Source organism: Pinus tabuliformis, chromosome Q, assembly GCF_031772625.1.
Source record: "Pinus tabuliformis cultivar Carrire ecotype Pingquan chromosome Q, CPIR1, whole genome shotgun sequence".
Lineage (NCBI taxonomy): Eukaryota > Viridiplantae > Streptophyta > Pinopsida > Pinales > Pinaceae > Pinus > Pinus tabuliformis.
Window position 1 is genome coordinate 314891988 of NC_142296.1, and position 72089 is coordinate 314964076.

Below are 72089 nucleotides of genomic sequence, written 5' to 3' on the forward strand. Positions count from 1 at the left end.
GGGGATTATATCCTATAATAGGTTTGAGGGAATCGCTGATTTTTCCATATGGTTGGAAAGGTAGGATGTTGCTAGCATCACATCCCTTCATTTCAAGTTTATATCCATATTATTGTTATATTTTAAGTTCTAAACAAGTATTCTAAAAGTCAAATTACTCAATAGCTAGGAATTTTTTAGGTTAATAAGTCATTACCCTAGGGCTTCTTTGATGGTTTATGTTAAGGAAATTATCATAAATATAGTCCAAGGGGGACTTTTATTTGTGAATAGAGGCAATACTATAAGTTTAAGGCATGCTTGGGCAGTATATCTAATAATTATGTTAAGTTTATGGATATTAGATCATTGATGATGTTTGCAAGTGAAAATGGCTCAATAGGTTGCAAATTTATGGTGATTCGATACCCATGTCAATTAAGTGGATGATTGAGGATCAATAGATTCAAGATATCACTCTTCAAACTTTTGATATAATTAAAAGAGAAAAAAACATAGTTTGAACTGATCACTTTTACTCATATCTATAGAGAACACAATGTTGCAGCTAACACATTATCTAAATGGGGTATACCATATAATGCTAGGTTTCTATTATTGGAAGAAGTTTTTGGTGGACCCTCAATTGAAACTAGACTTATTTAAGTAGACAAGTAGTTACATAATCATGTGAAGATTATTTATTTTTGGTACTTTCGATTGTTTTATAATTTCTTTGAAAGATTGTGATTATGACTAGACATTTAATGTGATTAGTAGTTTCTAAAGTGTAGGATGAAAAATGGTGGGAATATAAATAGGGGAAAAAACTTTTTGGACCTAGGAAGTTATTGGTTAATCCCTTTTTATTGTATTCAGTGTGTGGGCACATGAAGAATGTGTTTTATGTTTTGCCTTGAATATAAAATGTGATTTTTTTCTTGGGGAAAAAATAATGGCTTCTAACTACCTTCCACCAAAATCATTTTGTTGCATCAAATGGGAAAAAATGATCTATAATATAACTCATATATGTATATATGTATCCTAGGAGCATTGTCATATGGAGGTTATATTAGATGAGCTTATTGTTCATAGAAACTAGATATACAAGAAATTGTTGAAAAACATAAATATGTATTCTAGGCTCTACTAATAAAGTTACCACCAAACTAAGGAATTAAAAACGTGATCAAATTATGACGAGACTTGGATCTACTTATTGTAAATCTATAATCTTATCCACATCGCCACAAAAGAAAGGATGAAAGGATGATTCGATAATGAGATGTATCTTTGAGCTGAGAGACTCATTCCATAGCCCATTATGATGTGTAAGGGTGTCCATATGTCATCAAATTTGAAATTTTGCTCATGTTGGCCAATTTTTTTTTTATTTTTATTTTTTTTAAATCTAAAGAAAAAACTATACAAAACATTTAAATAATGTGTGCTCATAAAAATGAGAGAACCAAGCGCTATGAAAAATCTTAGCCAACCCTAGGGTTTGAAAACCTGCACAAACCCTGACAATACAGGAGGAGCAACTGAGCGATAGAAATCCAACAGTAGGAAAAGATATGCAAACGACAGACAGGGGGGAGAGATCCCCTCCTACCAGAATGTAACGGTTGGAGATTCAAGTGGGAAAACCAGCAATCAACTAAATTCCCAAGAAGCAGCAGGCCCGAATAATGGCCTTGTCCTTAGAGCGAGATGGCAGGTAAGTAGTAGAGGACAATCCCTGCCATGTTCAACAGAGAAACCCAAATTCGTAATACCGATGAACAAACTAGAAAGATACCGTAGCTACATGAAGGACCATGCGATGATATGCAAATTCATAGGAGTCTGGCCAACGGAGAAGGACCTGACCAAATGGATCTAGCAGAAATGGCAACCAAAAGGCCATGTAGAACTCAAGTTGGGAGCCAGAGGCTTCTTCACGTAATCTTCTCAAACCTGCAAGATAAGGAAAGAGTTTTTGAAAATGGTCCATATTTTCATTATAATGCAGGATTGTTTATGAGATATTGGGAAGAATGCTATAACTCGGATAAAGAGAAATTCCTGGCAGCCCCTGTATGGGTAAGACTATTCGGTCTTCCAATGGATTTCTGGGATCCAGAAATACTAGAAGGAATTGGGAATTCAATAGGAAGATTTGTCAAAATAGCAGAAACAATAAAAAGGGGCCACTATACCTCATATGCTAGAATCTGTGTGTATATGAATATATCAGAACCGATCCCTAAAGCAATAGAACTGGAATATCATGAAGAAATTGGGCAACAGACCTTGGACTATGAGCATATCCCGTTCCGATGCAGACGGTGCCATGAATATGGACACTTATTTAAAGAATGCCTGCTGAACCAAGAAGGGTGGATTCAAAAGAAAATCAAATGAAGCCCCCACAGGAGGTGAATGACGGATTCCAAGAGGTCAAGCACAAGAGGAAGAACCCGAAAGGACACCAAAACCCAGGAAACAACAACCAAAAACAACCGATCAGTAAAAACAGATATGAGGTACTGCAAGAAGAAGAAGAAATAGAAAATGAAACAGAAGTTATGGATTATCAGGAAAAAGAAAAAGAAAGCAACCCGAGAAAATAAAAAACAACTCCAAAGAGGAAAGCCCAAATATATCTGACAGAAAAAGAAGATCGGGTAGGAACCGATCTAACCATAATGGAAGTAGATACAGGAGGGGGGGAGGAGTTAAGTATAGAAGAGGAAGTTCTAAAAAAATTGCTAAATGAATGGAGACATTTGGATGAAAGATTCATCCCCGAGGATCAAAAGAAACTGTATAAGGAAACCTTTCAACAATACAAGGCCAACCAAGGACAAAGACAAGTCGAGATAGCAAAGAAATTGGGTATGCAACAAGAAAATTCACAGGAACAAAAAAACAAAAGTAAAGGAGGGAAGAAAAGAGGGAGGAGAAACCTACAGGAGTCAATCCAAATAATGGGAGAGATGTTGGTAAACACTGGAAGGGTTGTACCGCTATCAGTGGTATTCCAACAACTTAACAAAGTTACCCATTGATAGTACTATCATGGAACATAAGGGGCCTTAACATCTGGGGAAAACAGAGATACCTACAAGATCGATTAAGAAAGGAAAAGCCTCAATTAATTTTGCTCCAAGAAAAAAAGATAACAGGAGAAAAATTAGAAGAGATTCTTTGGAAAATGAAACCAAGATATTAAGAAGTAGCATTCTATGTGAAAGGAAGTATGGGGGCATTGCAATCATATGGAACCCGATATAGGTAAAGGTGGACTACTAGATAGGAATGTAGAGAATCCTCACATGTCGCTTCCGGAATATAGGAACAAAAGAATGGATCATAATCTCAGCAGTATATGGGTCGCATATTCCTGCAGAGAAGGAAAACTTCATACAAAGTATAGGGACATTAAGCCAAATGCATGATGAAAAACTTTGGTTGATTGCAAGGGATTTCAATCTGATAACCTCCCTAGAGGAGAAAAAAGGTGGTATAAGAAGAGAAGAACCTGAAATGGAACAATTTAGGGATCTACAAGAAGAGCTCCATCTTGTAGACATTCTGATAATCAATGGAGCTTTCACATGGAATAACCGAAGAGGAGGAAATCAACAAATTGCGTCCCGGTTAGATAGATTCTTGGCCACTAAAAACTTAATAAGAAGAGATGTATATTATGAAGCGTCAATCCTGCCCTGCATGGGATCTGACCACTGGCCGATTAGATTGGAAGTGGACTTGAAACAAGGATAGACCAAAAGACCATTCAGGTTTGAAGCATTATGGCTGCGCGATCCGACCTTCCTAGGAAAATTGAAGGAATGGTGGAGCTCAAGTAAGGAACAAGGGAGAAACAAAATGCATGCATTCCAACTATGCCTCAAAGAAATCAAAGGAAAAAAAAAATGGAATAAGGAAGAATTTGGCAATATTCAAAAAGACCAAGAATTGTTACAGGCAAAGATGAAAAGGGTGCAACAACAGATAATAACAAATGGCTACATGGAATCCCTAGTGGAGGAAGAAGGAAAACTGTTGAATAGTTTGGAGGAAAGGAGGCAGCAGGAAGAGATCCTGTGGAAGAAAAAATCGAGAGTTCAGTGGCTAAGGGAGGGAGAAAGGAATACTAGATTCTTCCACAAAGCGATGATTCAACATCGCCAGCATAACAAGATATTTTCATTAGTAGACCAGGAAGGAAATCACCTAATACAGAAGGAAGAGATGGAGAACTTATTGGTCCAGCATTTCCAAAATATAATGACATAACCAAATCCAGAAAGGACAAAGGATATAAATAAGATTACTAGGCATATCCCTCAGCTGGTTAGTAGGGATCAGAGCTTAGCACTAATGAGGGAAATAACCATGGGAGAGGTGGAAGGGGTGATCAAAGGATTAGAAAAGAATAAAGCACCGAGACCAGACGGCTTCACAGCAGAATTTTTCCAGGCGACATGATCGATTTTAGGAGAAGATATCCTAGAAGTTGTGGAGGAGTCCAGACGAACTAAAAGGATGCTCTCTGCCCTGAACTCAACCTTCCTAACTCTTATACCAAAATCTGATCACCCAGAAGAGCCTCAAGGGTTTAGATCTATAGCTTTATGTAATGTAGTATACAATTTTTTTCAACAATAATGGTTAATTGCCTCAAACTGATCCTCCCAGGTCTCATCTCACAAGAACAGATTGGTTTTGTAAAAGGAAGACAAGTTGTGGATGGTATAGTAATGGCTCAAGAGGCAATCCATTCACTAAAGAATCTCAAATCTAAGGGAATGATCATAAAACTGGATCTATCGAAAGCATACGACTGGTTAAGCTAGACCTACCTCTAAGGAATCTCGAAAGCCTTTGGCTTTGATCCCTGATGAATAAATTGGATATACTCTATGATATCGACCCTTATGTTCTCCATTATCCTGAATGGAGCTCCGACAGAGGCTTTCAATGCAACAAGGGGACTAAGACAAGTAAACCCGATATCCTCATTCTTGTTCATATTAGCAGCTGAAGGGATAGCAAGATATGTAAAAGCAAAGGGGCAAGCAGGATAGTTCAAAGGTCTGCGAATGTGGGGAAATGATTTGCCATTAACTCATCAACAGTTTGTTGACGACATCATGATGTTCGGGCAAGCAACACTCAAGGAAGCCAGGGCCCTGCTAGACATCCTGCAAGACTTCATGAATGCCTCAGGAATGCAGATCAACAAAGAGAAGTCAAATATCTTTTTCTTCAATACAACAGCCCAATCACAAGCATTCCTGGCAAGAACAATGGGATTTCGTATCGGAACATTCCCATCGAAATACCTGGGGATTCAACTAAGTCTAGACCCCATTAGAGTGGCAAATTGGAAAGCACTTCTGGCAAAGATTCAAGGACAACTTCAGAACTAGACATTCAGGACTTTAAACATGGCAAGTAGAGTCATTCTGCTAAAATCAGTGCTACAATAAATCCTGATCTACCAGCTCTCAAGCCTAACGGTTCCTAAAACAATATGTAATGGAATGATCAATATCTTTGAGAAATTCATGTGGCAAGGGCCACAAACTGTTAAAAAATGGGCATTACTCTCTTGGAACTCACTAATTAAACCAAACAAAGTTGGGGGGGTTAGGACTCTGAGATCCATATACCCTAAAGTAAGTAATGGGGGGCAAGTTATGGTAGAGATGGATACAAGGAGGAACATATCTATGGAAAGAAATATGGGGGAGAAAATTTTGGATGCCTAGATCGCCATAATGAAGATTAAGAATCCAGGAAAATATAAAGGGATCGACTATATGGAACCTTGCAACAAAAAACAAAGAACTGACAAGAAACCATAGATTTTGGGAAATCAAGGGAGGAGATAAAGCAAGGTTCTGGCAAGAGGCTTGGTAGTAGAGAGAAAAATTATTCAGTAGGCTAGATCTAGCGGAAATATTCCTAAATACAAACAACCTAGCAAATCAGACGGTGAAAAACTATTGGGAAACGGATACAAGAGAACAATGGAGAAAATGGAAGAGAAGACAACATTGGCCAGAAGCACCAGATTCTATATAGTGGGCAACCTACGATAAGGAGATGGATTCCAGAAGAATAGCGACTGCGGAAGGACCAGACATTATAAGGTGGGGATACAAAATAAAAGGGATGTTCACTATCCAAGAAGGATATTATCTGCAAGTAGAACACCAACAACAACAAGGGTTACCCATATGGGAACGTATATGGAAGGACAAACTGTGGCCGAAAATAGCCTTCTTCCTATGGGTGGTCCTCCATGGCCGAGCCCTAACATGGGATCAACTATAGGTAAGGGGGATGCAGGGTCCATCGTTTTGCTGCACATGTGAAAGAAAAAAGGAAACGATGGAACACCTACTAAATGCTTGCAGTTACAGGGAAGTCATATGGGAAAACCACGAACAACTATTCGGCCACACGGACAAGGATCAATTAAATACAAAAACAACAATGGAAAAATGGAAAAAGAAACTATACCAGAATCCCATCTTGAACGAGCTTAGAATATCTTCCTGGGATTCCTGCATTGGGGGGTGTGGAAGGAAAGGAACCGACTAATTTTTAAAGGGGAAAAAGAACAACAATGGAGTTATGGGAAATGATAATTCAAAACATTAGAGAGTCGATTTTTGCAGAGAAATGGTACCCAGAGGATTGGGAAACTATTCCACAAGAACGCCGAATAATGGAGAGGTTAAACCTGAGTCCTCGTATGTTGATGCCCAACTCCTAGAAGCAGAAACCTATTCCCTGTGATTCCTCAAACCACTTTGTGTTCCCCTGGAGGATTTCATAAAACTAAATTTCGATGGGGCAGCCAAAGGAAATCCGGGTGCAGTTGGCTCAGGAGATGTGTTCAGAGACCATCAGGGAAACACCATCCAGTTGTTCGCTATGAACTGCGGAAAAATGAGCAATAATGAAGCAGAACTCTATGCGCTAAAGTAGGGGCTAGAAATAGCTCGAAGAGAAAATTTCCAGAAAATAGAGTTGGAAGGAGACTCGACACTGGTTATAGACATAGTGAAAAAACTTCAACAAGGAACCCAATGGGAGAAGATAAGCCAAAGTTGGAGAACGACACGACTAGTCCAAGAAATATGACACCTAATCCAAAGGATAGACTACATCATACTGACACATGTCTGAAGATTAGGGAACGTGGTAGTAGATTACCTAGCAAACTGGGGATGTGGCAAACCCGGAAGCAACTTAGATATACCGGGCGAAGATATAAGTAGAACAAAAGGAATGAATAGCCTCATGGAAATTCTAAGAAAAGATAGGGAAGAAGGACAGAATCCCCAATCGAGGTGTGGAGGGAAATGGAGGGCAGAGGAGAGAAGGAAAGGACAGATGGCAGGAGGGCGGGTAAGCTAGCGAAGGAAAATGGGAAACATAAGATGACAAGAGCAGCCGGAAATGGAAAGGTGATGATGAAGGATAATAAATGGCAGGTAATTAGGCAGGTAAGTGGGAACTGTAGGTTTTAACCCCGTATAGAAATTACCTGCATACGGATTCTAAAAATAGAAAATAAACATTGACGAGAGCATAACACATAAAATAAATATACGTAGAGAGTTTCCCCTGGATCCCAAAACCGGGACTACCAGATTGATTTTTCATTATATTCCTTTCAATGTTACAATACATATATATACATGCCAAAGCATCCATAAACCCCAATCCATTAAGCCTCGATTAGAACATAACCGTAGTTTCCTTGACTGGATCTACAAAATACCATGGACTGAAAACCATCACGCCTAAAACCATTTGCGAAAACCATGCACAAAACCATAGGTAGGTCCGCCCACCTAATATAGGGTCCAAAAAAAAAATCCTGGGGCGCTACCCCGGGCCCTATAGAGGGGGGCTACCACCACCTCAAACCCCCCGCTACACATCGGCGCAATGAAGGGGGGGCTCTGCCCCCCTCTAACCCCTCATTTCAACTACTAGGGCTAGTCATGGAAAGAATATAACACAACCCAACATGCACATAGACCGAGACTTACACACAAAGGAAAGGGAGGCAGACAACGAAGTAATGCAAGTGGAGGGTACCTCGGTATCAAGGATAGGTAGGCGGGAGAGCAATTTAAGGAAAAAGGTGGCAAGGGTGAAGGATAATTACATGCAATCAGAGGAGGAAGAACGACCAGACGGAGCTGGTGAATGCTGAGAGTCGAGGAGCGTTGACCTGCAAACGACCATCGAAAGCAATACCTAGTATGTACTTATAGCCTCCCCCTATGTCGCTAGGGCAACAATGACATGGAATTTGAGAAGAATTTGGAATTTAAGGAGAAAAGTAATGAAAATTATAGAAAAATGTTGGTTCTGTGTTACTGGTCTCCTAGTCGAATGAAGGAATGGAAACTCCTGAGTATTCAAGGATAATTGTCTGTTAACCTGGAATGGGCTCGACCTAATAGCTCTTCGTGAAGTGTGGGAGGGAAAAACCGAACCCTGTAAGACAACAGACTAGTCATGGGGAAGAACAAGACTATCGGGCCATATAGATGCTGAAAATAGCGAGAATTTAAGTGTCTCCCTTCGTAATTACCTGAGGAAAATCTCTCGGAATAAAGGGATGGCTACCCTGCTGGGATGGGTGGGGAAAAAAGGGCATTGTAAGAGGCTTGGGGGGAAAACTAAACTTGGAGAAAACTCTAGATTGCCTGCCTGTAGGAACCGCCACATAATTGCGAAGACAAAAGGCCTAGAGGCCGCTACGAGAAGTCGAGGGTGCTGCTGCCCCTTAGACCGGGTCGGGGAGAAGGACAGACACTAGAACTGGCAAAACAAGCAAGGGCAGTCCGTCCTGGTGGCGAAATCACCAACAAAGTTCAACTACCCTAAATTTAGTAAAATCTCTAGCCCGTTAGACTATGAGCGGAGATGGGGTTACCTGGAATCATTAGGGGGAATGAGAAATAGAGGGGGCACAGAGCCGAGGATGAGAATGTAGCGGAGTGGTTTCAAACTGACAGCGAGGAGAAGAATACAGAAAAAATAGGTAGAGCAAAGGCCAAAACTCAGACCATAAAACAAAGTAAGAATACTAAGGACAAACTTATTTTGGATTTTAATGTTTTACTACTGGTTCACATTACAGGTAGTATAAAATCCAATGTTCATTAGGCCCTGGCCCACCGGAACTTGAATCAACCGAGGGCACAGGAGTGCAGGGGCTGTAAGAACAAAGAGCATACAACGATGGTAAAGGAAGGCAAACAACGGGGATGAAAAGGGAGTAGAAGAACAGGAAAGACTGAGCAGAAAATGAAAGGCAAACCACCGAGGAACAGAGGAAGTAAAACAAGACAGGAAAGTATGCAGAATCTAATCAATGCCCCCTATGTAGGAACCCCGACTGAAGTAAAAGCATTCATTTCCGAATGGGAAAGAGAGTTAAATGCCAACATAGAGAATGAAGAAATTCAGGCAGCAGAATGGGAGCCCATAATTCAAGATCCAGGCCATACCCGAGGTCGCCAAACATTGTTTAGGCAGACCATCCAACAATATTGGGTTATGAAAAACATCCTGGCTAAAGCAATGACAACTTACAAGGATAGAGAAGAGCCAGAAGTGGACATACCAGCAGAACCAAGCCTGAAAGATCTCCAGAAGGAGATCCAGTCAGTTCAAATGCAACAATATCATAACAATCTCTGCCTAAAGAGAATTGAACAACAACTCCAGACACTGATGCAAAGTGAAGCACCTGGGTCGAGTGCAAAAGACCCGACTCCAATAGATTCCTCAGATGAATGAAGCAGAAGTCCAACTAGTAAAATTTTGTTATTATGTCGATTAGCATTTACTTTTTAAGTATGAAGCATATAGTAGATAAAGTAGCAAATGTAGCCTGGATGATAAGAATTAAACTATTTAAATTTTGGACAACTTTTGATGCGGATAGGTGGCCAACAAACCTAGTTTCCTGCGGGCAAGTTGAGGCCACCAACAGAAAAATTAATAGAAAAGGGAGTACTACCAAGCTTACACAAAAAAAAAATAAAAAAAAAAAATAAAAAAAAAAAATAAAAATAAAAATAAAAAATAATAATAATAATGTGTGCTCATAAAAAAATTTGTAGGTGAAGAAATTGAAGAAATTGAATCCCTCTTGGCTCATGTTAGATTCGTGTTTAAAATGGATCTATGTTGGTATTATGAAAAGTAAAAGTCCTTATGCTACTATGGTCATCCTAGTTCAAAAGAAGGATGGGTCTTTTATGTTATGTATAAACATTCGAGGATTGAACAAAAGCACATTAAAGAGTAAATTTCCCATGCTATTCATAAATGAAATACTTGATGATTAAGGTGAGATACTTTCTGAAATTAGATATAAGATTAGTCTATTATGATATCCATGTTTGATTAGAAGATGCTGCAAAGACAACATTTCGAACCCAGGAGGGATGTTATGAGTTCAATATGATATTGCTTGGATTGGCAAATGATTTGGCTATTTTTTAAGATGTCGTAAACAAACTTTTCTAACCATATTTAAGAAAGTGTTTACTCGTGTTCTTTACCATAAGACTTAGAAATGAGCACATTGAGCAAGTACTACCCATGTCAAAGGAAAACCAAATCTATGCTAAAATGTGGAAGTGTACATTTAAAAAAAAAGATGGCATATTTTGGCCACATAATTTTGAAGGAAGGAGTCAAAGCAAAACCAAATATAGTCGAGTTTATTGTAGAATGTTAAAGACGAAAATATGTATGCAAGTTTATGGGATTTTTGGGTTTAATTGGATATTACTAAGGGTTTGTAAATAATTATGTGAATCTTATTACTCGAATTTCAAATCTGTTATAGGGAAAATCTTCTTGATAAAGCGGAGAACTTGAATAATGTTTCCAATTAATAAATAAGGAAATGGCATACACTCCACTCCTTTCTTAATTGCTTTGCATTTCTCTAAACCTTCCATCAAAATGTGTGAAAATCCATTTATGATAATGACATGTTATCCATTATACATTATACATGCATTATGCTGGTATAACCAATATTATTTAAGAAGTATGGTTTCTAATTCACACTTATCATAATAGTGTTCAATATATGTTACAATAGCAAAATATTAATAGTAAAACAAAAAAGGTGAATAAAAATTATTACAACTTTTGATCTTGAAATGCTTTATAAAAAGAAGTACATTATCACCATAGATAAAAATATATTTAAATGTGTTATCTCATTAGCAATGTGGGATAAGAGTATTTCAAAAAATTTAGTATTTGCTTTATTTGTGATAGCATTGATAATAACCTAAATTTTATATAAAGAAATCTTATGGTATGTTATAAGGAAATAATATACCTACTTGTATCTTAATTTTTTTTATTAAGAGCTTTGAGGGAGGGATATGTAGGTTTCTTCAAAACCCTCCTACTATGCTAAACCATTATTCTATTAGAAAGGCATGCATAATGATATTCAAAGGTATATATCAAATAATAATACATACAAGATAAAAGTAAACAAAGTCATGACCAAATTTTTCCATCTACTATATTTTAAAATGATAACAAAAATAATTTTGTTTATGGATTTTATTGATGGATTCCCAATATATGAAGAAAAAACATTTTTTTAAAGTACTTAGCCAATTAATAAAATATGTATATTTCATTAAAAAATATATATATATATATAACAAAACAAATCACAAACATTTTTTATAAAATTATTTATAAATTACACAATTTTCCTAAAATCTTTCAGAAAGCGTTTTAATAAAAAACAGGAATATATCCTCATATGAATTTATATTTTCATCCTCACATTAACTATGTTGAAGCATGAATAGTGATTCAAAAGTTGAAATTAGCGTAATTGTGAAAGGACTCCTCAGATACCTGGGACAATAATTCACCATGCTGACAACAATATAGAGCACCACCTCTTGCACCTCCTTAGAGAAACCCTTCGTCTTTGCAGCCCCCCACTTCCTATTCTTTTGTCATTTCATCCTCTCACACCAGGGATCTGAAGCTCCTTCCAAAGACAGTTCGAGACCTGCATTGTTGGCATCGTCCCTGTAGAGGATAGAGAGGCCCTCCAAGCCTCCACTGCACCTCTACCTGACACCAGAACACACTCCTACATAGTGATTGATGAAATATCTGAGAAACTTCCTAAGAGGGTTCCTGATTCTTATGTCATTCAACCGTGGGATGGTTTTGGTGCTTTTGACAATTAGAAATTCCCAATATTTGTTAAAACCCTATTTGGAAAATCTTTGTGCCTCGGGGTATGTGAACAAGAGGTTGTATCTTCACTCACAGACAAAATATTTCACTTGATAGGTATCCCAAAAGGGAGTACGTAAATCCGCTATGAGGGCTCGCAATTAAATTTGGCAAATGCTCTGAGGGATTATGGAATTAAGAAGGATGCCTTTGTCTCCCTCATTGTTGCACTGAAAGGAGGTGTCAAAGGAATTGGGGCATCCTTTGCCTCAAAACCCCAATCATTTAAAGAATCTCTCAATGCAGGTTCTATCTCCCAACCCTTGAAGGCCCTTATGGGCCAATCCTTTGTGGTATAACATTCATTAGAAGTTCCAATGATCCAGATGAATCAACTCTTCACAACGTTAAAGATTCTTCATTATACTAAGCATGCAGTCATCTGTCATTTCAACAGAATCTGGCCCTCGACTTCCACCCTGGGGGTGTGGGTTTTTTCTGAACTGGACGAAGAACATAGATTTGTTATTTTTCTCTAAAGGTTATTTTGTAGACGTATTCAAGGATCTGGAGGACCGATAGAGGGTTTTTGATGAGGAACCTTGGTTTTGGGGTCACGCAAGACTCTCAATTCAACCATGGTTTCCTAAGTTCAAACGGCTCTCCATGAAGTCTCTGGCCACTCCTGTTTGGGTAAGACTCCCAAACCTTCCCCTTTAACGGATTACACCAGAATTCCTTAAAGCTATTGGAAATGATATTGGTCACTTTTTCAAAATAGATAGTGAGAAAATAGCTAGTGGGTTCATCTCTTTCATCTGAATATGTGTTGAATTGGATTTAAGTGTAGGTCTCTCAGATAAAATCATCCTAAAATGGGATGGAAAGGAACTTCATTAACCTCTAGACTATGAAAACACAACTTTTAGATGCAAAAATTGTCAACACCCTGAGCATCTTCAGAATGTATTCCCTAAAGGAGTGTTAGGATCCTCGGAGCCACGAAAACCCAACTCTTACTCGTGTGATCCGAAGGTAGCTTCAAATGGTAAGAATGCGGCAAGTCATAAGAAAGATAACCCTCAACAGGAAAAGACATATCCTAGTTCTTTAGCCTCCCAAGATCCTGTGCAGCCCACAGTTGCAACGCCTTTGGCTTCAATGGAAAAGATTTATCCGACAAGTTCATCAACACTAATTGTGGCTACAACCACTAGGCAAAAACAACCTCACGAGTCTGATCCTTCAGATAGTGACAAGGATGTCCCGTACTTTGAGGAGACGAGAGTGATGGAGCTTTCTTTGAAAGATGAGGATATGACATGTTCCTCAAATGTAACTAGTAAATCTATAGGATGGGTAGATGTCCGTAGGAGAAAGGGAAAGAAAGAAAAACCCTTGAACACCTCTGGTGTTTGATATCTTAGTATGTCACACCTGGTACACACTTGGGTGGTTGCTCTTTTGTTATGTTTTCAACAAGTTATTAATCATTTGACCAAATCAACACTATGCTCAAAATAACTTCTAATGTAATTTTGTTTTTCAAATATTAATAGAAATCAATAAACAGAGATTACAAAAAAACTATGTTAAAGTGTGCATGCATTGTTTCACTACATATAATAAAACACTTCCCATTTTTTTTTTTTTCTATATAATACTACCTAAGCACCCACAGGGGATTTGAACCGATGACCTATTGCAAGGAGTGCCTTAACAATACACCCATTTATCCTCAATCCAAAGCCTCGTGGGCAATAAAACACTTCCCATTATTACAACTAAATAATATAATTATATTTATCATAATTTTTTAAAATAACACTTTTTAAGTTCTATAGCATAATCATTTGCATAGATCGAAAAATTTCCTCAAATAGATAAAAGCAAACCTGCATTGTTTCATTGCATATAATAAAGCAAATACTTCTTATGGTTTTATTGAGTTAAACATTAAAATCATTATATTTATCACTAATTTTTAAATTAATGTATAATAAAGCAAATACTTCCTATGGTTTTATTGAGTTAAACATTGGTATCATTATATTTATCACTAATTTTTAAATTAACATTTTTTAAAGTCTATACAATAATGATATGCATAGATCCAAAATTTTCGCAAGTAAATATATACGGGGTTAATTAATGAAAGTCATTTAGAAAAAGATTGAATTAACATTTTTTAAAGTCTATACAATAATGATATGCATAGATCCAAAATTTTCACAAGTATATATATGAGGTTGTTAATTAAAGAAGAAGATTGAATTAACATTTTTTTAAAGTCTATACAATAATGATATGCATAGATCCATGATATGCATAGATCCAAAATTTTCACAAGTATATATAGGGTTAATTGATGAAAATCATTTAGAAGAAAATTGCGTTAATTTTAAAAGAGAATCTCATTAATATACAAAATATAACAAAACAACAAATATATCATAATGTTTATAAAGATAATTTGAAAAAGGTGGTTGGGTATTTGTAATACTCTATTTATATGAGTAGTTATAGTTAAGCCATGGTTTTTCTTTTGGATGTAAATTTAATGGTAATAAATAGTTTTTTTTGAATATGGTAATACAATTTTGAACAAGGTTATGATTTCTTATTGTTTAAAATGCACTTTTTTAAATGTATAATTAAATTTAACATTCTAAAAAAATTTTGAGGCACTCGAATTTTGCAGATTAAAGAACTTAAATTTATGATTCTCAAAAATCTCTACCAAATTTTGGGCAAAATTGACTAGAAAAAATGCTTTACTAGTTAAAATTATTCTATGAAATTAAATTATTCTCTATTAAAAAAAACAAAATCTTAATTTTTTTCAAAAGTAATTGTATTTTATATTATTAATTATTAATAAAATATGTAATATAATAAATCAACTAATATAAATAATAAATATAATTAAATATAGACGACCTAGTTTACAAGAAAATTAGGAGTTGTCTTTAGTGACTTTTTGGACTTTCCGGTGCCTGAATCTGCTGGAAAAATTTGAGGTGAAATCTTGATTTGTGTTATTTAAAGTGGTTTCTTGACTGCATATATGGATTCAACACCTAAAAAGCCCATAAGGCACTTCCATTGTGCAGGGTTACCCATCAAACTTGTGATTTCAATAAATTCCTGTGGGATTTTAGAGAAATTACACTGGAAAAACTTCCAAAAAGTCTCACTAAAAACAACAAAAATTATGCCCCGCCAAAAATATATTTATAATGTCATATAAGGTAAACACAATCATCAATTATATATATATATATATATATATATATATATATATATATATATATATATATATATAATTAATTAATTAATTAATTTGTGACAATTTTTTAATTTGTTTTATATATATATATACAACAAATTAATGACCTTGTAAAATAAGTTAGTCTATATATCAATTTAAAATTATTAAAATAATATTTTAAATAGATAAGATAAAATATAAAATATAATATAATAAAATAATTGAATTTAAGTTTTTGAACCATCTAGTTTGGTTCATCCTCAAGAAAAGATGTAGAATCACATCATGGCATGGGATTAAATAAAAAATTATAATGATTAATGATTAATGATTAATAATTAAATTAACCTATATCCATTTTAACTCTAAATTAATCTTTTTTACTCGGTTATTTTACATAAAATTTAAATTAAATAAAAATAAAAAATTAACAATAAAATTAATATTTGTTAATAATTAAACCACCATAGATTCATCTTAACTATGATCTATCAAGCGACTAAAAGGATCAAATCTCTCAAATGCAAACTTTTCCTCAAATTTTAATGTTATGTAACAATAATGATAATAATAATAATAATAATTATAATTTATTATTGGCAGTTTTTTGGCTCCGGGGTTTGACAATCTATGATTTAGCTAATGACATTCTTATGTAATATAACCCCTATATATGTTAACTGAAGATTTATCAAAAGTCAAGAGGAATCAAATCTGTCAAATTTTATACTAAAAAAATTTACATTCCAAAAAATTTAATTACTTTAAACTCTTAATATATCCAAAATTAAAATAAATCTAAACTAATTGATTAAATATAACTATATCAAAAATCAATATCAACTCAACCTTCATAAATTTATAAATAATTTAAATTATTAGTCAAATGGAGCAGATCACCAAACACCACTACCTTGAGGATATTAACGTCAATTCATATCAAAGTCGGGCCAAAACAAAATAGAATTAAAGAAAAACAAATCCCATCATAAGATAATAACATAATCCAGAGAACTAGCCTAAAGTTTATTCAAACTTTATTTCCCAAAGGATATTTATAATTATGAACAATAACTTATACCTTTCACCTCACAATATTATATGTAATATTATATATATATATATATATATATATTTTTTTTTTTGTTATTTACGAGAATTAAAAATGAGATCGAGATTGTAGGTTTGAATTGATTATTATTGTTGTTTTTTTCAATGGATTATATATATATTATATTTTATTTATAAGAATTAAGGAAGAGTTAGTAATATAGTTTTGCATCAGACTTGTAAGATTAAATCTCCACACAGACACAGACCATTGTTAGACCATAATTTTGGAACTATATTATTATGTACAGGTTACGTGTAGGTATAATTTAAAAAATTTGCTAACATTTTTACATATCAGGTTAATATGATGAATTTATATTAATATGTTTAATTTATAATATATAAAAGATTGGTAAATATTTACAAGTCGGTTAAAATTAATATCGAGTCCAGTGTATTAATATAATGAATTGATATTAGTATGTCGAATTTATAATACATAAAAGATTGGTAAACATTTACATGTGGGGTTAAAATTAATATAAATTCTAGTACAGGGGAGACATTATAGTGGTGATAAAAAGTTAAAAGTAATAAAAATAATAAAATTCAATTTGTTATCTTGTAAATTGTAATTTTGTTTTTATTAATAAAATTAGGAATAACTTTTTAGATAAAATAAATAAATCATAATATACATATTATATTAAAATATATACCATATAAGAAGCAACATTAAATTATGATCTATTTTACCTTATAAAATAGAATAATGATTTGGTAACCACATTTAAATTTAATTAATAAGCACATAAAAGCTTTAATACTTACAATATAACAATTTGTTTAACCATAGATACTCAAGTCCACTTTGTCATATATATTGTTAAGTAGTAAATAGACTTTGTTACAGTATCATGGGCCAATATCATGGCTCCTCAATACAACATGCCAAAACACAATCTCTCTTTTCACAATTAAAGCATTTTATAACATTTTTTTATTAAATCCAAAAGAAAAAGGATTATAATTGCTTTTGAGATATATTTACCCCTTTATCACATTAAAATATATAAGATATAAATAGTAGCTATAAATTCAGATCCATATTACCATATAGATTAAAATAATAATTTTGTAACCACATTTAAATTTCATTAATAAGTACATAAAAACGTAATACTTACAATATCACAAAATTTTTAACCATAGATATTCATCCCACTCTACCATGGATATTATTAACCATACCATACTATGGCCCAATACAACTCATCAATACCACAAGTCGAAAAACCATCTCTCATTTCACAATCAAAATAATACTTACAATATAACAAATTTTTTAACCATCAATACTCACCCCAATTTACCATGCATGTTATTAACCATACCATATCATGGGTCAATACCATGGCTCATCAATACCACATGCCCAAAAACCACCTCTCATTTCTATATATATATATATATAATTTTGTAATGTCAGATAACATAATATAACATGACATTACAACATCTCTTCCATACTAAAATTATTAATTAAAATATTTTGACTCGGTGAAATTATATAAAAATGAAAATTAACTAAAAAATAAAATATATAATTAAACCAGCCTAAATCCATCTTAACTCTTCATCTATCAAGCTTCCAGAGGGATTAAATCTTTCAAGACTTTTCTTCAAATTTTACACTCACGGAAAAAAAATTTACCCCTAAAAAAATTTGATTCCTTAATAAATCCGAAATTAAAATAAATCTAAATTAGTTTAAAAAATATTTTATATCAACTCATAAACATGATAGGATATTAAAGAGTTTATTTACTAATTTTGCAATATTATATTTTGTAAAAAATTATTTAAATATAGGATATTAAAGAGTTTATTTACTAATTTTGCAATATTATATTTTGTAAAAAATTATTTAAATATATTTTATTTGAACTCATGACAAATAATTCTGTATAGATTATCGATGTACGTTTATAGATATTATATATTATATTCTTTGTTATTAAATTTTTAATAATATTGAAAGTTTTATATGAATAAAATGTTCATAAAAATATAATTAAAAATTAAAAATTATTTAAAATATTAATATATGTATGTGGGATCGTCGATGTATGTTTTTCCATTGAACTATATTTCTATAAACCTTTTTATATCAAATAGTCATTAAAAATTAAAGATCATTTAAAATATTATATTAAATTTTTAATAATATTAATTTTTGATATTATATTAAATAACTAATAATATTAATTTATTTTATAAATAAAATGTTTATAAAAAATACAATTAAAAATTAAAAAAATTAATATCTAATTTTCCAGATTATTGTTGTAATATAATATCCTGATTTAGGGAATTGATTATATAATTGTTGATTTGTAATATATAAATTAGTTTTTTTGAAGAGTGAATGGATTATATGCTCGTTGATTTGTAATATATAAATTAGTTTTTTTTGAAGAGTGAATGGATTATATGCTCGTTGATTTTTAATATATAAACTAGTTTTTTTTAATAATAATACTTATTAGAAATGTTGAATGTTGGTTGAGTATTAGAGAGAATATGTTAATAATTAAGGAAATATTAATAAGTAATATTAGTATAAGTTATTTATTTATTTATGTGACATGATGATTTAGTGAATTAATTATATGATAGTTTTTGATATATAAACTAGGTTTTTTTTTTAATGAATTGATTATATGATTGTTGATTTTTAATATATAAACTAGTTTTTTTTAATAATAATACTTGTTAGAAATGTTCGCTGAGTATTAGAAAGAATATATTAATAATTAAGGAAATACCAATAAGTAATATTAGTGTAATTTATTTATTTATTCATGTAATATTTAATAGTTTATTAGTTTCATGTAATATTTAATAGTTTATTAATTTCTTTATCTATCTAATTCCAACATGGGAAAGAATTCCAACATGAGAAAGAAGGCACATCCCTCATACATTGTTTGGTATTATTTCCCCACCGACTAGTTTGGGTGTGTAGATAGTCTTCTTCCCTCTATATTATATGCTTTTCACTTTCTCACATCCTTTCATGTAATATTTGTTTCCATATAGAGATTATGGTAGGTGATAGACACCCTATATATTAGTTTACCATTTCCATCAACCTTCTAAATAATTTATATATGGGTTTATCATATACTCTTTCTTCTCTAACTTATTTTTTAAGAGTTTAATGTTCTCCTTCTATTTTGTTTTACACTTATAAGTGGTTGTTTTCAAAATCCTCACATTTCATTTTGGTAAGAATTAACTATACTATATCTTTATATATATTTCTCTTTAACCTTTATATATTTTTTTCATTTATTTTCATTAAAATATGTTATTATTATGTTATTTATATTATCATTTCTTTTTTTATTTTCTTTAATATTGTTATTTTTTTTCTTTGAATTTAATATTATTTTTTGTTTTATGTATTTATGAGGAATATGCTTTTTTCATATCCAATCTGGATCTTAATTAAGCCTTGATCTTAATCAAGCAGGACCTTTAATTAAATATTGACATTATTTAAGATAAATCTTAAAAAAATTGGACTAATTTCCATTTAGAAAAATTAAACTAATTTCCTTTTGGAAATGTTCTACTTAAAGATTTCATTTTGCTTTAATATAAATTCATATTATTTTAAATTAAAATTTCATTAACTATTGATATAAACAATTTATATTAATTTTAATAAAAGACTACCCCACCCATCTGTAACTTTATAAAGATAGGTATTTTTTGTTTGAAATTCAAAATACAAATTGTTTTACGATAAAACTTCCCACATATAAAATCATAAGTTAACCATTTGAAGCAAATGACTAACTAATTATCGAAAAATTAATGTCTATTAACTATATAATGACTTAGCCAAAACCAATAACCACTTATCAATAAAAAAAATTGAAAGCAAAATCAATAACCACTTTTCAATATATGATCTATGGAAGCTAGAGACCAACTCCTCCTATATTTATGCCTCAAAATAAAGGACTTACCATTGTTGAATTAAAAAAAAAAAAACCTATGTAACATTCTACTCATAACAAAAAGCATAAAAAAAGATATTGTGGGTACAAACTTTTATATTAACCTAATAGCAATATTAGTAAAAAAAAAAAAACTTACCATTGTTGAATTAAAAAAAACCCTATGTGACATTCTACTCATAACAAAAAGGGCATCAAAAAGGATGTTGTGGGTACAAACTTTTATATTAACCTAAAAAAACAACAACAACAACAACAACAACTTATATGACATTCTATTCATAGCAACACCGTCCATATATGTACTACATAGCATAACCGGAGGAGCTTGATTCTCATGTTTATAGTTTTTTTGCTTAAATTATTAGCATATTTGTATATTTCCATTTTACTAAATGTATATATATGAGAGACAACTGTACTCCCTACGAGGAGTTTTTTTTATCTCTTTTGAACAACATAGAAGACATATTCATATTTTTATATTTTGATTTTACTAAATGTATATATATGAAGACAACTGTACTCCCTGCGAGGAGTTTTTTTTTATCTCTTTTGAACAACATAAAAGACATATTCTCCATGAGTGGAGAATTATTGATTTTGTTTTATACTTTCTTTTTTGATAGGCAAACAACCTCACATGTAGCATATGCGAACAACATCTACAATATGTAATTTTCTTATATCAATGAAAATTACAATTTTCCCAAGAAGAAAAAACATTCTACTTTTAGCAAAAAAAAGCATCCAAAAAAATGTTGTGAATACAAACTTTAATATTAACCTAATGGGACATCCCAAAAAAAAGCATCCAAAAAAGATGTTGTGAGTACAAACTTTTATATTAACTTAATAACATTATTTACCATCCTAAAATAAATAAATAAAAAATACTCACACCAAGGGGCATCCCAAAAAAAATGTAGCAGATACTCTCTCACTTAACTTTTACATCTCCACCGTGCACACAACATTGCAAAATCTCAGGCTTTTTGGAGGGACGAGGTTACACTTTTCCATGCTTCCAACACAATGAATAAACAAGACCCCACAACTATCAAGGAAAGATAGTCTTGAGACCACAACTCCAAGGAACATTGGCAGTATGTAGTCCATCCATCTAAAAATGACATGCAATGTAAGGTTGAAAAGTGTAATAACGAGTAGCGTTATTCAAATGTCCACTAAATGGCAAGAAACGTCTACACACAATGTTTCTCCATCTCAATAACATAACAACACCGAATACAGACACGTGGTGCCATAGTGTAAAGATTATATAATATTCTGTGATGAGTTCGTTACAGATTTGGTTTAAATAATCTTTAAAGTTAATATTGGAGTAAAGACATGGTGATTTAGAAAAATGTAATTGTAGCATGAACCTTGAGATTGGAGACATGATTACGCTACTTAGATTTATATAAACCATAAAGCTAAATATATAACCATATTCGTTTGACACGAATAGCACTCAAAGACAACCTTCCCTTTTTGTCGGGATAAATAATAACTTTAGCTAAGGAGGTGGCTTTGTAGTGTGAGGAATTTTACTGTTATTAAAATTATTGAAGATTTAGCCTTTATTCATATTCTGTTGGATGTCTTGAAATTGGGTGTTTGTGTTAATATATATCTATATAATTATTTTATTATTGTCGTTAAATTATATTGATTTTTTTTTTCCAAGGAATGTTGTTAAATTAAATTATATAGATATATTATAATAAATTATTTTAAGCATAATTAAATAGGGTAGTTATTTAAAGTTATAAAAATTGGGCTTAAAGTATACTTTAAACTTGTTATGTTTGGTTAAGAGTTCGTTTCTTTATGGACCACGAGCGGTTATTTTAGGTGGTATACCTTAAACTTGTTTTGTTTGGTTAAGAGCTCGTTAGCAGGTTATTTTAGGTGGTATGGTTTTTCTTTAATAACGGTGATAGGTTTTCCCACTGTGTAAAAAAAGTAAATAATAATAATAATAAATTTATAATTAATATTTTTAAATGGAGTTGTCTTTAGTGGGACCTTTTGAAAGTTTTTCTGGTGAGTTTTTTTGGTCAAATTTCTCTAAAATCTAGCACTAATTTATTGAAACCACAAGGTTGATGGGTAATGCCCGCACAATCAAAGTGTCCTAGGGGTTTTTCATGGTGCTAAATCCAAATATGCAGTTATTTATTGAAACCACAAGCTTGATGGGTAATGCCTGTACAATCAAAGTGTCCCAGGGGTTTTTCAGGGTGCTAAATCCAAATATGCAGTTAAAAAACCAGTTTAAATAACACAAATCAAGATTTCACCTCAATTTTTTTTGCGGCACCCGAAAGTCCAAGACGACTCCTTTTTAAATAATTTAGTTTAACTAATAGATTAAATGGCTTTTTTCCAAATACTTTTTTTTTTGTCAATTTTGTGGAAATTTGGTAAAAATATTTAAGAATCATAAATTTAAGTTGTTTAATCTACAAAGCTCTAGTACCTCAGGATTTTTTAGGGTGTTGGATTCAAAAGTGCATTTTAAATAATAAGAGATTACAATCTTGCTCAAATTGTATTGTCGAATTCTATCCAAAAGAACCATTTTGCCTATTAGTTGCACTTTTTTAAATTGATTCTTTTATTATGGTTGTCCTCACTGTTATGAGTTATGACAATTGAGTTATGATAGGTTTTCTCACTGTGTAAAAAAAATAAATAATAATAATTAATTTATACTTAATATTTTTAAATTATTTAGTTTAACTAATATAGATGAAATGACTTTTTTCCAAATATTTTTTTTGTCAATTTTGTAGAGATTTGGTAAAAATATATAAGAATAATAAATTTAAGTTGGTTCAACTTGTCCTGACGATGAACCACACAGGTTGGTTCGAAACACGTCGACAAATGTAATATCATGTGATTTACGCTGAAGAATTTTCTCATAAACTTGATATGGATCATAGAAGCCTCAATTCAACAATTGAATCCCTGCACGGAAAAGCCATCACAACTAAGGTTCATCAATTTGAACGGGCATGCTTGCAGGTTTCGAAGTTGAAATCAATTCTAGCATTTCTTAAAAGATGCAGAGACTCCTCCGTCATCCCGGTCTTTAGCTGTTGCCTGGTCAAATATAGCCGTTGGAGGTCCTGCTCTAACTATTTAACATGCAGCCTAGATCTTATTCTTCAACTTGTCTTGACGATGAACCACAGTGGTCGGTTCAAAATGCGTCGACAAATGTAATATCATGTGATTTACGCCGAAGAATTTTCTCATAAACTTGATATGGATCATAGAAGCCTCAATTCAACAATTGAATCCTTGCATGGAAAAGCCATCGCAACTAAGGTTCAACAATTTGAATGGGCACGCTTGCAGGTTTCGAAGTTGAAATCAGATCTAGCATTTCTTAAAAGATGCAGAGACTCATCCATCATCCCGGTCTTTAGTCGTTGCCTGGTCAAATATAGCTGTTGGAGGTCCTGCTCTAACTATTTAACATGCAACCTAGATCTGATTCTTCAACTTGTCCTGACAAAGAACCACACTGGTTGGTTCGAAACACGTCAACAAATGTAATATCATGTGATTTACGCCGAAGAATTTTCTCAAATGTAATATCATGTGATTTACGCCAAAGAATTTTCTCATAAACTTGATATGGATCATAGAAGCCTCAATTCAACAATTGAATCCCTCCACAGAAAAGCCATCGCAACTAAGGTTCATCAATTTGAACGGGCACACTTGCAGGTTTCGAAGTTGAAATCAGATCTAGCATGTCTTAAAAGATGTAGAGACTCATCCGTCATCCCGGTCTTTAGCCGTTGCTTGGTCAAATATAGCCGTTGGAGGTCCTGCTTTAACTATTTAACATGCAACCTAGATCTGATTCTTCAACTTGTCGTGATGATGAACCATACTGGTTGGTTCGAAACGCGTCGACAAATGTAATATCACGTGTTTTATGCCGAAGAATTTTCTCATAAAATTGATATGGATCACAGAGGCCTCAATTCAACAAATTTAAGTTGTTTAATCTACAAAGTTCTAGTACCTTGGGATTTTTTTAGGGCGTTGGATTCAAAAGTGCATTTTAAATAATAGGAAATTACAATCTTGCTCAAATTGTATTATGTACAAAAAACCATTTTACCTATTAGTAAACCTGCACTTTTTTAATTTATTTTTTATTATGGTTCTCCTGGTTTGACAAATGAGTTATGATAGGTTTTCCAACTGCCAAAAAAAAAATAATAATAATTAATTTATAGTTAATATTTTTAAATTATTTAGTTTAACCAATAGATGAAATGACTTTTTTTCAAATACTTTTTTTTTGTCAATTTTGTGGAGACTTTGGTAAAAATATTTAAGAATCATAAATTTAAGTTGTTTAATCTACAAAGTTCTAGTCCCTTGGGGATTTTTTTAGTTTGTTGGATTCAAAAGTGCATTTTAAATAATAAGAAATTACAATCTTGCTCAAATTGTATTGTCAAATGTGTCCAAAAGAACCATTTTTCTTATTAGTTAACCTGCAATTCTTTTAATTGATTTTTTTGTTATTAATTTTACTCAAAAATCTTCTAAAGGTTTATATTTTGTGCCATACTTTTGGGGTTAGTTTTGCTTAAAATTGGACAAGGATTTATTGAAATTATAGATTTGAGTTGTCATAAGTTGAATCCATTTATATATCCATCTTAACTTTGGATTAAACCTCCTTTTTGAGTCAAAACATGAGGAAATGTTTGCACCTCAAGATATTTAATTCCTTTTGATAGATCCATAGTTAAGATGGATCTGTGTTGGTTTAATTTTTTGTTGTTGTTGTAATTTTAGTGAGTCAAAATGTTTACATAACATAACATTACAACATCTACTTCTCTCGATGCAAAAATGCAATTTTAAATAATAGAAAAATTACAATCTTCCAACAATTTGTATGATTTGAAAGTGAAAAAGGTAAAAATTTAAAACAATACCTATCTTTAACTATATTAATTTTTTATTTAAAAATATTTGTTAATGATTAGGAAAAACACTATTATTTTTTGTGAACGATATTTTACACCTCATAATTAAATTATTTATAACTTAAAATATATGATTTAGTCAATGAAACTCTATCTTTAAAACTCTCAATAATTATTGACATCAAACACCTAAACAACCAAAAGGATGAAAGTTGTCACAATAGCAACCAAAAGATGAAAGTGGTTACAATAACAATCCAAGGATGAAAGAGGTCACAATGGGGAGGAAGATGCAGACAAGTAACCCCATATAATTATCACGATGAATAATCTAATAACACCATGTAATTATTGAGATGAATTAGCTAAATAACAAGAGAATGAAAGTGTTCATGGTGGGGAAGATGATGTAGATATGTACCTCAATTTTTTTAATTAACAAGAAATTAGGTAATGTTAGAGACCTTATGAAATGATAGTTTTTGTTCATTTATGAATTGTAATCTTTCATTTTTATTATTAAGCTCAAAGATTGTTAAAGGGATGATTCTATTACAATAATGTTGGTAGCTAATGTTGTATTCAATTATGATAGATATATGTTATTAAAAAATCTATGACACTAAAGGGCCATAAATGATAAGAAATTTTACATTTTATGTATCATTTTCCAAGACAATAAAGCACAAAATTATGATAACTAGAGCTAGTGGCATGATATTAGGATCAAAATCAAGAAATTAGTCTACTCCACTGAGTTTGACCCTCTTTTTTATACATTAATCGCTGGTTGCCCCTTTGACTCAACTCCAAGTTTTGACATAACCTCTTCTAGGGGAAGTGTTGCTTAGCTTTTACCTCCCCATTCCTAAGTTTTGACATAACCTCTTCTGCTACAACTCCGTTAGCTTGTTCCCATATTTCTACTTCACATCTCAACTAGTGCAAGTTGGTCATTATTTGTGTTGTTACATGTTTTTCACACCACCTAATGTTAAGCTCTAAGTAGTATTGTAGTTTGCTATGGCCATGTATGTTGGAGTTGCTTTCTTTTATGTTTTTTTTCTCCAATTTCCTTTCATTCAAAATTCTTGTATGTGACTTTTCAACAATTTTTAAATTTTTGTGCATCTTTCTTTCTCTATATCCTCTTATTCCGATTATTTAGTATATTTTCAATTCCAAATTTTCTGTCTTATTTTAACTTATATTAGCAGCAAATTTTTGTGTATAACCTTTCAACCATTTTTAAATTTTTGGACATCTTTCTTTCTCTAAATCATATTTTTAAAATTTATTTTTATACTTTCAATTCCAATTTTCTTTTCTTATTTTTAATTCATATTAACTGATTTTGATTAAACTATTTATATATTTTAATTTTTCTTAATACAAGATTTACATATAATTCTATTATATATATATATATATTTCCAAATATTATACTCCCAAAACTTTTCATACTTATTTAATTTGGTTCTATATATAATATCTTAAAATATTTAACCTTCCTCCTACCTCAATGCCTATGAAAAATTTAAACCGAAAAATTTAAACCTTTGTGTACTTGAGCATACGCAAGGGTTTCGTTGGAAAGTGCGAGTGTTGGTAATGTTAATATGTACAGATAATATACATTCCGTTGAAGCAGGGAGGACCATATATAACTAAATACGCAAACAAAGGATGAATGGTCTATTCCATCGTCATGTCTATTTATCGTCAGTTGACGTCAAATAGCGGGAATCGGTTGACGTCAAAGAGAAACACGGCGAGCGACCCTGAAAAAATAAATGGATCACCACCCCCAGCCTCTTTCCCAGTCGTCAACCCTTTGCTCTGGATTAAATAAAAATAGGTAAGGAAACCAACAAACACAGCCTCCTCTGACTTGTTTCCATTCAATGCAATTAAACCGGGGCGGCGGAAGGCAGCTGTCGGTGTGCGGCGGAGCTCTGCGCCCCTGTACAGTTCACATTTACCGGCGGCCAGGCGGTCGCCCAGATTATCCGACGTGAACAGTAACCAGCCCCCGGATAAAATTTAACCCGGATCCATCTTTACCAATAATTACAATTATATTGACCTCGTCGAGCGGTAAAGCGGAATTTATTACGGTGCCACATGCACGCGTTTCACCCATGATGCGGAGCAACAAAGGGATAAGTTTCTAAATTTCAACCGAGTGAGTAAATGCGATGGACGAGCAGAGCGAAGGCCGAGGAATAGATGAAGATCAGCGGTGGGATATTATCGGGGAGAACCATTGGATCGATCGAGGTAACCGAGAATTGGAGGGACGTGGGATTCCGGCCTTGAATTGAAGTTTTTCTGCTTGGAGGTATTTACAGACCAAATCTTGATCTTTGGGCCCGTTCGTGCTTCGCTCGTGTGTGTTATTTTGCCCAAATCTCGAGGTTCATTCTGAGCTTTTATGTAAAATCAAGATTGCTGGTCTTTTGGTGGTGTGTTTTGCGATTTTCTGCATGGTCGATGAAGATCGACCGGGTGGGAGATCGGTCAGAATTTTGGCCGTTTAAGAAATTTATGAGATTATTTCGCTAATTTGAACAGGGTCGAGCGTCTGATGATGAAGATAAATTATTTAAGCTTAAAGCTGCGACGATTGAAGCTTTTAATTGCTGCATTGAGGTCGAATTTGTTTGTGGCCCAAAAAATTGGAGCAGCGGGGGTTGAAGATGGGAAATAACGGCTACGAGTTTGCCGCTATGCGGTTCGGAGATCGAATTTGCATCGGCCTAAAGATCAAAGCTTGGGGTCCCGAGGTTGGATTTCAGGTGAGAAAATGAGTTACGACTACTATAAAGAGTTGGTGTTTCGGTGGCCTGAGGTCATTTTCATCTTCGGGTTTTTCCCATGAAGAGGTCTCGGTCAAACTCGGGCTTTGAAAGAAGCGTTTTATGGGAACTTTGTGCCTCGTTTCGTTGACGAATTTGTGCCCCTTTTCTTTGACGAATTTGGTGAAGAGCTCTGAAGAAGAAGATGTCTTTGCTCTGCTGAGAGGTTTTCGGAACCAGGGTTCTGCTAAAATCGGTCCGCGTAACTATTTTGTTGGGTTGTTACCGTGTAGAGTCTGATTTGGTATCGTCTATGGATTCTTTCAGAATTGAAAATAAGGAAAGTTAGGGGTTTCAAAGCCTATTTTGTCCTTGATGCCTTCAGGAAAAAGTATCGATGATTTAGCTGAATTTCTGAGTAATCTCAGAAAATAGTAATGGATTGCTCGGGCGACGAGGAGGACGAGCAGTTTTTTGAGAGTCTGGAGGAAATGTTATCACCTTCAGATTCAGGATCAGAGGCTGCAGATAATGAGACGGGGTGCAGAAATGCCGATGCGAGGTCTAAGTACGAGATTTGGAAAAGAGCGCCCAGTAGTATTCAAGAAAGGCGGCAGCGGTTTCTTGTGCGGATGGGTTTGGCTAATCCCAGCGAGCTTGGGAATCAGGTGAATTCCACATCTGCTGAATCAACTTGTTCTACGGAAACTGCAAACATTCCAAATGGAATTGAAAGGCTCAGAGAGAATAGCGGGGCCGTATTAAGAACTGCAGGATCGAGTGGCAGGAAGACGCACTGTAAAAATGTTGTTAATATCGGTTTGAGAGAGGGTTCGGTCAGGTCTAGTAGCTCAAGCAATGGTACGCCAGATGTGGGCGAGGATAATGGAGAATTCGGGGGCACCATTTTCTCCCGTTCAGATGGCACTTGGGAATGCATGTGCAAAATTAAGAACTTAGACAGTGGCAAGGAGTTTGTTGTAGACGAGTTGGGGCAAGATGGTCTATGGAACAAGCTTAGAGAAGTTGGAACAGATAGACAGCTAACTATGGATGAGTTTGAAAGGTCGCTGGGGCTCTCTCCTCTTGTGCAAGAACTCATGCGCAGGGAAAGTGGGGTGGCCCAAGCAGATTGTAACGGAGTACATCATCATGATGCAGAGATTTCAAGCAGCAAAAGGAGAAGCTGGCTGAAAGCCCTAAAATCTGCTGCCTATTCAATGAGGCGGCCTAAAGAGGATCAAAGTAACTATGATTCTGAGAGAAGTAGGCGAAGATCTGGTTCCTTTGATGTCCCTTGGGGGAAGCCTCAGTGGACTAAAGTGCGCCACTATAGGAAACGTTATAAGGAGTTTACAGCTCTTTACATGGGTCAAGAGATTGAAGCCCACGAGGGCTCTATTTGGACGATGAAGTTCAGTTTGGATGGGCGTTATCTAGCCAGTGCCGGTCAGGATTGTGTCATTCATGTACGAGAAGTGATTGAATCAATGAGAACATTTGGGGCTGATACACCAGATTTATATGCTTCTAGTGCTTACTTTTCCATGAATGGTTTGCAAGAGCTAGTCCCCTTAAGTATTGAAGACCATGCAAACAAAATGAAAAGAGGGAAGATCATAGGCAGCAAAAAGAGTTCAAACTCAGACTGTATAGTTTTACCTAATAAGGTTTTCCAGCTTTCAGAAGAGCCAGTGTGTTCTTTTCATGGTCACCTTCTTGATGTATTTGATCTTTCATGGTCCCCATCACAGGTCAGTTGGATTCGGACTGGATATCAGCGTCGAATACGAGTTTACATATCCATTTTATTGAACACGATATAATGGATGGAAGAGCTGTTTGTCCCTATTTCGTGTCTTTTCCTAATTTCTTCGTCTGATTCATATGGATTGCTGTTTTCTTGAAAGATACTTCCTGTAACAAAATCTTGCTGTCTAACAAAGGATTTTCAACATGAAAGGACACTTGTAATGCCATACATTTGATACTTTAGCTCTTAAAGGATTTTCCGTGGCTGCCGTATTTCAGGACAACCTTCTGATTTAGGACTAATTTGCTTCTGGGAGGAATTTTATGATCCCAATATTGAAACTTTTGGCTACGGGTGGGACATGTCAAATTAATGTATAGCATGCCTAGATTTTTATAGGCAGTCTTATGGTTCATAAGGCATACTCTAGTGGTCTTGTTTTGTGATGTATACAGATTTTCGTTTTGTTTGAAGTAGCTGTAAAGCCTTTTTGCACATATTTTTGGAACCATGAAAATTAAAATTTGTCATTCTAGTGAGCAGAGATTATTGAAATGTTGTGGCTTAAGGGTTCTGTTAATAATGTGTATTCCGTCCAAATCCCGTTACTTGCCCTTCTTCTAGTAGGTGTATCTTGGCTCATAATATGAATGCCCGTCCTTATATGTAATGGACGTATAATCTGTTTGGGTTGAGAATTTATGAAGTGAAAGAATGCTAGGATAGGGAGCATTTTAGTTTACTTGGTGTGTGTTGCTGATTGCTTTAGAGAGATTTCTGCTTAACATTTTATTTTGGATTGTCTGGCAGTATTTGCTTTCGTCTTCAATGGATAAAACAGTTCGACTATGGAAACTGGGACATGAAGGTTGTCTAAAGGTGTTCTCTCATAATGATATTGGTAAGATCAAAGATTTTGAGCCCAAATTTATACACTTTCCTTGCTACTTCCTTTTTTGCAACAGATATGCCCCCTCCTCCAGTGACCAATATGTTGAGTTATTTGTCATTTAAACGATCAGAATATTGAAAATATGGGGTTATTTACAGTTGTGTCTCTGTGGCTATTTGTAGTTCTAGCGATATTTTTGAAATTTTTTTCTGTTGAAAACTAGTCTCTTGCTGATGCTTGCTGTTCATTATTCATTTTCCTAATTATTATATATGGTTTTCACATGGGAGGCAGTGACCTGTATACAGTTCAATCCTGTTGATGAGAGATACTTCATAAGTGGCTCATTGGATGGAAAAGCCCGAATTTGGAGTATTCCAGACCGTCAGGTTGTTGACTGGAGTGATCTGCGCGAAATGGTCACTGCAGTATGTTACACTCCTGATGGACAGGTCCGGTGCTTTTTTTCTCTTTCTTATTATATTTCCTAGTATATCATGTGGACCAAATGATTGTGGTTAAAGATTAGAATGGTAATAAGTGATCCTGAACTCTTTTACTCCAAACTCTACTGGTAAAGCAGGGAGGACTAGTTGGATCTATCAAGGGAAGTTGCCGCTTCTATAATACATCAGGTACGCTTCTTTGGAAACATGGGTAATTTTCAAAGCAGTTGGGAAATGGTTATTTTTGAATTGAATGAGCTGGGTGGGGCATTCAAAGGGCTTTGTGTTTAATGTTGTGATTTATAATTTTCCATTCTTCTTCATACTACAGCACCCATCTTATGTTACAATAAATGGATGTCTAATTGGCTATAACACCTTACAGGATCTTTTCTAATTTAGTAGATTGTAACTAATGGATGTAATACATTTATAATTTATGCCATTCTGCTACAGAAGGGTAATATCTCACCTGCACCCATCTCCCATAGTGGCATGCATAAACATCCACAACAATTCATTACCTTTAGAAAAAGTTATAACCATTCATTTCTAATCAATTAATATTGGTATTATTTTTCTTCTCTAATCAAACAGCATAGTTATGCGTCTTTTTGATGACTTTGTGACAAGGTTGGCATGAGAATCACACATTCTCCCTTCGTACCATGCCAGAAATTTGAGACTTGAAAAGTTGTTATTAGTGATAGTAGACAACCATGTAAAACTAGTTTAAGGAAATGACTTCTAATATTAAAAGGATTAGGTGGTTTGGAAGCCGGCAGGTAGGGAATGGTGAGACGAGTTTCCCAATATGATTGGAGCATAATGATTCATACGAAGGTGAAACAAACACAGACAATATCTCAACTTCTCTTGAGCTGAGATACTCACTATTGACTAAGTTACAAGAAATAGGATGAGTTTATTAAACTTTATGACATGAACCTAATAATATTTAAATATTATAGTCTGTTGAACTTAAAGCTGAATTTTATCACCAAAATTTTATGTGTCGAACTTTTCTTGAACTTGAACTCAAACTTGAACCAGGTGATTTAGGCATCATATGATGTTCATAGGCGTGTACATGATATTTCATGTGTTGGGGCATGAAAGCCCCACATGCTTGAACAATTTTTAGTTGCGTTTTTTTTTGTAATGGGATTAGTACAGAAGGGAACTTCTTTGGCAGAGAATGCGAGGAAGATGTGGCTTTTTGAGGACTTCCATTTAGATGGCTTGTAGGAAAAAAGAGAGAAAAAAAGAAGCATTTGCTTAAGAGCTAAGATGTCTCAATGATTGACATTCATGGTTCATTGCTATCACTGTCAGTATTTAGTAGATCAGGTCAATTATCAGTGAGAGTCTTGGTATATCGTGTTGTGAGTTCTATTTGTATTTCTCATAAGTTTAAAACAATTGTAATGGGTAGAATTATGTTGACATGTTAGTACGGTAGATGAAATTTTTTAATGTAATAAGATAAGATAATGGGTTACATTATTAATGTTCTGAAATGGCCAAAAGGGGGTAGGTTAATGGTACTATGAAGTGCAATTAGTGATGATAAATGGTGGGAGTGCAAAGGGCTACTCCAAAAAGCTAAAAATTAAAAGATGCAAGTGGCAAGGTAATAAAACAAAGGAAAGAGTTACTGTATATCATTAGGAAGAGATGAAAAAAACAAAGATTACAGAAGAAGTATATATTGCCACATTAATCACTCAGTAAGCATGGACATACGACTTGATGATGTTACCAGGGAAGTGCTCAAGGTTGATAGGGGCTTGGTTGGGTGATGTTGGGAGTAGCTTGGAAACAAAGCTAAAAATTAAAAGATGCAAGTGACAAGGTAATAAAACAAAGGAAAGAGTTACTGTATCATTAGTAAGAGATGAAAAAGACAGAGATTGCAGAAGAAGTATATATTGCCACATTAATCACTAAGTAGGCATGGACATACGACTTGATGATGTTGCCAAGGAAGTGCTCAAGGTCGATAGGGGCTTGGTTGGGTGATGTCGGGAGCAGCTCAGAAACAACATGTAGAAACTTATGTAACATTTAAGGAGGATGTAAAGAATCTAGTAATATGAGTTTTGGTGCTTGGATTAGACATTCGAGTGGGCCTACTACATGAATGGATATTTCTCAATGTCCTCATATAGATGGGTTGTTTGGCCCTTGAACAAGAGGCTGTACACAATTGCAATGAATTTGCACAGCCCAATTCTAGGGATCCGCATGGTGCTTAGCACTTCCAAGTGCTAAAAAGAGGACATAGTCAACCCCATAGGCTAGATATGGATGTTTCTTGCAACATTATCCCTCGGTCAATTACCACTATTTTGATCAAAATAGCAAGAGGAGAGGGATGCTCCAGAGTCACGAAATAGAAAGTGATAACTCCCACATATTTCGTAATAGATAGAGCACTTGAAAATGAAATGCTTTGTAAACTTCAACTCTTGCAGATGGCGGAGCAAACATATCCCTCTTGTGGAATACATTTATACAATGGCTAGCCTCAACTTGATGCTAATGAGAACAAATTTTGAACTTGTTGAGCGGGAACTTGAGGCCATGTGGTCAATGGTGTTAGGTGGACTAGGGCTGGACAATAGTGTTGTCTCTCAATAGTAGAAAGCTTGCCAAGTAGAAGGCCATCTTAGGGCCAATCCTAGGGATGTGAGATCCATGTGACCTTTATGTATTGTTAATAGATATCTTTGTTATAACTTTGTTGATTTTTGGTTTGAATGAAAGGTGATTAGGGTTGACAAATAATAGTGGAAAGGGGGCAGTGTCATGACACATGCAAATGCACTGGATAAGTGAGGAGGCTTCAGAGAACCAACATCATTTTTGTGCTAGGGGGTTATTAGTTGCAATCTTGATTTAGGAGCAATTTGCAAAGGTCTAACTAGGGGTATTTCTTGTGTCTTGCAGCTGAATTTACCATGGTTTGTATCTTGTGAACAAAGAAGATAAATTTGAAGATGCTCTCCCACCAGAGGTTATTGGCACTAAACATAACCTGCTAAGGCCCTATGGGACCCTTTGCTTGTAGCATTTCATATGCAATAATATGAGGGACTATACTTGCTGTATACGAGCTTATTCAGCAGGTAGCAACCCAGGATCCTATATCTTAGCTCCTAAGAGAACAATCAACTTGAGGGATCATGTTGAAGAGATGTGTCTTAACAAAAAATCCCTCAAAATGCACATGGAGATCCATACTGCTTGCTAAGTTAGGGTTGGGCAACAGTTTGTGTTGCACAAGTTTTCAGAATGGGGGGTGAGTGGCGAAGGCAGGGAAGTTTTGCACTCTTAAAGAGATTTGCACCTCAAGAGATTTGATCCCCTTAGCCACATATTTCTTACCTTTTTGAAGGTCTGATAACAAACTATGGTCTCAGTGTATGTTAATCATCATCATCATTATTATCATCATCATATAAATTTATAATATAATTTAAAAATATATAAATTATTCACAAAAAACAAGAACGATGAAATGGAACTAGTTTACTACATAACTATCAATTTTTAGAATTAAGCAAGTTCCAAACCAATTACAAAATCAAAATATCATAATCCAAAAAACACAACTCAAAATTACAAAATATTAAAATATCATAATCCAAAACACAACTTACAAAATTACAACACGATAGTTTGGTGTTCTGATAATTTGGAAAAAATACAAGGAAGAAAATATGCAAACCCACAGTGCAAACTTCAGTACTTTGGAAACCACTGACTTAACCAACAAAATCTGTAATAAACAAGCAACACTTGGAAATTGGTCTCTTCAAACACCAAACTGTTTGCTGTGTTTAGGTTGTTGACCTACAATCACACTGGTAAACATCTTGCTAGTTGATTCCCCAAGCAAAATTGTCTACTCTGACAACAAATGTTGGTCCAAATACACATAGTGTGAGATGGCTTAAATGGATGGTGGCTTTGAGAGTGGTACATGGTTTGTGCAAAAATGAAATGAAAATTTGACAAAAAATTCAAGGTTGGTCATGTTTTATCTTAGGTTTTAAATTTTGGGATGATTAGGGCATGCATTAAAAGATCTTATTTTATATTTTATTATTTCCTATTTTAAATATCACCATAAAGGGTTTAGCATGGGGACTGGCTTAGAGTACCGTACCAAAGTGAGGTATGTGGGAATGGTTATAAAAAAATTGTTGAATTTGGCAAGGAAGGAGGTGGGTACAATGGGATTGTTTCTCAAGTCCTTGATGGAGTTCCTACTACTTTTGAGATGTCTCCAGGAGTGACCCCGACTGGCTTAGAGTACCGTACCAAAGTGAGGTATGTGGGAATGGTTATAAAAAAATTGTTGAATTTGGCAAGGAAGGAGGTGGGTACAATGGGATTGTTTCTCAAGTCCTTGATGGAGTTCCTACTACTTTTGAGATGTCTCCAGGAGTGACCCCAACAAATTGAGGTATGTGGGAATGGTTCCCCAAAATTTGTTGAATTTGGCAAGGAAGGTGGGTACAATCGGATTGTTTTGTAAGTCCTTAATAGAGTTCCTACTACTTTTGGGATGTTTCGAGCAGTGCCCCAACAAATTGAGGTCTGTGGGAATGGTTCCCAAAAAATTGTTGAATTTGGCAAGGAAGGAGGTGGGTACAATGGGTTTGTTTCTCAAGTCCTTAATGGAGTTCCTACTACTTTTGAGATGTTTCAAGGAGTGCCAAAGTCCTTGAAATGTTGGACATGTTGGTTTTAATGGTAGGAATAATTCTTGTACAACATAAGCAGCAGGTTCAAATTGAGTCTGATTGTGACAACAGTGGATTGGACCCTCAAATAAGTATATGCTATGGTGATCTCTTAGAGTAGCCTGGCAAATTGAGGTATGTGGGAATGGTTCCCAAAAATTTGTTGAATTTGGCAAGGAAGAAGGTGAGTGCAATGATTGTTTCTAAAGTCCTTGATGGAGTTCCTACTATTTTTGATATGTTTTGAGGAGTGCACCTAATAAATTGAGGTATTTGGGAATGGTTGCAAAAAATTAACTGAATTTGGCAAGGAAGGAAGGATGCGGGTACAGTGGGATTGTTTCTTAAGTCCTTGATGGAGATCCTACTATGAGATGTTTTGAGGGGTGCCAAGTTCCTGAAATGTTGGACATGTTGGTTTTAAGGGCGGGAATAGTCCTTGTACAACATAAGCAGCAGGGTACAAATTGAATCTCACTGTGACAACAGTGAATTGGACCCTTAAATAATTATAGGCTATGGTGATTTCTATCTCACTCCTTTTGTAGAAGTGGAAATTTGACAGAGTATTCATGGACACATAGTAAATCATGACTTTAGTCTTGCTGATGGCTAGGTCCTCAAGTTGACCGTATAGCCCTTAGGAGGGGAGGCCAACAGGTGTACATCATCTGTGAGCAATAGAAGAGTAGTTGGCACAAAATGTAAAAATACCACTGTCATCTGCATGTGTACGCTCCTTGAGGTGTGCCTCTAGCTTATGAACAGAAATCCCAAACAAGGTTGGCAAGAGGGAACACCCTTATTTAATTAACTATTATAGTGCTCCTAGTGAATAGAAAAGGTTTGTGATGTGAGAAGCTGGCCGAAGAACAAACTCATTACCCTCATGATAGTCGTGATGAGAGACTTGATGCTAATGTCACAAAGCCTATGAAACAAGAACCACTTGGGAAAGAGGCAGAATCCATTTGAAAATCCACAAAGCAGCAAAAGACTTCAGCTGACCAATGTGTGGCCTCCTCATTGTTGACATGTATGTAGAGGTAACTTTGTTATTACAATCCAGGTTTGACTTTATGTAGAGTTAGTGGGGTATAGATTCCTTCAAAGCAAATTGTAACAAACATCAATGCCAAATTTCTTCGGAGCATTGGAATCTTATCATATACATATTTAATTCTCAAGGCCATAACTAGTAGTTTCCACTGCATATGGTGTGACTGCCATAGGAGTGATTCCATAAAATGAGGTTGCATGCTTGTGTGAGTGGCTTATGATAAACTTTGGAAGTGTTCTCTCTTGTTTCTGTTGTTGATTTTATCTTCTTTTATGGTTGATTTCAAAGTAGCGAATGATCTTTATAGATTGAGCCTGAAAAGTTAAAGACAGACAAGGATAAGAGAGTACAGAACAGAAAAGATGATATCAATTTTTTGAATCCTGAACAAGGCTCAATCAAATGAGTATTTTATGGGGTTCAAATGCAATTAATTTATAAATATGAGGGATCAGTAATCACAATTACAATTCCAATGGTTGTAGAACACAAAAATAAATTGGAACCAGGTGTTTTCTCTTAAGAAACTGTTTGTGGTCCATTAATGAAACAAAAACGACTTGGAAAAGAGGCAGAAGCCATTTGAAAATCCACAAAGCATCAAAAGACTTTGGCTGACCACTGTGTGGCCTCCTTGTTGTTGGCATGTATGTAGTGGTAATTTTCTTATTAGAAGCATCCAAGTTTGACTTTATGTATAGTTAGTGGGGTATAGATTCCTTCAAAGCAAGTTGCAACAAATATCAATGTCAAATTTCTTCTGAGCATTGGATTCTTATCATATATGTATTTAATTCCCAAGGCCATAACTAGTAGTTTCCGCTGCATTTAGTGACTGCCATAGAAGTGATTCCATAAAATGAGGCTGCATGCTTGTGTGAGTGGTTTATGATATAAATAATTTTGGAAGTGTTCTCTCTTGTTTCTGTTGTTGATTTTAAATTAGCGAATGGTCTTTATGGATCAAGTATGAAAAGTTAAAGGTAGACAAGGATAAGAGTACAGAACAGAAAAGGCGATATCAATTTTTTCAACCCTGAACAAGGCTCAATCAAATGAGCATTTTGTGGTGTTCAAATGCAGATAATTTATAATGAAGGATCAGTAATCACGATTATAATTCCAATGGTTGTTGAACACAAAAAATAAATTGGAACCAGGTGTTTTCTCTTAAGAAAATGTTTGTGGTCCAACAATTTTTTTCCCTTAGGCAGATGTTATGAACTAATAACTGAACTTTGAAGGTGATCACTGCTGCAAGCTTCCATGTGTATCACATAGTTTACCGACAGGTCAGGAATTATAAATTACTATTAATCATAAGTACCATTTTGGGATAGTATCTTTCACACGATGCCCTTGGTGGGATAACTTCTTTTAATGTTTTGTTCTGTACAGGTAGGGCTGACCCTTTCTTTAAGAAACAGAAAAGTGGACTATTGGGTTGTAGCCTGTCACTGTTTTCCTGCTCTTAGAGTATGCACATTTATATAGCTGTTATCATTACCAATATTGCTTAAAAATTAGAGCCAACGTGAATGGCTAATATTTTAAGAATATTGATCTATTTTAATTTGTTCCTGCTTTTCTGTGCACCTGCAGAAGTCATCTTTGAAGTTTACAGTTTGAGAAAAGATATACAATTTTCAAATTGAGATATATCATATTGTAAATAACACTTGCAAGTTGCAACCATTTCACCTCCATGCTTCACTGCAGTAGTATGACTGCTTTATGTGAATACCAGGTGTCTAAAATGAGTAGGCCAAAAGGTAGTGGATGTGTTTTCTATTACTTAGCTAGTGCCAGGAAAGGGTAAGACTGTTAGAGAGATCACATGGTGATTTTAATTTTTTGCAACTAAAACATGGGATACAAATGACAAAAATATAATTCCATACCTGTAAAAGCAGAGAATATGTCAAGGCATATGATTTTTCTCCTTCTGTGGCTCACAACACATCCACATGCATTTTGCAGTTAAATAATTTGTGTGTGCACATGTGTGTTTAGTTTCTTTGGAGATTATGATATTGCCTAAGCTCGAGTATCTACAGACATTAAACATTTTACTTATACTTCTTGCAATATGTACAGATGGATACAAGGCCCACATAACGGGTCTAGTATATATATATATATATATAGGTGAGGCCATCATCAGAAATTTGCTATCCTGTTTACGCCATATCTAATAGGGGCTATAGCTCTCTTGTGCTAATAAAATAACACTTCTGTGCATTTATAGGTGGTTAAGGTATTTATTGAATTTCAGCTTTACCTTTACTTTAAGAGACCTCTTGGTGGCAAGCTCTTAATGTTCAGATTGTTCAAGTTATTTTTTGTACTTTATAAACGCCTGGGTTGCATTTTCCCGAATATTTGCTTTAAAAGACATGGGATTGATACCCAACTTAAATTATGTTATTTTCTGGTGGTGGATTTGTCATTGCTCAACTCTAAAAAAGTTAGCGGTGCAGAAGGATAGACGGGTAGCAATGCAAAGCAGTCAGAGATGCACAAGGCTCAAACACATTAACACAGAAGTATATATCTAAACTTCATGATGTAATTGTATCCCTAAGCTGGAATGGGATGATGGAAGTGGGATTGTCTTTCAATGGTTACATAACAAAGGAAATTAACTAGAACTAGACATTCTTACTTCCAAATTTGCATCTAGGCCTCTTCATTTGCAGGCTTCGTAAGTTCATAACCAATACAACATGTCAACTACTGCAAGCTTCTGTTTGTAACAATTATGAAATAAGGCAGGTGTCAGGACCTGGTCTGAATTGTATGCATGGGCTATCCTGCAAACCAATCACCTCAAGGAATTTCTTCCATTAATAATGCACGTTGCCTGAGACGTATGTGTAGAGTTCAGTAGATCTCATGGCAAATGCATAGCTTCCTGTATTTCACAAAAGTTATCAATATGTTTTTGCAATACGAGTGGAACTTCTGAGCATATATTGAAGATTTTTTGTGGTAGATGAGAGGAAATGGAATGATGAAAATTCTTTTTTTGGTAGGTAAATAAAATTTTATTAAAAAAATAAAATAATGTATGACAACATTGTATGCCAAGCATACATTTTTGTTGATTGGATACAGTGTCTGATCTTGGTGTGGCCAAAATGTTGAATAAATCAACCTGGTCAGTACACTATTGATCTTACACATTTGTACTCCAGTACTTAGGATTGATTTTGAGCATATAAATCCCTGATCTACTCAGGATAAAGCTCCTGATATTGGGTACTAAACTGCTCTTAACTTCTGACTAGTAAAGGGAATTCCTTGCTTGTTTTATCGGAAGACTCGATTCAGAACTCAAGAAATAAAAACTATTAAAAAATTAAAAAAAGTACACTAAATTTTGAAAACTGGTCAGATTTAGGCTGAGCCAGATAAGGATGGTTATAATTATTCAGCCTGTTCGATGTTTAACATCTAACGCTCCTTAGAGATCATTGTTCTCTAGGATTTATAGGCCATGAGCATAGATACTACTCAAATGTTTTACCAGAAGCCCTTGTTCTGTTCATTTTGCTTCTTGCATATACACATGGGAATTTTTGTTGTCCGATTAACAATATTTTCGTTAGGAATCCAGCATCATGATCAAACACGTGATACAATTTTATATGGCCTGGTTGATTGGTATTTTGACTTAACTGGATGCACGTGATACAATTTTATATGGCCTGGTTGATTGGTATTTTGACTTAACTGGATGCTTGGGATGGGAGTTCCACCTTCAGCTTTTAATGTTAAAAATGAAGTTGATGAAAGTAAAATACAATTTATATTGACTTTAAGAATTACAATTAAAACCATACTGGGCCTAGAGTTTTGTTTGTTTGTTTGTTTACTGTTTTTCCTTTTTCCTTTCTGGACTCCACAGGCAATTGCCCATGTTATTAGTTTAGTTTGTAGTTTGTGGTGTTATGCAGAATGTGCATCTCTACAAACAGTTTTAGAGTGCTGAATATAAACACAAAGTACTCAACAGTTATCGTTTTTCAATTTTTCATTAAAATTAGAAAATATTACATGTTGCAGGAAATGCCTAAAAAGGTGGCGTTCTGGTACCGGAGACTGCCCTGAATGCTGAAAAGGCCTTGAAACGGGGCCGAAACACCATTGGCTGTACTGTATGGTGTTTCGTGATTTTGAAACGCTGTACGGTATGGTCGGCGGCATTTCAGCCGCTACAGGTCATGTTTCTGGCAGCAGAAAGGCGTTTTTTTTTTTTTTTTTTTTATTCACCTTTTTTGGCCAGCTCAAGGGTGAAGAAGGGCGTGAGCCCCTTCTAACACCCAAATGTCCAGATTTAGAGCTCTCTTTCTGCTCTTGATATTTGTGACAGTGGTGTGGTGCAAGTGCAACTGGAAGTACTAGTAGAGTTGCCTCTTCTATTGAACAAGCATCTTGTTCTATCTTTGCTGATGAGGATTAGCTCACTTTTTATTTCAGTTTTAGCACATATAGCCTCATATATAAAGGCTGATTTTGGAGCTGCCTTGGATGTAAAGCCTCATCTATAAAGGCTAATTTTGGATATTTGCATCATGTAATCATATGTTAGAGTTAATATAAATTTGGATTTACTTCTAAAATGTCATTTATACGTCTCGTTCTTTCTTTTCTTGGAAAGTAATGTGTTATTTAATATTGACTATATATATATATCTATATGACGTTTCGGTGCGTTTTCATTTTCCTGGGGTAGCGTTTCGGGCCGTCCCCATTTCTGAAACTTCTAGACGTTTCGATGTTTTGTGCAACTTAACATCATGTGCATAATATGTTGCTTAATTGTATACCAGAGCCAGCCCTTGGAACCAGATGCCCTTTTTTCGAATTTTTGGATAAGTTCTGACATGGTAATTTTTTGTGATAGTCAACAAAGTCGATTTAGTATATACATTTATGGAAGCCATTTTTTTTTATCGATTGTTGCTTCTATTTTCTTTCCATGTTTTCTTTTTGGGAACGGTTAATTTACATTTTTTTAAGGAAAATTGAACCTAAGAATAAATGAATCCCCTATTTCCTATCGAGTGATGGTTCTACCTAGTTTTGTAAGGACCAAAATTCCGTCTCTTTTCAAATTCAAGAATTCTTCTGATTTTATATTTTTTTACCCTGCATGATCGATCCCGTTATGAAGTATACTTCTGCATGGTTGGATGTCAACCTCCATTGTTTATAACTAGAATATTTGGTTCATATTTTAACTTCACATTGTTGAATTTGTATAGCCTTTGGTTGGTTAATAACTGATGGAAACTATCTTGTGGACCAGGTAACAAGCTACAGTTCGAAAATCAACTGAATGTGTGTAGTAAGAGGAAAAAATCTTCTGGAAAGAAGATTACTGGTTTTCAGGTGAGGATCAGGCAGTGAATGGAAATCACATTGTTGCTTGTTTTACTCGACTCTTTTGGAATTAGTTCTTTGTGAGTAATGTGTGTTTTTGTTCCTTCAGTTTGCACCAGGAGGAGATTCTCAGAAAGTATTGATAACGTCTGCAGATTCACGAGTTCGAGTTTATGATGGTTCTGAGCTTGTTTGCAAATATAAAGGTAGTAAATAATTTTTTATTTGAAAAAATTGTGTTTCCTTCTATTATATGAATCTTATACGAGGAGGTAGCTGGACACATTCACTTAAAAAAACCAATTGCAATAAAACATAAATTATACAGATTGTTACTATTGATCAACACAAAGCGATGGTTTTGAGTAAAAAACAATTCAATGCCAACTTTATTATTAATTAACAATTCAATTGGGACTACCTAGGTTCTAGCACACAACCAATCCCGGTTATGATATTCTGCATCTGTTGATTTTAGCACAAACAAATCACGTTTCAGACTCTGATATTGAAATAATGTGAAGTCGCTTTGACTAGAAGAAAGCCGCGTCCATACTATCCTTCCTATATTAGCTAAAGTATCTACTTAAACACTGATGTGATGAATAAAACCATAAACAGTAACATAGTTTCATGACAAACCCTATAGAATTTTGAGCTTTAAAGGCAGTGAAATTTCAATTTCTTGCAAATATTCTCTCAAGTGAATTAATTTGAGAATAGTTTTGTCACTAAGGAGGAAAAAGTAGTAATTTTTTCTTGATGAAAGGGATAATGCTACTAACGGGATGACACCTTATTAATTTTTCCCAGCTGTACAATGAAGGTATTTCAGACATGTAATAGTGATGGTCCTAGCTTTATGAATACGTACCCCACACTCAATTGTAGTCAAGCACATAATATATCTCTTCTATGTTAGTGTTGTGTTTTAACTTCGCCTGAACAAAGGAGACATATCATATCCATTATATGAATACAGGAATTCTGTACCAGTCCAGCAATTAGAATTCTATATGATTAAATCTAATGCAATAATTAATTACGTAAGGTAACATTAGTTAAGGTCTTTAATTATGCTTTATGCTGTGAGATTCTAATCCTTCAGAAATATAACCTTTCCTCTCTCCCTGCTCATTGGCCTGAACTTGTACTGGAATTTCTTTTGCAGGTTTTCGGAACACCTGCAGTCAAATTTCTGCCTCATTTGCACCGAATGGGCAACATTTTGTTTGTGCTAGTGAAGATTCACGTGTTTATATTTGGAATCATGAGAGCCCTCGTGGTTCTGGTGCAAGGCATGAAAAGTCCTCTTGGTCACATGAACACTTTCTATCACAGGGTGTTTCAGTTGCAATTCCTTGGTCTGGTATGAAGCTTCAGCCTCGAGTTTGGAATTCACCTGAATTTATGCTTGGTCAGAGGCACAATTTGCTTTCATTGCAGGGAGGTAAGGATGTTGGATATCAGAATGGTCTTCTTTCAAGAGAAGCTGATGAGGGGCAGGAATCAGAGACTCCTTTGCATTATATTTCTCAAGTAGCACATTCATGTGGTTCACAGAATATGGTAGATAGGGACGGCCAAGATGATCTTTCTAGATATTCAGCTTGTATCTCGGATTCACGTCTGTCATCTTTTATGGCTTTCCCTGAATCTCCTGGAAACCCAGATGATCTAAATTCGAAAGTTTTTTTCTCTGATAGCTCGTCTAAAGGCTCAGCAACATGGCCTGAGGAGAAGCTTCCTCCAACAAGAAAACAGAGCCGATCAAATAGTACTTCTTCTCACTATGACACTCTGAAGACTCATCTTGGTAATACCATCCAAGGCCAATCTGGAGCTTCTGCAGCTGTGGCATGGGGATTAGTAATAGTCACTGCTGGTCGTGGGGGAGAGATCAGATCATTTCAGAATTATGGCTTGCCTGTTCGTCTTTGAGAAGTCAAGTATTTATAGTTAAGTGAGAGAGCAAGGAAACTTTACACTTTTAAATTGTCATTTCAGCATAAATACACATTTGTATTGAATGCTTTCCTCATCTCAAATTGTATTTAATCTGCGGGCAGTATGGGAAGATTGCCATTCTTTCAGAAAATGAAGGTGCGTCTTGATGCTTCCAAGCAGTCCTTGCATTTTTTTAGAGTATTGTGGGCTTCCAACAATGTGGAGTTGGATAAAGTTTGACACTCGATCACAATTGCCCAATCTGTTCATTATCATTTTCCTTCGCTACTCAAAAAAGTGTATGGCATCTGGTTGGGCCCTCTTATGCCGTGCTGATCTGCTCTCCATTGAAGTAGAAGAAGTGGGGGACAGATCAATCAATAGCTCGACTGTGCAACGAACCCTCTGCTCCATTCATCCAACCAGCTGAGAATGTGTGGTTATCAGTACAACCGACTATACACTTAAGTTATTCAGTTGATGCAGAGGTGCTCCTGAAGATTGTGTCGTCCCTATTGCAGCATGTTCAGCAAGGGACCGTTAGCCCTTACCTTCCCCAAGTATATAATGTGTATGGCAAGATGACTTGTCCAACAGCCTTGAAGATGTAGTCAAGAGTGCAAGCGATTTCCACTTGTTTAGTTCCCTGAAGCTGGATTTCTTCAGCCAGAGGCACGTTTAACTAAATTTCGTTTAGTTCACCATGACTATTCGTTGAACTTAATGGGATTTAGTTTAACGTAGCCAGCCCGCTTCCGCATTATCTTAGAAACAGATGTATATTGGAACAGACCAGGTGCTTTAGGTGATTAAGTGCTGGACAAAACGAGGATCCCTTGAAATTCTTGAGAGAATTTTTTGTTGTTGTTGAGATGAACAATATTTGCGAGTTATCACAAATGACCATGCTCTTCGTGCCTGAGACTTTTCCCTGTAGTATAGACTTGAGTTGTCCACGTGGTAGTGATGGTTTTGCTTTAACCCAATGCTATGTCCATGTAAACAGATATTTTGGACATTTTTTGATCTTACTAGTACTGCTTAAGAATTTGTAAATGTAACTGCTGCCATGAAGATCGTTAGGGCTTTGACAGCAGCATTGTTGGTTAGCCAATTTAGGATTTTATGATTAAATGCTAGTGTTTTCCAAGTGGTTGTAGCATATCCACTGTTATAACATATTCAGGAGTTAAAAGATGAAATATGAAGGGTCCTACAGACGACCTAAGTTTCAATTCTTTTTTTGGATTCGACATAGGACGGTGGATACAATTGTTATCCTGCAAGCAATGAAATAAATGCGCACGAGTGCCTTTTTGTCATGCAGTTACTGTGCAACCGTCAACGTAATTTGTTATTCCAGATATATGACTGCTTTTCTTTGCAGGTAATGAGCAAACATACCTTTAAGAAAATGCCATAATACAGGGCTTTATAATAAGGTGTTCTTTGCAAGTATTCCAATAAAATGGTGATAAGAAAAACATACATCAAGAAATTGCCCTTGTCAGTTGGTTTCTTGCCTTTGTCATTTCAAACCAAGGGTGACCTTTTTCAGATAGAATATTTTTCTTTCTTTTTTTCCCTTTAAAAGCGGTTGCATTTCACTAATTATTATTTAAAAAATTGTTCCTTTTTACTAACTATAAATTCATTATTTTGGTGTTATCAGTTTTTAGAGGGCCCTTCTCCGCCAGTTTTTGTTAACTGTTTCTCAACGCTGCAAGGTCCTGTGCAGTTCCGTTTTGGACTATAATAGGTATATTCCATAGGAAAAAAACTATGAATTCATTAAACATTCATCTATAATGAAGGCATTTTTACAAAAGAATCAGGCCATAAGCACTAAAATTAAGCATCAACAAACATTAAAAGGGCGCAAAATTGCCAGTTAAGTAAAAGTTTATGATCCACTTTGTGAATGAATAATTTTAAAAACTAGAAATTCATTATATGTACAATAAAGGCTTTTTTACCAACTATTTAGGACACGAACTAAAATTAAGCATCAACCAACATTAAAAGGGTGCGAAATTGCCACTTCAGCAGAAGTTCATGATCCACTTTTATTTCAGGTCTTTATAATAAGGTGTTCTTTGTAAGTATTCCAATAAACTGGTGATAAGAAAAGCATACATCAAGAAATTGCCTTTGTCATTTGGTTTCTTGTCATTTCGAACCAAGGGTGATCTTTTTTAGATGGAATATTTTTCTTTCTTTTTGTTTTCCTTTAAAAACGGTTGCATTTCACTAATTATTATTTAAAAAATGGTTCCTTTTTACTAACTATAAATTCATTATGTTGGTGTTATCAGTATTTTGAGGGCCCTTCTACGCCACTTTTTGTTAACCGTTTCTCAACGCTGCAAGGTCCTGTGCAGTTCCTTTTTGGACTATAATATGTATATTCCATAGGAAAAAAAACTATGAATTTTTTGAACATTCATGTATAATGAAGGCATTTTTACAAAAGAATCAGGCCATAAGCACTAAAATTAAGCATCAACCAACATTAAAAGGGTGCAAAATTGCCAGTTAAGTAAAAGTTCGTTCATGATCCACTTTGTGAATGAATTTTTGAAACTAGAAATTCATTATATGTACAATGAAGATTTTTTTACCAAAGATTTAGGCCACGAACTAAAATTAAGCATCAACCAACATTAAAAGGGTGCAAAATTGCCACTTAAGCAGAAGTTCATGATCCACTTTGTGAATGAATCATTTTGAAAAGTGACTCGATATTCATGAGATATCTCATACATTTTAAACACATTTGAGATAACCAGTTTGAATTTTGAAGTGTCCAAACTGAGATCCATTATACTATCCTATGAAGGATGAATTTATTTATGTTATTTAGTTCAAAATTTTTGAATTTGGGCCGCGGAATCCATTTTTTTATATTGTAATAAGGTAGGTCCAAGATAGTGCTGTGGCTTAAAATGGTCATTCAGCACAAAACATTAAACAAATAAACAATTAAGTGAGACTTCATATCAATGGATGAATTTTTATTTATGTTATTTAGTTCAAACTTTTTGAATTTGGGCCGTGGAATCCATTTTTTTATATTGGAATAAGGCATGTCCAAGATAGTGCTGTGGCTTAAAATGGTCATTCAGCACAAAACATTAAACAATTAGGTGAGACTTGAATCAAATTTTCTTGTTAAAAACAGTGAAGTGTATAAAGAGTAGAAAGAAGGTTTAATAGAAAGTAAAGTGTATAAAGAGTGAAAGAAGATTTAAATGAAAATAGAAAAGTGTATAAATTGGAATATTTATAGAATGATAAAAAATATGAACCAGACTAGTAGCATAAACAATTTTTTTTGTAATTGTTCATAATTTCAAGGTCTGATAATACAAAAACTGCATAGAGTGCTATATAGAAAACAAAAATTCACTGAAATTAGAAAAACTAGTAAAAATTAAACGGTTGCTATGAGGCGGTGCTTTGTAGCTTTTCATTTCGCTTGGGGTGTCCTCTAGGCCAGACCGCTTAGACTCTCTATTAGAGTCTAATGTAGAGGAATCCATGTAGTCTTTAGTCTCTAGGTCCATGTGCCTGTCAGGAATGTACCTCTGAGATTGTTAGGTCCATGTGTGTGTCAGGAATGTACCTCTCAGATTGCCTTCTTGCACATCAGATATTGCTCTCTGAGCTGAGGTGAAGCCCTGTGGGGGGTAGGAGAGAATAAATACACAGGAGAAAAGGGGGTGAGACTAAAGCAGAAACATACTACCCAAAATTGATAAGCCCAAGACTAAAGCAGAAACATACCAACCAAAATGATAAGCCCATCGAGGGGAGAAAAGCCCAAAATTCTATGAAGCTCGAAAACAAAAGAGAACCAAAAATTAGGGAATTCAAAATTGAAATGTGATTGTATTGAGGGGAGAAAAGCCCAAAATCCTATCAAGTTCGAAAATGAAAGAGAACAAAAAATTAGAGAATTCAGAATTGAAATGTGTAGAATCAAGAGACCAAGCCTTAGGAGAGAGAACACTGAAGTAATTGCAATTCATAATTAGGATCAAGCCCCCTAGCCTCATTCGCTCGATGGATTAATTTTGTTGATCCAAGAAAGAACTCTAGTTTTGTTTGCCTTGCTATGGATGGCTGCTTGTAAGCATTTAGAAATGCTCTCTTCTCAAAAGACAGCTCAAAATTATTAACTTGCTTCACTCCATGACCTTCCATATAGTAACAAACATCTGATAACGTTATTCAACGCTGAACTGGTTATACTTTGAACTTGCTTTCACATAAAACTCTGGTTAAAAAGATAAGACCTAAGCAATCATTTGAATCCGGGGAGAATATCCCTGCTGTCACGAGAGTTCATTTTTCTTTGGTAAACAAAGATGGTATTGAAAATAAATAAATTAAAAGATTGTTATATTACTCTTTAACGATGTTAAGTTATTATAATTATAATAATAATGGTTCTACACAAATTTATTATAATTATAATAATTATTTCTCTCCATTACCTCATATAAATTAAAATATTATTTATTAATCACATAGTGCCACAAGACTATTTATTTATTTGGAGCTATTATGCCCTTTTTCATCTTATAGTACAAATCCGTGAGAAAGACCAAAATATTGATGGCGAGGCAGGTGGAGTAGTCTACTTAGGCGGAGAAATGGCCCGGTTTCCGGTGCTGCCCGGAAAAACCTCCAGCTCCGGCCGCCGCCAATTCCTCCGCCCAGCTCCGCCACCCTCCTCGAGCTCCGCCCAACGCCGCCGCGAGCTCCGCCCAGCTCGATTCCGTGAACTTCCAAAGATTAACAAACAGGGATCCGTGGCGCAATGGTAGCGCGTCTGACTCCAGATCAGAAGGTTGCGTGTTCGATTCACGTCGGGTTCAATTTTGCGAGTTCGTTTATTTTTCGCCCAGATGAGGATTGCAGACAGGACAACCAGAGCCAATTTCCTTGAAAAATCCATCAACTGGTAACTGCTAATCACCCATGGTAAAAACAGCCCATCCTCTGGGCTTGCTGCTGTGGTGGTTACTATGGCCTTCTTCTTTGCAGGCCATGAACACTGGGGGACCAGATGGTGGAATTGAGAATCTCCGCATTTCCACCATACCCATCCCCAATTGATCTTGCAAATGGCTTTTTACTGCCCAGTCTGGTTATTAATTCAGAGTACTTGTCAGTGTAGGGTTGGTGTTTTTACGGCCAGGTCAATTCGATGGAGAAAACAACCTTCTGATCTGGAGTCAGACGTGCTACCATTGCGCCACGGATCCCTGTTTGTTAATTTTTGGAAGTTCACGGAATCGAGCTGGGCGGAGCTCGAGGAGGGTGGCGGAGCTGGGCGGAGGAATTGGCGGCAGCTGGAGCCGGAGGTTTTTACGGGTGGCACCGGAAACCGGGCCATTCCTCCGCCTAGGTAGACTACTCCATTATGATTATGTTCATTAATTTTGGTGGATTAGTTGGAGCTTGAACTTAATACGGAGTGTAATATATTAATTTTACTAAGAATAGTCTATAATGCGATTTTTTGGAGATTCCAGTGATCCAAAAAGTGCATTATTCCGGCCATCCACCCCTCCGCTACTCCGTCACCTCCGTCTCCGTCATGGCGCAAGAACACTCCTCCGTTACCTCCGTCTGCGTCCCCAGACGCCAGCTCCCAGCATTAACTTCACCCGGTCACCGCACCAACTCCCAACATTAACTTCACCCTATCATGGTGTCAACTCCACTAATACATCAACCGCGCCAACTCCATTTGAATTTTTCTCTGCGGCGCTGCATCCCCTTCGACTCTGGCCACAATTGCTTCATTTCCATCTTATTTATTATAGCCACTTGGAACCAAGAATGATCCCTTGAATTCCTTCCTCATTAGAAACAGACTCTTCTTTGTTGCAACAGATTCAATTGAATTTACCAGCCTGGGTTCTACATAGTGGGCATACAGGATGTTGTATTTATTCAACGCCTCGTCCATGTATAGCCCAAGTCCCTCAGGATCTGAATCGCTGGATTCTGAAAAATTTGTAAATGGTGAGAGTCGTATTCCCACTCGCTCTGCTCCAATTTCATCTACCACTGCTTCAACAACCTCCAAAGGAAACCTGCACAAAATGTGTTAATGAAAATGTGTTTACGCTGAGAAGATCCCACTAACAATCCATAGCCACACAGTCACCCATCTAAACAAGCAGAAAATTGCTTGGCTTTCTTGGCTAAACGTCATGCTCTCTCGAAGCCTAGAAAACCCATTTTTGGTTCTTCAATTTTATATAAGATATCTAAAAAAATTGTAGCTTTTTTCTATTTAGAAAGATAGACAAGCTAACACATCTCACTGTAAGCATTCAGCTGGGCTCTATAAATTCCAATCTATAGATTTAATATCGTTTATGTAATTAAATTTTCCAAAAACAGAAAAAAATATCCAGTTATTATCAATAATACAAGGCAAAAGCCAAAAAGTACTTAAAATAGCTACAACGTTAAACTTGAATCTATAGGATAATGAAAACGATTAGAATAAAAGGAAAGCCATTTATAGTTATTTAAATTCAACTAACAAAAGGAGTTTGTCACTTGTTAAGGTGATTTTATAGGAGACTCCTGGTGGGAGTAACTCGCTATAAAGTTTAGATCCAATTTTGGGTGTCAGATATCTTCTCATTACAACCCACAAGTTATACCTGAATTGTTAAGTTTAAAGAAACTGGAAATGAAAAGTTTCTGGTTCAACTGTTTCATGGAAAAAAATGAGCTTGATTCATGCAATGAATGAATCGACCATTTATTTATTATTGGTGAAGCAATTAATAATTTAAGCCCTTCTTCTGATTTTGTTCACCTTATTTTCTGCTGTTAGATATCTTCTCATTGCAACCCACAAGTTATATACTTGAACTGTTAAGTTTAAAGAAACTGGAAATGCAAAGTCTCTAGTTCAATTGTTTCATGAAAAAGTAATTTAGTTGAATTTGTGCAATGAATCGATCAACCATTTATTTGTTATTGGTGAAGCAATTAATAAGTTAAGCCATTCCTCTGATTTTCCTGTTATTTGTTATTGGTGAAGGAATTAATAAGTTAAGCCATTCCTCTGATTTTCCATTTATTTGTTATGGGTGAAGCAATTAATAAGTTAAGCCATTCCTCTGATTTTATTCACCTTATTTTACTTCTTCTCAAAGCCGCAAGGGCAAGATAAGATTTGGCTGCCTTCAACTAAAATGGCTTCCCTTCACATTGTATATGAACGTGATGAAAATGTAAGCTAAACACTAACAATTTTTCATGGATGTGATCTCAAATTCACTTATTTGGAATAAAATTTATTGCACCTAGAGAAGCAAGGTCACCTTATTTGGGTAAATTTTATTTCAGTGAGAGAAGCAATGTCATTTAATTTGGGACAATTTTTTGGTATAATTTCACTGCACCAAGTATCACCTCTTTTGGAATACATTTATCATAAAAGGAGAGGAGCAAGAAAGTATAAGTTCTGTTAGCATAATTTTTATTATAACCAGAGATGCAAGGTGAAAGATATGGAATAGTTTTGTTACTTCTGTGGGTGACACTTTAAACTAAAGTGATGAAGATTTTCTTCTGTGGGTGACGCTTTAAACTAAAGTGAGGAAGAGTTTCTGTGGTTGACACTTTAAAATAAAGTAAGGAAGAGTTTATCCAGCTTTTTAAACGTCCAAACAGTAAAAACTGATTAAAAAACAATTTAAACTAAAATGAGAAAGAGTTTATCCAGATTTTTAAACGTCCAAAACTGTAAAAAAAATATTAAAAAACTGGTACATCAATCCTTCTAAACACTGGATCTTTTAAATAACTATAAATTGCTTTCCTTTTATTCTAATCGTTTTCATTATCCTATAGATTCAAGTTTAACGTTGTAGCTATTTTAAGTACTTTTTGGCTTTTGGCTTGTATTATTGATAATTACTGGATATTTTTTTCTGTTTTTGGAAAATTTTAATACATAAACGATATTAAATCTATAGATTGGAATTTACAGAGCCCAGCTGAATGCTTACAGTGAGATTTGTTAGCTTGTCTATCTTTCTAAATAGAAAAAAGCTACAATTTTTTTAGATATCTTATATAAAATTGAAGAACCAAAAATGGGTTTTCTAGGCTTCGAGAGAGCATGACGTTTAAGCCAAGAAAGCCAAGCAATTTTCTGCTTGTTTAGATGGGTGACTGTGTGGCTATGGATTGTTAGTGGGATCTTCTCAGCGTAAACACGTTTTCATTAACACATTTTGTGCAGGTTTCCTTTGGAGGTTGTTGAAGCAGTGGTAGATGAAATTGGAGCAGAGCATGACGTTTAAGCCAAGAAAGCCAAGCAATTTTCTGCTTGTTTAGATGGGTGACTGTGTGGCTATGGATTGTTAGTGGGATCTTCTCAGCGTAAACACGTTTTCATTAACACATTTTGTGCAGGTTTCCTTTGGAGGTTGTTGAAGCAGTGGTAGATGAAATTGGAGCAGAGCGAGTGGGAATACGACTCTCACCATTTACAAATTTTTCAGAATCCAGCGATTCAGATCCTGAGGCACTTGGGCTATACATGGACGAGGCGTTGAATAAATACAACATCCTGTATGCCCACTATGTAGAACCCAGGCTGGTAAATTCAATTGAATCTGTTGCAACAAAGAAGAGTCTGTTTCTAATGAGGAAGGAATTCAAGGGATCATTCTTGGTTCCAAGTGGTTATAATAGATAAGATGGAAATGAAGGGGATGCAGCGCCGCAGAGAAAAATTTAAATGGAGTTGGCCCGGTTGATGTATTAGTGGAGTTGACAACGTGATAGGGTGAAGTTAATGTTGGGAGTTGGTGTGGTGACCGGGTGAAGTTAACGCTGGGAGCTGGCGTCTGGGGACGGACGTAACGGAGGAGTGTTCTTGCGCCATGAGGGAGACGGAGGTGACGGAGTAGCGGAGGGGTGGATGGTCGGAATAATGCATTTTTTGGATGATTGGAATCTCCAAAAAGTTGCATTATAGATTACTTCATTTTAATATGACAAAAAGAAAAAGAAACAAGCAGGTTTGAAACAACCTGAAAAGTGTTTCAAAGAATAAAAAATAAGCCGAGCCTAGAAAAAAGCATGAATCCCAGATTGTATGTGTAAGAGGAAAATCAGAAAACGCATGAATCCCACATTGTATTTGTGTAAGAGGAAAATGTTTAACTGATTTTATTGAGGTCTATTTAGGTACTAAGGGAAATTTTTGACCAGGGCAAGAATAATTTGCTATGTTGGTGAACAAGGTAGGGTAGAACTACATTTGTTAAAACTTCTAATGAATCCACACAGTGAATAAAAATTTATTGTTTTGGATCTGAGAGGGAAATTTTTGACCAGAGTGAGAATAATTTTCTATGTTGGCAAACAAAGTATGATATAACTACATTTGTTAAAATTTCGAATGAAGCCATAGGCAGTGAATTAAATACAATAGACTCGGAAAATAAAATTCTCAGTGAATTAAAGATCAAAATTCTCAGTGATTTAATTATTATTGCTTAGGATGGAAAAATAAAATTCTCAGTGAATTAAAGATCAAAATTCTCAGTGATTTAATTATTATTGCTGAGGATGGGAAAATAAAATTCTCGGATTTTCGATCTGAGGGAGTATTAATGAGCAAAGTTTGCCACAAATGAGTGAGAATTGCGCTTAAAATATAAATGAAATAAGAGAGTAAGTGTAAAAATGAGCAAATAATAAGGGAAAAGATTTTCAACATAAAAATATGGATTACTTAATTTAAAAAGTTTTTCATGTAAAATTAAACAATTTGTACGGATTAATATAATTTATACTCGTTAATATAATGGCTTTTAAAAAAACATTAACTATAGAGGAGATCCAATAGTAAATATCCTTTACATCATTTATATCTAAATCTTTTGGGTTTCAATTTTTTTGGGCACAAATTTAATTATGAATATAAGAATGAGATGTTTTTTTTATAAGATAACTACTTGTGAATGCTTTTTACTTCTTTAGATTAGGTTCTTCTCTTAACTTAGGTTATTATAGTGTTCTTCTTCATCAAACAACTACCAAAGCATAAACAATAAGGACACAAGAGACACAAAATGTGTTATGAAACCAGCTCACAAAAAGACAGAAAAGAGAGATCAACGCCTTAGAATTCAGCCTCTTCGAGGGGGCAACCTCCTTTACATTACACAAATGAGCAATTCTTGGATGATTCAAATGACAAAACCTCCTTTCTATATATAGGAGTTTAAGGAGTCACAATATAACCCAACCGACCTAACAATAATAATATAAAGCCACAAAAATAACAATAGAGGGATTCTATGGGGCACAGTAATAACAATATGGGGACAATAGGGGCACAACAATATTAATAAGGGATACAACTACAATAGTAATGGGGTAATCACTAGTATTATAGGGACCCAACATGCCCCTCCTTCAAAAAAGTGTTGTCCTCAACGCTTGAGTAGTTATGGATGCTTCTATATAAAATTCTCATTCTCCCATGTGGAATTTTCAGCGGATAAGTTCTTCCACTTGATAAGATACTCCGAAATTGATCGATTTCGTAACTGTCGAGTTCTTGTTTCTGTGACTGCTTCTGGTTCCAATATAATTTTTCCTTCCTCGTCAAGTTCTGGCAATATTGTTTGAACTGGGAGCTTGTCGCCTATAACCTTCTTTAAACATGAAACATGGAAAACTAGGTGCAATCGAGAAGCTGCAGGAGGCTCCAATTTGTATGCCATAGTACCAATCTTTTGCAACACCTTGTACGAACCATAATACTTTGGTGATAATTTATTATCCTTCTTAGCTTGCTTGAGGGACATTTGCTTATATGGTTGTAGCCGTAGGAATACCCAATCACCTACATCAAAACTTCTTTCGCTGCGATGTTGATCTACCTGTTGTTTCATTCTATTTTGTGCCAACACAAGGTTATCCTTTAAGAGTTGGAGGACTTGTTGTTGATGTTTGATGTGATGTTCCACTGTTTGAACCTTAGAATTTTCTCTTAAATATGATGTGATGGATGGTGGCTGATATCCATAAAGTGCCATAAATGGGGTCATTTTTGTTGCTGTATGGAAGGAAGTGTTATACCACCATTCAGCCAGAGGCAACCATTTGACCCATTGTGTCTGTTTATCAGATACAAAGCAACGAAGATATCCTTCCAAACATTTGTTTACTATCTCAGTTTGCCCATCAGATTGAGGATGATAAGATGAGCTATGAGCTAACTGAGTACCAAGACAAGAAAATAATTTTGTCCAAAAATTTCCAGTGAAAATGGGATCTCTGTCACTTACAATAATCTTTGGGTTTCCATGTAGCTTTTGAATTGTTTCCATAAATGCAGTAGAAACTGTACTGGCTTTAAATGGATGTGATAATGCACAAAAGTGTGCATACTTGGTAAGTCTGTCAACTACCACCATGATGACACTCTTTCCCTCAGACTTGGGTAAACCTGTGATAAAATCCATTGAAACCTCCTCCCAACGTTGGCTTGGAATGGATAAAGGTTGTAATAGACCCGGTGTCTTAATTGTTTCAACTTTATTTTGTTGGCAAACCAAACATTCCGCCACAAACTTTTGAATATCTGATTTAAGGCCATCCCAAAAAAATTCCTTCTTAACCCTGTGGTAAGTTTTTAAAAATCCTGAGTGCCCTCCTAAGGGAGAAGTGTGCAATTCCATAAGAATCTTTTGTTTTAGCTGGGAATTCTTACAGAGGTATAAGCGATCTTTGTACCATAACGAATCATTTTGCCAGCTAAATGTATCAGACGTACTGGAATCTTGTTGTAACTTTCGAATAAGTGCCCACACTTCTTCGTCATTCTTCCATTCCTCCCTTGCTTCGTTTATCCAATCTGGTTGGATAATAGAAATGGCGCACAACAATGCTTCCACATCCTCATCCTTTCTTGAGAGTGCATCTGCCACCACATTTTGCTTCCCTTTTTTGTAGATGATTTCAAAGTCATAACCCAACATCTTTGTGACCCACTTTTGTTGCTCTTCAGAGGATAATCTTTGTTCTAAAAAGTATTTAAGGCTATCATGATCCGTTTTTACCTTGAAGTGTCTTCCCATTAGGTAGGGTCGCCATTTCTTAAGTGCATGGAGTATTGCCAACATTTCCTTCTCATAAATAGCTGTGTAAAAACTTTCCCTTGATTGGACGACTTTCAAAAGCAATGGGTCTTTCATCTTGCATTAAAACAACACCAATTCCATTTCTTGAAGCATCACATTCCACAATAAAGGTTTTTGTGAAGTCTGGTGTAGCTAAGACCAGTGCTTGGCACATTGCCTCTTTAAGATGTTCGAAGGCCTTTGTTGCTTCTGGAGTCCATGAAAATGCATCTTTCTTCAATAATGTTGTTAGAGGTGCTGCTATTCTTCCATAATTCTTAACAAACTTGCGATAATACCGTGTCAACTAGAGAAATCCTCGCAGATGCTTTATGGATGTGGGGATTTTCCATTCCTTAATGGCTTTAATTTTGCTAGGGTCTACCTTAACTCCTTCATGAGATACAATATGACCCAGATATTCCACCTCTTGTACTCCAAAGAAACATTTGGATCTTTTTGCATATAATTTTTCTCTTCCAATAGTTGTAGCACCCTGTCAACATGTTCAACATGATCCTTCCAAGACTTGCTGTAGATTAGTATATCATCAAAAAATACTAACACAAATTTTCTAAGGAATGGTTTGAAAATGGAATTCATCAAACCTTGAAATGTTGAAGGTGCATTGGTAAGGCCAAAAGGCATGACCAAAAATTCATAATGACCCTCATGAGTTCTAAATGCTGTTTTCGGAATGTCTTCAATCTTCATTCTGATTTGATGATATCCTGAACGAAGATCCAACTTGGTGAAGTAAATTGATCCATGCAATTCATTAATGACAGGAATGGGAAACTTATCTTTAATAGTGAGCTTGTTGAGCTCCCTATAATCCGGACACATGTGCCATGATCCATCCTTCTTGTGCACCAATACTACTGGAGCAGAGAAAGAACTTTGACTCGGTTGAATTATACCAGCCTCTAGCATTTCTGCAACCATATGTTCAATTTCACTCTTTTGGGCATAGGGATATCTGTACGGCCTGATGTTTGGAGGAACACTTCCTGGAATCAGATGAATAGCATGATCATGATCATGAATAGGTGGGAGACCTTTGGGAGTCTCAAATACCTTGGAATGATTGTCCAAGACTTTTTGGAGATCTGGAGAAATAGATGATTTCAATGTGGAAAAATCTAGCGAACATAATTGTGCAATTACACCTCTTTGTTCCTTTTTTAGAAGCTTTGTCATACCATTAGAGCTGATTATCTTTCCTGGTTTCCCTGCAATACCCCTTAATTCAACTTCCTTTCCTTCCATAGAAAATTTCATGAAAAGTTCTTGAAAATTAAAAGCTATTGTACCCAAGGATTGTAGCCATTGGACTCCTAGTACAACATCAGCACCTCCCATTGGAATGGAAAGAATTGGGCTAGTCAATACATATTCTCCCATGGATAGCTTGATATTATGGCACTTTCCAGAGCAATTTATTGTTCCTCCATTTGCAACCATCACTTGACACTCTGGTGCTGGATATAAGAAGCAATTCAATTCTTTTGCTACCTTACAATGAATAAAATTGTGGGTACTTCCTGAATCAATCAACACTATTACCTTTTTCTTCTTGATTTGTCCTTCTATCTTGATGGTTTGAGGAGTGGTAATTCCCGCCAATGCATTACAAGATATGGTCGGATTCATTTCTTCTTTATCTAGGCTTTGTTTCTGGAGTATATCCTCTTCTTTTGACCTTTCTTGCTCCTTTTCTTCTTCCTCTTCACAATCTATGTAGAATAATTTCTTCTCAGCACACTTATGACCTTTAGTGTATTTGCTATCACAACTGTAACAAAGCCCTTTTGCTATTTTTTCTTCCAATTGTCGTGGTGTCAATCTTATAGGTTGTGGAAGACTAGGGGCAACAACACTTCCATCTTTATAGTTGTGAGTGGTATGTTTCTTGGTTGCCATAATTTTGCTTTCCATTTTTTTTGCTAACCTGAATGTCTTCTCTAATGAATCAGGTCCCCAAAGGCGAACATCATGTTGGATATTATCCTTTAAAGTAACTATGAACACATCAATCCTATGCTCCTCTGGAATATTTTTTCCCCTTATGTTCAATTTTTGGAACTCCTCAATGTGCTCCATTATTGAACCCTTTTGTTTGAGATTATTAATTGGCTAAAAAAAGTGTTGCTTTTTGTATCATCATAATGTGCTGTCAATTATTCCGTAAAAATTGCCTAAGTGATAATTTGTTTACGAGAGTAAAGCCATTGATACCATACAAACTGATTTGGTTCCAAATATAAAGTTACAATACGTACCTTTTGTGTGTTTTGCACATTATTGAGATCAAAAAATTGCTCCATCTGTAATATCCATGTTGCGGGATCCTTGCCATCGAACTTCCTCATATCGATTTTTGGAATATGGTGGGTCTTCGATCTAACATTAGAGTCTATGGAATCACGATTAACATTTCTTTTGTTCTCATCATGAGTTTCCTTTACTACCTTTTCACCATTAGTGACCATTTCTTATAGCAACTTATTCATATTTATCTTCAATTCTTCCATCTTATCATCCATGCCATCAATTTTAGCATCCATGCCATTCATCTTAGCTTCTATGCCATCCATCTTAGCTTCTACGCCTTTCTTTAAACAATCCATATTAGCTTCTACACCTTTCTTTAAACTATCCATCTTAGCTTCTACATCTTTCCTTAAACTATCCATCTTAGATTCTGTTGCTTTTTGTGCAAGTGACACTTGTTGCACTTGGTCTTATAATTTTGATATATCATGTTGCATTTCTTCCTCTTCTTCATGAGTCATGCTAGAGATTTCAGGTTGCTTAGTAGGTGTTTTCATTTTCTTTCCTCGGGGCATCAATTACCGATTCAAACTAATTTTCAAACCAAGCTTATGCAAAAATTTAAAAAAAACTACACACCTTTTTTCACTTTGTAGAAGCTTGATATTGAATCTGATGTATCTCTGCAATTTTGGATCATCCAGTTATGAAATTGTGACTTGTATTAGCCCTCTGTGTCCTCTTTCGAATCACACTAGTCTGATCCAAATTGGATTCTCCAAGGAAGAGTTATGCACAATCTCCCAAGATGACCTGATTATAGACTAGTTTAGTAGAGCGAACTTGTACGACGTGCCACGAGTCACTTTTTCGACCTTTGGCTCTGAAAAATATACACAAGAAACTACAGTCCGTCCTCTTTCTGTACCTTCTTACAAAATTTCAATCCGATGCTCAGAGAGAAAGTTATGACGATTTTCCTCAAGTCACTTGTTTGGAATGTAATTCAGGAATCTGCAAAAAGACCAACTTCCTCAGATCATATATTCGCAAATATAGTGCGAAAAGCTCTGAAATTTGGACTCAAGATTCAACGCGATTTCTTCTCAAATGGGTTTTTTTTTAAGCTTTTGAAACGTCACAGAAAAAAGTTATAGCGAAAATTCCACGATGACCTGTTTGGAGCAGCGAAACCCTAGAATCCAAAGCTTTGATACCAAATGTTATGAAACCAGCTCACAAAAAGATAGAAAAGAGAGATCAATGCCTTAGAATTCAGCCTCTTCAAGGGGGAAACCTCATTTACATTACACAAATGAGCAATTCTTGGATGATTCAAATGACAAAACCTCCTTTCTATATATAGGAGTCTAAGGAGTCACAATATAACCCAGTCGACCTAACAATAATAATATAAAGCTACAAAAATAACAATAGAGGGATTCTATGGGGCACAATAATAACAATATGGGGACAATAGGGGCACAACAATATTAATAAGGGATACAACTACAATAGTAATGGGGTAATCACTAGTATTATAGGGACCCAACAAAATGTAGGCGATCAACCAAGGCCAAAACCTCTCTAACTTAAGAGGAAAACCCAAACAAATTCTTCTTCTTATAGAAACTTCAAGTGATGAATACCAAGACCAAGACCAAGACCCTTGACCTACTAACCACTCCAAGACCAAGTCATAAGGTTTCCTTGATTTGTTTCTTCTTCCTTGAGTCAACGATGGTAAAATTGCTTGCTCCTCCCTCCTCCTAGGTTATCCTTTAGATTTTGGCTTCCTGGATTAGACCTGCAACCCTCGGCCTCTTCAAAAACCATAGTTTCAGCACATGTGATGGATGTTGACCAACTTTTGTACCTTGTTTTCCCTTTGCTTGGATGGAAAGACTTCATTTTTGTAATTCGACTTGATGAATACTATGACTTCTCCCTTGATTGAACTTCTAGTATAACTTTGCTAGCCTCGACCCTTTTCTACATCAAATGACACTGATTTCCTTCCCACTTGTGAGGTGTATTAGCTCAAAATAGATCAAAAATAGCTCGAATATGCTTCTCCTTTTTTTGCTTGGTGATTAGGTTCCTTTGTTATGATCTTCACACTTCTATCTCTCTTGTCTTATGCTTGATTGAGTAGTGTCCTAATGGAGGTTGAGATCCTTCAATATATAATGATCTTCCTATAGAAATAAGCTGACTTGTGCCAAGGGGTAGGCCGACTTGCCATACTAGAAACATCTTCATCTCTTTTGAAGACCGACATGAGGTATGGCTTGTGTCAAGGTCTTGGAGGGTTTGTGACACAATTAACTTCACTTTTTACAATGTATAATATGTTCAAATGGGTCTTCAATATTTAACATTAACTCATTAGACTTTATGACATGAAAACCAACCCTAAAGGCTCACAATGAGAGGCTTAACTATAAAATAAAATTCCTTGAGCATGAAACCCATGACACAAGCATTACAAAATAATTTTATTTTTATTCTTTACATCAATTACATAAAATCATGATTACACATGTCATTATGAAGATCGAACCTAGTTACATATTTCAACACTCCCTCTTAACTAGGGAGGTATTCATAATCCATACAAGGTACTTGGACATTCTCAATTTGAAGAATTATCATAAGAAGAGTTAGATTGGTAACCCATCTGTTTAGCATCATATCCTCTAGCATTGTCACATAGCAAGGATTTGACTAACAACTCTATCGTTGTCTCTCTCAGAACATACACCACCCGGGTTCTTTCAGAGTATGTTCCACCAGGACTTTCTTATCTTGGATTCCTACTCCTCAAAGAATATTGGTCCTCTATGACTACTCTTAACTTGGATGCCCTACCACATCCTCAAAGAGTATCAGATGCTTACCCAATCCTCCATTCTATCTTCCCAGGTGAAGAAAATAATAACGTGTCTATATCTCCTCATGGCCTTCACTAAGACTTACTGCTGTTAGTCATGATCGAGTGCATGACACATGAAGTAGAGAACCATATGTGTCACTCCCTCTTAGCTAGGGATGACCAACCCATTCCATAAAAGGAATGTACCCAAGCTCCCTCTTAATCAAGGACTTATCCAAGCTCCCTCTTAATCAAGGACTTATCCAAGCTCCCTCTTGACTAGGGACTTGCTTTCAACAAATCTTTAGGTGGAGATCATGGGACAACTAGCTGCTTGAAGATCTCCTCTTTTCGATGTCATGAAATTCATTTTATTTATTCATGAGACTTCATCCTTTTGGGACTTATTCGTAGGGCATCGATCATCCATCAATTTCATTTACGAATCATGTCAGTCATGTCATCCTTTCTTTTATTGGAAAGTGATACATTAGTCCATATTTGGCCTTTCCTTCATGCCTTGCTACCTTCTTCGCATCATGTTTCCTTCATGATCTTTCATCCTACCACATGAGTGTCAGTGGTAGATGACATCTACAACTCTTCCTTTGGTAGCCGTGCATTAGCCCATCCAAATATTATTCAAAAGTAGAAGATGAACATAAAATCAAAAATATATTTGTGATGGTCTTTCATCATGACATCTCCTTGTTTGCATCAACATCTTACATGTATTGACACATCTCCAAAAAGATATACAATATTCAAGGGTCCTTTTTTAATTAATTAATTATTATTATTAATATTTTTTTAAATTTTTATTTTTTAATCTAGACTTTATCAGGATCTTCATATATTTCCCTTGGAGATATCATAGTCATCTTCTAGTCCTTGGATGTTGATTGCCTTCTCCATAGTTGCATTTTTCACGATCTATTCCTTTTTCTTTATTCACACATTTCCTCACAGGAACTTCCAATCACAGTCCCTTTAACTTTGTAAACCACCTCATATTTCGTATGAGGACATATTATGTTGATTTCATCTAGTCAATGTGTGAACCATGCCTTCATGCATCTTTTCACAGGAGAATATCATTTATTTTGATCATGCTCTTGAGGTAGAGTATTCATTCATGATATCTGCAACCATATGACATTACTCTATGTTATCAAGTACACGCATACATACCTCATCTCTTTCTTTTGGTCATCTAGACTTCCTTGGACGAATTCCTTGATTGAAATAACTTCAATCCCTTGACCTGCATCACTTCTTTCGACATCATACCATCATCCCATGAATCTCATATAGGTTGGAGTTCCTGGCGAGACACTTGCTTCTTTCAAAAAGTGAACCTTCCAATGAAGATTCCAACGAAGGATCTTGCTCATCCTCATCTTGCAAATGCTCCTTTTGAATGATGTATAATGAGCTCTATACTAGATGACTTTATTTTTCCCATGAGTACTACTTATGCTTCAAATGAGGTTACCAAGAGTTACATCCTTCTATAGATGACAACCATAGACTTCTATTTCAGCTATCCTTCATGCTCCCTTATGATGATGTCATAGGCTCTTGATTTCAATCCTATGCTTTTATGATGCCATGATGCATCCTATCATGCTCCTTAGTGACTCATGCTAGCCACATCTTACAATACAAAACTTGAAAAATAGAAACTTGAAAAGAACTAGGTGAGGAAGACTATCTCGATCATAGTAGAGATCTTCAACTTCCTCTTTCTTGGATTTCTTCTTTTCAACTTCCTCCACTTCTTTGGTGATATGGGCTTCTTCTCTTCCTCTTTTGTTATTGTCTTCCTTGAGCTTAGGACAATATCTCTTGTAATTCCCATATTATTGACATCCATAGCATTGAACTTTAGCCACATTCTTCTTCATTTTATGAGGACTAAATTTTCCTTTTCTTTTTGTTATTGTAGCATATGCTTGAATTTTCTCATTTGATCCTACATCAGTTTTTTCCTTCAACCTGGTTTCTTCAATATTGCATAGTGACCATAGATCCTTGAATGTAGTAGCTTCTTTTTTCACATATATGCTTGATGTAAGTTATCCCATTTATCTGGTAGTGCATTTAGTACTACAATAGTCATTTCCTTGTCATATGTTATTTCTCCCAGATCTTGAAGTTGGTCCCTTATTCACATATCTTCATAAAGTATTAAGCTATTCCTTCTTCTTTTGATATCCTTAGCTTTAAGAGTTCTTGTCTTAACAAGATTACTTCACCTACATTGCTTATAGAAAACAACTCTACCAGTTTGTCATATATTTCTTTTGAAGCTTCAAGTTTAGATACATAGGGAATGAGGGGATCCTTTATGGATTCTACGAGAATCCTTTGAGTCCTTACTTCCCCTTTCATATATATTGCAAGTGCTTTAGCATCTTCTTTTGGAGGTTTGGTGATTAAGGCCTTAACATGTTCCATGACCTCATTTTCTATGAGATTCAGATCTATCCTTTTCTTCCATGCAAGAAAATTTGAAGCCTTAACCAACTTGTTGTTTTCCTTGTAAAAAGACATTTTGACAAATTCAAATGCAGACATAAATATACTTACTTGTGAATATGATTCTTCAACTTGTTGCTTCCTTGAATTTGATGATGATATAGATAATAGAAAACTTCTCCTTGATGAATATAGTTTTCTTCAATAGTGATCCTTTGCTCAAACGAGAGGGAGATCACCTTAGAACACTTGATGATGATGACAACGTCCTTGATCTTGCTTCTCTTGTATGAGTAGACTTCAAGTTACTTTGATTTTTAGATCTCTTCAACTTGAGTAGAGGTAGGGTCTTTTTGGTCTCTTTCCTTGATGATGGCTTGAGCGAGCATCCCAAGACTTCTTCTAGTGTAGACTTCTTCTTAGATCAATCTAGGGTTTTGTTACTTCCTCTAAGAATATGATGTAGACCTTGAATTCAGAATATTTTAGGATGAGATGATATTTTAGATATGCTTTGATGCCTTTCTAGATTTTTAGTCCTTGAATGCTTGAATTTCCCTTATTGAGATGCCCACCCTTGATTTGTCAACTTAGCTCTGAAACCATGTTGAGAAATCTAGGGCATAGGAATGAGGTGATTTCCCTTATAATGATAACTACTTGTGAATGCTTTTTACTTCTTTAAATTAGGCTCTTCTCTTAACGTAGGTTATTATAGTGTTCTTCTTCACCAAACAGGTACCAAAGCATAAACAATAAGGAGACAAGAGACATAGAATGTAGGTGATCAACTGGGCCAAAACCTCTCCAACTTGAGAGGAAAACACAAACAAATTCTTCTTCTTATAGAAACTTCAAGTGATGAATACCAAGACCAAGACCCTTGACCTACTAACCACTCCAAGACCAAGTCACAAGGCTTCCTTGATTTGTTTCTTCTTCCTTGAGTCAATGATGGTCAAATTGCTTGCTCCTCCCTCCTTCTCGGTTATCCTTCAGATTTCAGCTTATTGGATCAAACCTGCAACCCATAGCCTCTTTAGAAACCCTAGTTGCAACTCGTGTGATGGATTTTGACCAACTTTTGTACCTTGTTTTCCCTTTGCTTGGATGGAAAGACTTCCTTTTGTAATTTGGCTTGATGAATACTATGACTTCTCCCTTGATTCAGCTTCTAGTATAACTTTGCTAGACTTGACCCTTTTCTATAGCAGATGACGTGACTAATTTCCTTCACACGTGTGAGGTGTATTAGCTCAAAATATATAAGAAATAGCTCATATATGCTTCTCCTTCTTTTGCTTGGTGATTAGGTTTCAAAGTGTTCAAAAATGCTCGAAAACTATACTAGAGCGTAGATCTCGATGACCTGAATCCAACACAACTTGAATCACTCAAAACCGATATCGTATGCCCCCGATATCGCATTCTGATCATTTTCCCAAACAAGTAAAAAAATTGTAGGTTTTGTTAGTGTCAATATTTGCATACTACCATCAATGATCGAAATCCTCTTTTCATATCATGTTAGGGTCCCATTTTGAAATTTTTGTCATTCCACTAGGTCATCATGCAAAAATTTGGTCAGTGAAGGTTGAATTAGGGTTTCCTTTACTCTTAGAAATTTACCTCTTGCTGACACATTGTCATACCTTTATGAATATACATCAGTCATGAGGTAAAAGTCATCATGTCATCATATCAGTCATGGCACCATCAATTTTCGTCAGTCAAGGTTACCATTAGGTCCTAGGGTTTTTAAGGTCCAATAAAACACCATTTCCATTGCATAAAGCCAACAAGTATCAAAATGATCAGTAACCTCTCTTCACCATGTGAAGATGATTTGTAAAGAGAAATTCTTATTTCATCATGTAATTTTGTGTTATTTAAATGTAATAAGTACAAGGTTCCCAAGCTGTTAACTTAGTGTTCCAAAGATTCCAGGCCATCAAAGGATCAATTTGTCAAAGGAAATAGTCAAGTGAAAGGGTAAAGTTTCAAAAGGTTAAGTGAATGCCAAAGGGAATTGTATTCCCAAGGGTGCCTAAATCATCATTTTCCATGAGCACTAAACCCTAATTTCCTCTCCCACTGAGCTAGGGTTGGCTATGGAATCAAAGACATCTGAGAAGAGGAGGTGTTGGCTTATATGGGCCTAACCCAGGTTCAGAAGAGTTATTTATCCAAACAAATCCCGCAGCTACCGGCCCTTTCGGCAACAGCCCGCGGAGTGCGGACTGAGGTCTTACCCAAGGTAACGGGGAAGGGTGCTGGAACCAGGTTTCCACACCCTTGGGATGTCTTGATGTGGTCTAGAGGGTTCGCACACCATTCTGTGGCTTCGCGCCACTCTGCTCCGCGTAGATCCGAACCCAGGAGATTCCTTAATACTTATTAATGCGCTGTTATGGATTAGTTCTACTTTTTATGGTCTTTAAGCAAACATTTAATATAACCAACCAGTTCGCACACCCAGAAAGATATAGATTTGCAGAAACTCACTACATAAGTATACGCGCATAAAACAGTTATATCAACCATAAATTAGCCAAATCCACAATAGTCTAGATTTAACACAGAATTTTAGAATCAACTTATCTTTATTTAATTCTTCCACTAATACATCTAGATCCGCCCTGCGCACTTAGCTGCAGGGGTCCATGCACGCAACTGCGAACTCTACTAGGCCTTATCGCACACAGCTGTAGAGCCTCTATCTTCCTACCAACACCCTTGACTTGGACTTACAGACGCTTCAAGACTTCGTTCTTCAAAAACCCATTACATTCTAGATCCAAAAGTACATACCAAAAACTGACTTCTATCCATAGAGCCTTACTCTATTTATACATTCGGGACCATGGGAAAGCCGACTTACTTCTTATTATTTTGTATTATTTTTGGGCGGACAACCCTTTGACTAGACTCATTTACAATTCGCACTCCGCGCACTTCACGGAGTCCTTACCATACCTTTCCCAAAATTGCGGGCTTTGAGCCCTAGCACTATTATGCGGGCCCTCTGCTACCCAACAGTCCCCCAACACAATCATCTTGACTCGTCCCAAGTCACTCGGCTGGTGCTATAATCTTCACGCAGAGGTCGTTCAACAATTTCTGTGCATCGCTTGTGCTTGCAACACACTCGATCGCTAGCTTCTGTATCTGTTCTATGCGAGCCGCTGATGCATCCATATCACTTGGAGTTACTTGTCTGGGATCACATACTGCCTGCATGTGTGTTATCTTTCCTTCTATGGCTGTGGAGACTGCGAATGCTTCATCAATCCAAGACTGGATGCGTTCCTTAAGCACTACCTCCTTTTTCCGCGTGGCGTCAACTTGTGTCTTGAGAGCCTAGGCCTCCTTCATTTTAGCCAACCGCTGCATGATAGCGACTGTCTGCACAGTCCCTCAGACTGTGTCATAAGCCTGCTGCAACTCCTGTGCCTCGGTTTCTACCTGTTGTATGGTTGGGTCTTCCTGGAGGGCGGTGAGCGTAAGGAGGGATTGATCTAATAGTCCCAAGCAATCTCGTACAACACACTTTATCATTTCCAATCCTGCTTGAATTTCACCGTGGCGCTGCTCTTGGATTTCCGGCGGTGTGGCCAGCTGCGCCTTCAGTCTTAGTTCTGCAATTTGTAGATTTAATTCCCATTGAGCCTTCGCGGCCTCCTCCTGGGCCATACGGAATCCTGTGGCCATGCAATGAATCTTGTCAGTGGTTGGAAGTTCGGCTGGGATAGCTAACTCCGGGACCTTGCTGCAAGCAGCCATCACGGCCTGTTCCACTTCCTGGGTGTGTGAGATCAAATCATCTCGCTGGAGACTAACCTACTCTAGATTTTCCTTATGCTCCATCACTGTTTGGAGGGCGCAGCCTTCCCGGGCACGAAGCTCAGTGGTTACCCCATCCTGTAGTTGGTATAAGGTTTCTCTAGGAAGAGTGGCCAGATTCAATCCCCAACTTTGCACATCCCCCTCTACTTCAGCCAAGATAGCACCTGCTGGCAACACTAAGGTGTTCATTGTATTGGTACGCACCATCAGGTCGGCTGCGGCTGTGCCCTCGGTTAATTGTAGGCTTGCCCTGCTCGGGGGTCGCACCTGTAGTGCCTGCAACTGCACTCGGATCTCCCCCAACATAGTTGTCTGCTCAGTGATCAGTTTCATCAATGCATTGGTAGGGACATTACTTGGCGGTTTTCTGCTGTCAAGAAACTCCTTCTCCAGAGCTTTGGCTGTCTTTGACTTTTTGCGTGTGTGCGGTGATTCTGTGCTGCGCGGTCGCTTGATGGGGTTTGATTCGGTAAGATGGTCTGTGCGTTCCTGTATCTCCTTCTCATGTTGCATATCGTGGTCCGAGGCCATTTCTTGATCTGTCGTGGTTCCTTTGGTTAGCCCTTCCTTGGGTACTTCCTTCTGCGAAGCTGCCTGTTTTCCTTGATGAGCCTTTTTTGCCAAGTTACTGAGTCGCTGCTGGAGGTCCTTTTTACACTGTTGCGCTGCCATTTTTTCTAGTATAGCCTTGGTGGGGCGCACCATTCTAGGGCCCATGTTGCTAACACCGCATAAATAGCATCGTCTGTTGCCATGAACAGAAGCGTGACCCATGCTCGCTTCGGATCCTTCCGTGCTCGGATATATAAGTTATGCATGTCCGCTTTGAACTCGGCCATGCTTTGCAAAGTGTTGTAGATTTTTGGAAACATGCGTGGTCTACAAGCGATCCGTGTCCAGATAGTACCCTCCATGAAGGTCCAAAAAACCCTGATGTCAGAAGCCCTTGCTTCATCCTTTGTAGCCCAGAGCGAAGTATACCTCACTGCTTCTGGTAGGCTGTCTTCACTACTGGGAAAATGGCTACCTTGTGGTAGTTCTCCTACAAAAAGAAGGATTGATAGTAGCAACCATGCATAATAAAATGTCTTACCTTTGTCTTGTGCTTCTTGATAGTTTGTCAAAAATTTGTCGCATAAGAACTATGCCCAGTTAAACTGAACCCTTGCCGCGCACTGTTCCGCAAGCGCAATGACAGGAGTTGGCACCTCATCTGCATGAAATTTCCTCATTAGTTTACCGGCTAGTAACTGGGTAGCAATTCGCACCCCTCAGCCTTTGATGCTTGCTATTTCATACCCCCGCTTTCGCTTCTCCAACTTATATTTAGCCTTCATTGTTTTGGCGCGAACCACATCGCTACTTGTCCCAGCTATGTTTGTGGGGTCATTCCCTTTTACTGGCAAGTGGGTAATCCTGTGTACTAAATCAACTGTGATCGGAATCGGCTCCTCCAACCAGAGAAACCCATCATGTACCAGACATAGTAACTGCCGGATAACACAGATGGTGAGGGTTGTGCAGTGATAGTGAGGTATCCACCTTAGATTGAGTAACCCCACCTTCTCCACACCTAGTAACCACTTCCGCAACAGTAATTTGTCTTCGGCCAATTCAGGGAACTTGTCGCTGTTTGCAAGGTCCCAATCTTCGAACTTGATACTCGGGACTCGGCCCAGTGGTAGCCCATCGAACCTTATCTCATCCAGAAGAAGCGGGGTTTGGAGTGTATTCTTTGCAGTGTCCACGTCCTTAGGTAGCTTGATCATGCCGATCCATGGGGGAATATATGGGGGTCGTGGCAGAATTTGGAAAGCATCCTCTTCGTCCTCATCTTGTGCGTCAATCTGATCGATCAAAGCTTGCAAATCTTCATCATCCTCCTCAGGTTCGGTGGTGATTGCTTTGCCCTTTTCAGCTCCTGATAGCTTATTGAACCTCGGTGATATCCTAACTAGCCCCATCGGCTACTTATTTTTCTGAGACCGCAGTGTGTGTGGGGATTTTGGGACTTCGGGGACCGCGACGGCTTCATCTAGTGCCTCCTGGGTTGAGTATAGTTCTTCCACGAACCGTGCTCGGGTTCTCGCCATGGTACTCATGGAAACCTTGGTAGCCGAGTGTTTGCTGGTCGTTACGGGTTCCAATCTCAAATATCCCAGTGCCGTCCAGAGGTTATTAGATGAACATGTAAATTTGAATGAATCCCGTCCCTGTACTTCCAGCTTATTAACACCATTTAGGCAGCAGATCTTTTTGTATCTAGCTCGAAACTTTCGTCTTAATGGTCCGCTGCCCACTTCTCCTTGACCTAACTTGACTTTCTTGTCAGGAATAGTGATGTTAACAGTCAATTCTCGAGTTTTCCGCACGACAATGCCGTCACCCGGGCGCTGTTGCGATGTTGTGGCTCACATGACAGTGTAGAGAACCTTTTTGCCGCATCGGCCTCTTGCAGACTCGTTTATAGTCCCGTGCCCTCTTTCAACTGCTTGGGGTGCTGGGACTATGCTTCCTATAGCTAGTCAGGTGGTCGCACCCCTGGTGCGATTTCGGAACTTCCCTGCTAGCCTGGGCTGCGAGCACCTTCCGAGTGTCTTTGTAGCTGTTATCTCTTCGTGCACCGATGTGTGGGGTGTATCCTTCCGTAGGTGCGGGCACAACCATGATAGCAGGGTCGTGGCGCGTTCGCGTTCTACGGGATACCCGACCTGGCCCGATTTCCTTATGCGCAGACTCGTGTGGCCTTCATGGGCGTCACTACCTTTCATTTTGCTGCTTCCTTCCCCAACTAGCGCTCTTTTCTTTCGGATCCATGCCCATAGGTTCTCGATTTCGCGAGACCTGCTACTACCCTGCTTAGTCTAAGCTCCTGTCCGTTTACTTCTTGACACTGTCATCTGTGCCTCCCTTCTGGTATAGGCCCATTGAACCCGTGGTATCCGTAATTTCCTGGTGGGTCGTTTTCCGAGCGAACACTGAGCGAACTTCCCCATGTTCCCCTGCTGACTTTGTCACGGGCTGCTGGTGAACGGGATTGCCCCCTAACCCTTGCGCATACCTACTTCTGATATCCGTGCCACTTTCGCTGAATCTTTGGGCATGGGATCCATTTGTGGACAATCGTTGCGCACGGTGTCTTTGCAGGGTCATCCTGCGACCTCTGTCTCAGAATCATCATTTCATGCTGGTCGACCACCTACGTGGCATCCTCATCCATTGGCCTGTACCTTACTTCCATGGTTGCACGACATAGCGATCTAACCATCATATTACAATTTAGATTCGTTACCTCATGCAATCAGTTCTGCCACCGCTTAATCTCTTCATCTGAATTCGATGTGCAAGAACTGTCACGATCACATGAGATTCGTCCGTCCGCGATCAGATTCACTCGGTCTTGATCCTGCGCAATGATCTGGTAAATACAATCCAGTTCATCATCGTTGTCCTCGTTGCGAACTAGTTCGGTATAACGTGCTCCTTCGGCTTGGTCTCGCGGAACCACTACGCGGAGAGATTTTTTTCTCAAATATCATTTTTCGTTTCTTTAGGTTGATGACTCCATTCATATCTGTTTCCTAGTCTATCCCTAATAATGCAGGATATGGGTTACTGTCATCCACAATTTCTATGACCTCAAAATCGATTAGTGTGCTTACACCGTCGATGTCTACTGTAACTCCCTGCAGTCTTCCCATAGGCAAGATCTTCTGTTGGTTCGCCATCTGTAGCTGGATAGGGGACCATTGTAGTGCGGGCCTGCCCATGCGCTCCTAGGTTTGTTTAGGTAGGACATTCGCA

General features: G+C 36.1%; 2 protein-coding genes and 1 non-coding gene across 3 annotated transcripts; all 3 read left to right on the top strand.

The window, feature by feature from the left end:
• Positions 1-27692: 27692 nt before the first annotated feature.
• On the top strand, positions 27693-45947 carry LOC149219463 (uncharacterized). The gene is made up of 7 exons (XM_089384372.1): positions 27693-30135; positions 30945-31035; positions 31321-31478; positions 31610-31661; positions 42601-42683; positions 42784-42880; positions 43846-45947. Exons 1-7 carry the CDS (start codon positions 28819-28821, stop codon positions 44613-44615), a joined length of 2568 nt encoding a protein of 855 aa, XP_089240498.1. The 5' UTR covers positions 27693-28818; the 3' UTR covers positions 44616-45947.
• A 3485-nt stretch (positions 45948-49432) lies between these two features.
• TRNAW-CCA (transfer RNA tryptophan (anticodon CCA)) lies at positions 49433-49504 on the top strand. Its single transcript has one exon. It is a non-coding gene; the product is annotated as a tRNA-Trp (tRNA).
• A 249-nt stretch (positions 49505-49753) lies between these two features.
• LOC149219465 (putative 12-oxophytodienoate reductase 11) lies at positions 49754-53367 on the top strand. The gene is made up of 2 exons (XM_089386830.1): positions 49754-50037; positions 53082-53367. Exons 1-2 carry the CDS (start codon positions 49754-49756, stop codon positions 53365-53367), a joined length of 570 nt encoding a protein of 189 aa, XP_089242956.1.
• The last annotated feature ends 18722 nt before the right edge of the window (positions 53368-72089 follow it).

Excerpts from the sequence above, each read along its gene's own strand:
- LOC149219463 (XM_089384372.1), top strand. The coding sequence starts at position 28,819 with ATGGATTGCTCGGGCGACGAGGAGGACGAGCAGTTTTTTGAGAGTCTG. Across the intron at positions 31,036-31,320 it reads GTTCTCTCATAATGATATTG|TGACCTGTATACAGTTCAAT; the intron begins GTAAGATCAAAG and ends CATGGGAGGCAG. Across the intron at positions 42,881-43,845 it reads GCTTGTTTGCAAATATAAAG|GTTTTCGGAACACCTGCAGT; the intron begins GTAGTAAATAAT and ends TTTCTTTTGCAG.
- LOC149219465 (XM_089386830.1), top strand. The coding sequence starts at position 49,754 with ATGGCTTTTTACTGCCCAGTCTGGTTATTAATTCAGAGTACTTGTCAG. Across the intron at positions 50,038-53,081 it reads CGGGCCATTCCTCCGCCTAG|GTTTCCTTTGGAGGTTGTTG; the intron begins GTAGACTACTCC and ends CATTTTGTGCAG.